Source organism: Brassica napus, chromosome C4 (assembly GCF_020379485.1).
Source record: "Brassica napus cultivar Da-Ae chromosome C4, Da-Ae, whole genome shotgun sequence".
NCBI classification, from domain to species: domain Eukaryota; kingdom Viridiplantae; phylum Streptophyta; class Magnoliopsida; order Brassicales; family Brassicaceae; genus Brassica; species Brassica napus.
This window is the reverse complement of record NC_063447.1, coordinates 12,891,510-12,958,102: the sequence shown is the minus strand read 5'-3', so window position 1 is coordinate 12,958,102 and position 66,593 is coordinate 12,891,510. Positions and strand designations below refer to the sequence as shown.

General features: G+C 36.8%; 11 protein-coding genes across 20 annotated transcripts; 5 read left to right on the top strand and 6 right to left on the bottom strand.

Moving 5' to 3' along the window:
* Positions 1-3,872: 3,872 nt before the first annotated feature.
* Positions 3,873-6,945, bottom strand: LOC106379156. Of its 4 annotated transcripts, none has more exons than XM_048754168.1 (2): positions 6,802-6,945; positions 3,873-6,545 (listed from the first exon to the last, which is right to left on the bottom strand). In XM_048754168.1, exon 2 carries the CDS (start codon positions 5,522-5,524, stop codon positions 4,718-4,720), a length of 807 nt encoding a protein of 268 aa, XP_048610125.1. In that variant the 5' UTR covers positions 5,525-6,545; positions 6,802-6,945; the 3' UTR covers positions 3,873-4,717. The 4 variants fall into 4 exon arrangements, with proteins under 4 accessions (XP_048610125.1, XP_048610126.1, XP_013674624.1 ...); XM_048754169.1 differs by having other exon boundaries at positions 6,657-6,848; XM_013819170.3 differs by having other exon boundaries at positions 6,045-6,545; positions 6,657-6,869.
* Positions 6,946-8,325: 1,380 nt separating this feature from the next.
* Positions 8,326-10,416, bottom strand: LOC106377705. Its single transcript, XM_048755482.1, has one exon. It carries the CDS (start codon positions 9,274-9,276, stop codon positions 8,326-8,328), a length of 951 nt encoding a protein of 316 aa, XP_048611439.1. The 5' UTR covers positions 9,277-10,416.
* A 7,253-nt stretch (positions 10,417-17,669) lies between these two features.
* Positions 17,670-18,562, top strand: LOC106380576 (protein CYSTEINE-RICH TRANSMEMBRANE MODULE 3-like). The gene is made up of 3 exons (XM_013820363.3): positions 17,670-17,921; positions 18,046-18,184; positions 18,315-18,562. The coding sequence occupies exons 1-3, from the start codon at positions 17,891-17,893 to the stop codon at positions 18,358-18,360; spliced, it is 216 nt and encodes a 71-aa protein (XP_013675817.1). The 5' UTR covers positions 17,670-17,890; the 3' UTR covers positions 18,361-18,562.
* A 78-nt stretch (positions 18,563-18,640) lies between these two features.
* Positions 18,641-21,463, bottom strand: LOC106396431 (proteinaceous RNase P 1, chloroplastic/mitochondrial). 2 transcript variants are annotated; one of them, XM_013836817.3, is made up of 7 exons: positions 21,306-21,463; positions 19,779-20,978; positions 19,618-19,707; positions 19,339-19,520; positions 19,126-19,246; positions 18,951-19,022; positions 18,641-18,872 (listed from the first exon to the last, which is right to left on the bottom strand). In XM_013836817.3, exons 2-7 carry the CDS (start codon positions 20,955-20,957, stop codon positions 18,774-18,776), a joined length of 1,743 nt encoding a protein of 580 aa, XP_013692271.1. In that variant the 5' UTR covers positions 20,958-20,978; positions 21,306-21,463; the 3' UTR covers positions 18,641-18,773. The 2 variants fall into 2 exon arrangements, with proteins under 2 accessions (XP_013692271.1, XP_022556277.1); XM_022700556.2 differs by lacking the exon at positions 21,306-21,463 and adding an exon at positions 21,068-21,147.
* Positions 21,464-21,702: 239 nt separating this feature from the next.
* BNAC04G12560D lies at positions 21,703-22,959 on the bottom strand. The gene is made up of 3 exons (XM_013820366.3): positions 22,320-22,959; positions 22,137-22,235; positions 21,703-22,043 (listed from the first exon to the last, which is right to left on the bottom strand). The coding sequence occupies exons 1-3, from the start codon at positions 22,935-22,937 to the stop codon at positions 21,882-21,884; spliced, it is 879 nt and encodes a 292-aa protein (XP_013675820.1). The 5' UTR covers positions 22,938-22,959; the 3' UTR covers positions 21,703-21,881.
* Positions 22,960-23,098: 139 nt separating this feature from the next.
* On the bottom strand, positions 23,099-30,345 carry LOC106380577 (COP1-interactive protein 1). 2 transcript variants are annotated; one of them, XM_048754164.1, is made up of 8 exons: positions 30,100-30,345; positions 28,356-28,486; positions 25,609-28,149; positions 24,652-25,230; positions 24,305-24,547; positions 24,065-24,220; positions 23,760-23,912; positions 23,099-23,579 (listed from the first exon to the last, which is right to left on the bottom strand). In XM_048754164.1, exons 2-8 carry the CDS (start codon positions 28,443-28,445, stop codon positions 23,346-23,348), a joined length of 3,996 nt encoding a protein of 1,331 aa, XP_048610121.1. In that variant the 5' UTR covers positions 28,446-28,486; positions 30,100-30,345; the 3' UTR covers positions 23,099-23,345. The 2 variants fall into 2 exon arrangements, with proteins under 2 accessions (XP_048610121.1, XP_013675819.1); XM_013820365.3 differs by having other exon boundaries at positions 24,652-28,149.
* A 1,134-nt stretch (positions 30,346-31,479) lies between these two features.
* On the bottom strand, positions 31,480-34,672 carry LOC106380579 (dolichol kinase EVAN-like). Its single transcript, XM_013820367.3, has 13 exons — positions 34,389-34,672; positions 34,147-34,259; positions 33,827-34,027; positions 33,632-33,736; positions 33,354-33,424; positions 33,187-33,267; positions 32,906-33,120; positions 32,628-32,817; positions 32,467-32,532; positions 32,296-32,384; positions 32,083-32,197; positions 31,935-31,986; positions 31,480-31,860 (listed from the first exon to the last, which is right to left on the bottom strand). The coding sequence occupies exons 1-13, from the start codon at positions 34,655-34,657 to the stop codon at positions 31,646-31,648; spliced, it is 1,782 nt and encodes a 593-aa protein (XP_013675821.3). The 5' UTR covers positions 34,658-34,672; the 3' UTR covers positions 31,480-31,645.
* A 113-nt stretch (positions 34,673-34,785) lies between these two features.
* On the top strand, positions 34,786-39,312 carry LOC106380580 (protein FAR1-RELATED SEQUENCE 2). 4 transcript variants are annotated; one of them, XM_048754166.1, is made up of 9 exons: positions 34,810-34,951; positions 35,016-35,106; positions 35,222-37,361; positions 37,461-37,517; positions 37,606-37,737; positions 37,821-37,886; positions 38,025-38,090; positions 38,189-38,248; positions 38,445-38,676. In XM_048754166.1, exons 3-9 carry the CDS (start codon positions 35,403-35,405, stop codon positions 38,511-38,513), a joined length of 2,409 nt encoding a protein of 802 aa, XP_048610123.1. In that variant the 5' UTR covers positions 34,810-34,951; positions 35,016-35,106; positions 35,222-35,402; the 3' UTR covers positions 38,514-38,676. The 4 variants fall into 4 exon arrangements, 3 of the variants coding, with proteins under 3 accessions (XP_048610122.1, XP_048610123.1, XP_022556274.2); XM_048754165.1 differs by lacking the exon at positions 35,016-35,106 and having other exon boundaries at positions 34,786-34,951; XR_007322233.1 differs by adding an exon at positions 38,820-39,312 and having other exon boundaries at positions 34,815-37,361; positions 38,445-38,613.
* A 493-nt stretch (positions 39,313-39,805) lies between these two features.
* LOC106380581 (choline-phosphate cytidylyltransferase 1) lies at positions 39,806-42,864 on the top strand. 2 transcript variants are annotated; one of them, XM_013820370.3, is made up of 9 exons: positions 39,806-40,079; positions 40,365-40,478; positions 40,582-40,677; positions 40,807-40,849; positions 40,929-41,084; positions 41,188-41,268; positions 41,847-41,945; positions 42,058-42,275; positions 42,587-42,864. In XM_013820370.3, the coding sequence occupies exons 1-9, from the start codon at positions 39,901-39,903 to the stop codon at positions 42,615-42,617; spliced, it is 1,017 nt and encodes a 338-aa protein (XP_013675824.1). In that variant the 5' UTR covers positions 39,806-39,900; the 3' UTR covers positions 42,618-42,864. The 2 variants fall into 2 exon arrangements, with proteins under 2 accessions (XP_013675824.1, NP_001302629.1); NM_001315700.1 differs by having other exon boundaries at positions 39,868-40,079; positions 42,058-42,627.
* A 7,313-nt stretch (positions 42,865-50,177) lies between these two features.
* Positions 50,178-52,619, top strand: LOC106379157 (zinc transporter 3). The gene is made up of 3 exons (XM_013819172.3): positions 50,178-50,919; positions 51,750-51,899; positions 52,180-52,619. The coding sequence occupies exons 1-3, from the start codon at positions 50,347-50,349 to the stop codon at positions 52,483-52,485; spliced, it is 1,029 nt and encodes a 342-aa protein (XP_013674626.1). The 5' UTR covers positions 50,178-50,346; the 3' UTR covers positions 52,486-52,619.
* Positions 52,620-55,046: 2,427 nt separating this feature from the next.
* LOC125585795 lies at positions 55,047-58,350 on the top strand. The gene is made up of 5 exons (XM_048755481.1): positions 55,047-55,245; positions 55,478-55,548; positions 55,963-56,942; positions 57,204-58,170; positions 58,225-58,350. Exons 1-5 carry the CDS (start codon positions 55,047-55,049, stop codon positions 58,348-58,350), a joined length of 2,343 nt encoding a protein of 780 aa, XP_048611438.1.
* The last annotated feature ends 8,243 nt before the right edge of the window (positions 58,351-66,593 follow it).

Here is a 66,593-nt window from a genome sequence, read left to right as displayed (position 1 = left end):
GCCAATCATTTCTTTGTGTACACTTTTCAATAGACTTTCTTTCATGATCCTCTTTCTCATTTATTATATCAACTGCTACTTTGCATGTATAATATCATCGACGTCAATTTTCTTATCGGTTCCATTTTGTTTCATACATGACATAACTTATTGAGATCTCTTCATTTGTCTCAGGTACCTGAATTTTCGTCAGTCATGTTTAATTTCTCTTCTGGAGATCATACAAAACTATATTGCCTCGTTTTGACCATTATCAATATATGCTCCTTTTCATTTACGAGGATTTATCTTGGGAACCAATCTGTCTACCACGCTGCAGGCGTGACTAGCAGTTTGATATTGTTCTTGTAGAACATTTATTCTTATTGGAGCATTTACAGCTGGTATATGTGACTTGATCACTATATTTATATGGGTCGTGTCTGGCAACTGCTTTAGTAAGTTTTGAAATGAATTATCTTTTGGACTTCTATTTCACATTGTGTTTAGCCCGAGGATCAATGATAATTCATTTCAACTTATTTTCTTTTCCAGCTGTTTATTTTCTCCCCCTTATGTTGGAAGTACTAACTCACTTTTAGAATTCATGTATAGCCTTACTTATATTTTTCGGGGATGGCTCTGGATTCTTAAGTGTCAATAGAGATTTATATCCAACATATATTTCCAACCTCATTTGAAAACACATCTTCATTTGAAGCTCTGTGGCGGAGCAACATCCAACATTCTTAGATGAAAATGATTGGTTTCTGATCCTATACCAATGATGGGGAGAACTAGTGAATATTTATTGGCTTGATGCGAACCAGTGTTGCTCAAAATGTTTAGCACTTATCTCAGTGAATGTGCTATAGTCGTTAAAGACTTTAAGAAGTGAATTCACCAATATTATAAAAATGCATAGTGGGTGATCAGTCCACTAACATCTTCGTTATTTATGCCAATATCTTATTTTGGCTGGTGAAAACCATATTACCCTTTTATCTTATGGGTAAGCAACATATGTCAAATCATTCGGAAGAATCTTCTGGTTCTTATATGACTATGCATATGACCTTTAAGTATATATTCGCATTATTAATGAACCAAAATGGTCTAACTGATTCATGCCAAATGTAAACTTCTAGTTTACTATACATTTATCTTCATTATACTAATCTTTGTGTAGTACAATATATAAGAGGCTGTAGATATTTTCTCTAAAATACTTATACTGCTTTGAGAATTATTTCTGATTGAAATGTATATATCATTTCGTTTGCTTATTGTCTCAACATAAGTGTCTCAAAATCTTACGGATTTACTTTGAGAAAAATTCATCAATCTTAGTTTTAGTGTAAACATAATCTTCTGGATGTTTGACTTATCATAAAAAGTGAGATTCTTTAACTCTTCCCCTCGAGATTATAATACTACAGGTTTATCAATCTCGAATGTATCTCATTTTCTTAATCAACAACATATCCTACATGGGTTATGTATTTTTCGTAGATCCTTTTAACTTTTGATACTTATAAAAATACAATACCTTAAGAACTTTAAATTGCATTCTTAAGAACTTTAAATTAAATTTTTATGTGCAGTAATACTATGTATACTTCTGGAGCATCATATATATCCTCTTTTTAAGCATTCTATAAGTTTTTACTACCTTGTATTGTACACACAATAAATTTTCTTTCATCTTCAGATGAATTCATAATTTCTTTTCTTTATTACCATGTTTATTTTCTCAACTTTAAGTGAGAGTATGAGTTCTATAAAGAAACTCTTTGGACCTTGACCTCATTTATGCTCACGTCTAAAACCACTATTTATGAGTTTTTTAAATGTCATATTCTCTTCAGGAGAATGAATCATAATCAACTAGACGTGATTTATCAATAGATATTTTTCAATATATATGCATCATAAAACAATTTCTTGAAGAAATTTTACTTTTAAACTTAACATCCAACATAGTTGGCTTTATTTACCGACTTCAGGTCTTGTAATCTTTAAATGCAAAATACAAAATGAGCTTTAGGTAATCACTTCAGGTGATAATACCTTTTTTATATATATTATCTTCCAAAACTTATGGATCTTTTAGAGTCAAGCTTTAAACTTAAAATCCTCAATATAAATGGTAATAAAATCAAAATATTTCAAATATATATAAATATGTATTAACAAAGGTGTCTTATTATATCAGAAAATAAATAAAACTTTCATAGTAATTATTATATAGACTATATTATTACTCTCATGCTTTTTAACAAAGTTTAACCTATCAATCAATTTAATGAACAAATTTATATCACTGCCAACTTCATGCAAATTGATTTATCTAATCAAGTTTGTTAAACTTGTATATAAAGCATAAAAATACTTATCTTATAAACAGAAGTATATCGGCGATGAAAGTTTCAGCTGTTCACGTTTCTGAATTAGCTGATAACTTGTACATATCTTTCCGAGAGAATACACAATCCTGAAAACTTTAAATTTTGCTCATATAAACATGGCCATTACATTAGTAAATATCAACATATAATCCAAATTCTTTTATGATATTAGACCAAAGACTAATCGACCACAAAACTAACCGATTACAAATAATTTCTTTTATGATGTTAGACCATGAATCATAAAGTATGTTTCCTTAATACCATAAAACCATGAAGTATATTAAAGTATAATAAGCAAAATTTAATTCATCAAATAACTATTATTCTTACATATAGACAAGCGTTGATATATATATATATATATATATATATCATCGTCTAAAATGACTATATATATATATATTTTTTTTTTTTTTTAGAATTTCGCAATTTTAAAATGAACCATTTATTATGAACTTCATAATTTAAAAACCGTTTACATTAATCATACAAGCAATAACAAGTAAATATAATGTAAACAAACATAAGGCGATGTTAACGCCAAAATATTCATCAGTGGTTCCTCCAACAAAAATAAAATACATAGCCGAAAAAATATAAATCGCACATAAAATTAAAGCTAAGCGACTCATCTTCATTGCGATTGAAAAAACCGAAATATGGCGATTTGAAAATTTTGAGAGGAGATGAAATGTTTTGGATGAGTGAATTAAGTGAAGAATGAGTTGTATTTATAGATGAAAATACTGTTCATAGCCGTTTGAAAAAGAGAAAAATTTTGAAAATTTTTCTTTGTGACCGTTGGGGTTAAATCGAGTGCACTAAAAATCAGTCTGAAAATATCGTATTAAACGATCAATCAAATCTATTAAATTTCATAAAATTTTGATAAAAATAAAAATTATGGTGAATAAATATTTTTTGTTATGATAATAAATTATGCGACGGCTCAGCCGGTCAATGCAGAATAATAAATAAATTATACGGCGGCTCGGCCGACCAATTAGCAATAAACAAAATATAAGGTGGCTCAGCCGACCACCAGTTAACAACAAACAGAAAATAAAGGCGGCTCGGCCGTCCAGTTAACAACAAACAGAAAATAAATGCGGCTCGGCCGTCCAGTTAACAATAAATAGAATATAAGGCGGCTCGGCCGACCAATAAATTAATTAAAATATTAATAAATAATATAGGCGGTATTCCGGCCATTATAACATAATATAAATAATAGTACAGACGGTATACCGACCATTATAGCAGAGTATATATGATACAATAAATTTTACCGAATTGCAGAACGATCGTGCTGATAACGTGTTATGAAATAACTTATAATTTATAGTATCGAGAAATTTAAATAAGAGTAGAATTTAATACCCGTAGGAAGCAAATAACACTAGTATAAGGGAGAGAGTTTATTATAAGGAAGAAGAAGAAGATGTAATGGTTCTTTGATTATAAACTTTTGTTCTTGTTTATGGTGTACAAAAGAGTGAGATGAGTGATGGTATTTATAGTGAACAACAATACATAAAATAACAAAGATGGTGCTTAATTTGGTAAATGAGTGGGTGATCATAGTGCTTGATGAGTAGATGATCATAGTGCTTGAGTTGGTAAATGAGTGGATGATCATAGTGCTTGAGTTTGGTAAAGAAGTGGATGATCATTTCAATGCTTATCTTATAACAGTAATGATATTTTCCAGATCTAAGAAAAAGAGGAGTTCTCTTTCTTCACTTTCTCTTTACTCTTTACTCTCTCTCTTATTCTCACTTGTTTTCTTCATTCTCTATCTCTTGAAATCAACCATACTTTGTTTCTTCATTACTCTCACATTCTATTCTCTCAATTCTAACATTGATTTCATGTAGCCTTGTTGTTGTGTGTTTTGCTCAGCAATGTAGTTCTTAAAAGACAAATAAAGTGTAAAAGGCATGAAGAATATCTAACCGGGATGAAGTTGCATACTGAAAGCCACAACACATTTTACAAATGTCACTCTAACATGTAATACAAACGGATTCCATCTCATCCTCACACTCATACTTAGCTTCTCTTGAAGAATCCTGATACAGTGTTTCGCTTCTTTTTCTAAAATGGTATTTGATCTTTGAGTGTGTGTGTGAAGTTACTAAAACAATCACAATTATTGTTTGAAAGCAGAGGAGTTAAAATCACTAAACAATCTATAAACTAGTTACTTCCATATCAAACAATGTACTAACGTTACTTTGGAAAACATAAGGAACAGAATAACTCGTGAGATTTTATATATTGGCATGAGCTTTTACAAAAGAATGAACTTGTCTAAACAACGATCTTCACATAACTAGTTTCCTCGTCTTTGTAGGTTCTCCTGTGAAGCCCTGACCTCGTATCTGCTGACCATGACGAGGTTTGCAAAGAATCATATCGATTGTAGACGCAGCTTTACGTTCTTGTTCTCTGGTCCTCTGCCTCCAAAGTTGAAGAAGGGCTGATGCAGCATTGCAAATCGTACGGTCCTTGTGCTTGGTAAGTACCTGAAGCCTCTCAATCATCCTTCTTGGCTCATTAGGTTTTGGAGTGACGTTCATCTTCATGAGTAACGAGATAGCCTCAACGCACCTCAACGCGTCTGCTTTGCCAGAGAGAATACCCTTAGCGTTGGCCACGTCAGCAGCTTTCTTTGCTGCTTCGAACAGCTCCACCATCTCCGCGGAATTAGGGTTTTTGCAAGCAGCGAGTCTCCTCGGAGGAGGAAGCAAGGTTTTGGTTGTAACCTTACTACCACCATCTTTGTCTTTGATGTCCCGTTCCGTTTTTGCAAGCAGCGTCTCCGTCTTCTTCGTCTTCGGCTCGAGAGATTGGTCTCTTCTTCCTTGTCCGTAGAGAGTGGACAACCATGAATCGAACAGAGATTGAGATACTTCACTGATCTTAGGGCTTTTATGAGTTCTCAGAGTCTCCAACCGAAATATTGACTTAGAAAATAGTTGAATATCGCTGACGGAGAGAGACGCAGACTTCAACCTACTCAACGCGTCGACACAGCGTTCGATGCCGTCTATGTTTCGTGTAAGGTAGGTGGCTTCGATGGCTTCGGCAAACAAAGCTTGTAAATCAGCAGATACCTCCTGCGCATTCATCTTTCTTTCTTCGTTTGTTTCAGATGATTTGTGTGATCGAATTATGGAAAAGAGGTTTCAGGTAACGAGAGAAGAAGCTAGGGTTTTGAGAGTGATTTGTAAGATGGAAATAAAGAAACAGAGGAAGTGATAGAGAGTTGATATATATAGAGAGTGTGGCTTCTGTACACTGTAAACTTTAGTAGCTTAGGATCCAAGCAACTTCTTTCAATTTCCTTTTTCCTCGCCTAAGGGTATTTTCGTCTAAATCGACTCCTAAATCAATTTGTAACAGACACAGCTGCTAAAAGCAAATTAATCCCCACATAAATCAATAAGATTATTTTCTTAACTTTTTTTTTTTTTGGTTAATGTTACTAGTAACTACGACTCTGAAAATAATTTCCTAATACTTTTGTTCCTTATTTAAAAAGTTCTTTTATTTTATTTCTAAATTCAAGTTAAATAATTAAATCTCTTCATGGTTGCGAGTTTCCTTTTTGATTATTCATCAGCGTTACACAAACTTCTGAAGAAGAAGAAGACAAATTGTTTTGTTATTTTATCATAATAAGGATCCATAAGGCTACAACAACACACACAAGTGCAAACTTTCTTAGCTCAAAACTCAAGTCTACATTTGAATCAATCATCATCACCATTTCGGGTAACGAACAAGATCTCCATCCAAAAACTGCATAAACCTCTTGCTGCCTTCGGGAACAACACGAACCTCTCCTTCTTCTATGTAAACCAACTGATCCACCTGCCAGTCCCATGGCAGTTTGCACTTCCCAGTCTTCCAAACCGACCATCTGGAAACCCCGAGCTCATCTAACCGTCTCTGTGACACTTTCCGTTCCACTTTAACGTTGTACAGCTCTTCCAACGGTGTCTGCATACATTTTACCTTAAAGGCTCTCTGAAGGGACATGTCTTTTGTTTTCTTGCATTGAGTGAGAGAACCTGCGAATGGTGTGGCCATCATAAGACTTGCCATGGCTCCTTCTTTTAATCCAATCTTGTGACACCGAGTTTGGATCTGCGCATAACATAGAGAAGATACATACGAATGTTGTAAAGCATAAGACTTTAACATCTAATCAAGAAAAGGTGAAATAAAATCAGGATCCAATGAAATTTGGTTAAATACCCATTTGATAATTCGATCGGAGAATTGAAATCTCTCCACAGTATTTTAAGACAAATCATATACATAAACTCTCATCAATAAGCCAAGAAAAAGGTTGTCGATTTCAAAGTTTAAAATTAGAAATTCCAAATCTCTGAGTTCTTACCGGAGAAGAAGAGAGTGGAGAGGAGAGGAGATGGAACTGTAGTGTGTATTACTGTATTGAGTGAGACTTCAGAAAAACCCTTAAAACCTTGTCCTGACCCAGACAGAGAGCCTTATCCATCCACCCATCCGTCCCCGACTTTGTGTAAATTACGGAAAAGGCCCTAATATTTAGTTATATTTCAATTGTTCGCCAGCAGTTTCCTTTGTACTGATTTGGTACCCATATGTTTTTGCTTTGTTTTCAGATTCCTGACACATGGCACAATCTTCCAGTATTTTTACCGACAGTGTTGATCAAAATGTCCGTTTTGGGGGGGGGGGGGTTATAGCCATTGGTAATTCTGTGTTTGCTTCTAGTTTTGCTTCTTCTTTTTTTAATGCAAAGCTCTTATATAGTGCTTGAATCTTGAGAGTTGAGACCCTTCACCCATTTGCATAAGCACTTTTAACATAACAAGGAGATGATGTCTTTTAGCTGAGTATGTGTTACATTTGAAACCACATGTAGTTGACTGATTAAAAATGTTTGCTTCTTTAAATTATTTTCATTTCACTGGAAAAAGTGATGATCTTCAATGCTTGGTTTCTTTTATCTAGTTATTGTAGCATTTGAGATCTTATACTTTTGTGGAAACTGAGATCTCATACACTCTCTTACAGGTTACAATTTCTTCAGGATATATTACAGTTTTTTCATCTAGCAAAGACATTAGGCCTTATTGTGCTGACCAAACCTCAGATCATGCCACTGATATTCAGACAGTTATAACGTTCATCCAAAACCCATTACTGCATCTTTCAGCAAGAAACCTGAAAAACGCAAACAATGATTAATATTCTCTACGTTCCTTCCTGGAATATTTTATTAACACAGTTACAGCGTTCATCCAAAACCTCATTAAACCCTTCTTGATCTGTTGTGCATTCCTCAGGCAAGCTTTGGAAGAACTTCTATTAAAGATGAGTTCCAGCTGTGACTATCATATGTGGCGTACAGTGGGAGATGTCTCTGTGACAATCAGCTCAGTGGTGAAATACCACAAGGGACACAAATCATATGGCAGCATTTAAAGGGAATCCAGAGTTATGTGGGGATTCCTCTTGAAGAAAGTTGCTTCACCACAAACCCACCACCGACACAAGAGCCAGAAGAAGAAACATGGAAGTGGAGAGCAGTAACAATTAGCGTATGTGCTTGGAAGTGTTGTTTGGATTCGTGATAGGACCATACTCTGTTGCTTTCTTACAAGCCTGTGTGGTTCATTAGAAGCAAATGCTTAGTGATACTAATAGTATGTTGTGTGTTACTCTAAACTAGTTTATGATAACAGAGAGTTGCTGAAACCACTGACTTAGAGTATCAAGAAACAAAATAAATCTTATTTACTGACGACTATTGAATAAGTTTCTTACAAATGGTTTCCATCTTTTCCTCACTTTCATACTACTCTTGATACAATGATTTACTACTACAAGCTATATTGAATCCAACAGAGACATTCTTTTGTTCAAGCTACAATCTTCACATCACTAACTTCATCGCCTTTGTAGATTCTCTTGTGAAGCCCTGACCGCATGTTCGTTGAACTCTACGAGGGTTCTTGATGGCAGAAGACTCTTTACGTTCTTGTTCTCTGATCCTCTGCCTCCAAATCTGGAGAAGGGTTGTTGCAGCACTGCAAATCGTACGGTCCTTGTGCTTGGCAAGTCTCTCCAGCCTTTCGATCATCTTCCTTGGCTCATTAGGTTTAGGAGTGACGTTCATCTTCATGAGTAATGAGATAGCCTCTACACACCTCAACGCGTCTGATTTGCCAGAGAGAATACCCTTAGCATTGGCCACGTCAGCCGCTTTTTTTGCTGCTTCAAACAGCTCAACCATCTCCTCTGTTTTAGGGTTTCTAGAAGCCTTCGCTGGAACGTTCTTGCAAGCAGGGACTCTCCTCGGAGGAGGAATCAAGGTTTTGGTTGTAACCTTACCATCTTTGATGTCCCGTCTCGATTGCTGAGGAAGAGCCGTGGTAGTAACAGGCTTGGTCGTAACAGACATGCAAGCATCGGTCTTCTTTGTCTCAGCCCTCCTTACCACAGGTTCCCGAGCGAGAGTTTTGTGATCTTGTTTCTTGTCCGAAACCAAAAGATTGGTCTTTGCCCTTTTATTCGTCAAAGACCCGGTATTTGCCTCTTTCCTCTTCAGACGAGCTTTGTTAAGACCGGCCGGGTTGTCTGTCCCTTGCGAGTAGAGCGTCTTCAACAAGGAAGTAAACAAAGATTGAGACACTTCCCGGATTTTAGGGTTTCGATGCCTTCTCAAAGTCTCGAGTTTGAAAATCGACTTGGAGAAGTAAAGAATATCTTTGACGGAGAGAGACAGAGACTTCAACCGAATCAATAGATCGATGCAACGATCGACTCCACCAGGGCTCCGAGTATCGTAAGTGCTCTTGATGGCAGCAGCAATCAAATCCTTCATCTTGTTCTTTCTTCGTTTGTTGATTCTCTCAGGTGGCTTAGGGTTTGATGAATGATAAACTAGAAGTAGAAGAAGAAATATTGGAAATAATGAGAGTGCTAGTAGAACATATATAGCAATTGTGGTGAGTCGCAAAAAAAAAAAGGAAATAACGTAATTGCTTAGTACCCAAGCAACTTGTCAATTTGTCAATTTCCTTTTTTCAATTTTGTTTCCCTTGTAGTAAGGCTATTTTTGTCAAAGGACATTTTGGGTTTGTTAGGGTTACGACAGTTGTCGACGGAGATGGAACTGATCTGATTTTGGATGACCGTTAAAAAATAAGATAGGAGAGAATAATACTAAAAATTACATTATGGACCCTGAAATTTATATATATTTAATTTCGAGCCAAATGTTATTGTTTTGTTCAGTTTGATCCCGTAACGTGTCATATTCTTTGACAAACTTGATCAGTTTGGTTTCAAAAGCCCTCTCTTGATTTTTTGCAGTCCAATGGGTTCGCTAATTGCGCATTCGACGACAGTGTTCGTTCAAACATCCAAGTGGCTTCCTCTAGGCTAGAAAACAGGTCAAGCTTTCTCTATTATTTCGTCTTTGAAATTTCTATCTAAATAGTCTTGAAAATATCACCATGGCGAAGCAACAACCCGATGTTTCCCCTGGCTTTATCAACAAGCTTCTCCATGTAAATTTCAGTTGATATAGTACAGTTTAGGCCTCTAGCAAAGACATTAGGCTTTTGTCATACTGACCAAATCTCAGATCATTCCATTGATGTTCAGACAGGTATACTTGTTCATACCGAACCATTACTGTATCTTTGGGCCACAAAATTTCTAGAAAACGCAAACAAAAAAAGACTGATAAAGCTCTCCGTTTTGTTCATGAAGTAGTCTGGTTTATTTGCTGATGTCCTCAGTTTGTGGTACCTGTTGTCTAGGTGGTTTGGTAATTATTAGAGTCAATCCACTTATTGCTAATTAATTTTAAGTTGGAAATCTGTCTGAATTTAACGATTGGTCATTTTATCCTGTAGAAAGTTGAAATGTTTATGAATGTCTTTTGACTTTTGAGAACTTGAGAATCTCGGCCATCGAATAAAGCTTTAGGTACGTTCGCTTTTGGGTGAATTGTGTACCGCGTGATATCAGCTTGTCTTTCTTTTTTGGGTAAAATGTAACTTGATGACCAAAGTAAATTGGTGGGTTCACCAAACAACCTAACTCCTCTAATTCTAGAGGTAGATATATAGCACTAAGCAATTCACACAACGTTTACATTCCAACTGAGATGAAACCAATAATTAATTTCTTTTTAAATTACAAGTAAAATTCTATGTGCCCTTGTGAAGATAAAGTTCTCGTATATAATATTTATGTATATTCTTAATGTAAAGCAAAATATTTAGTTGCAAAAGATAACCTTGGCATAAAACTAAAGTCCATTTTACGTGTTAAAGTTGTTATTAGCAAATATTGTATGTAATGTTTTAGCTGTGTAGATTCCATCTATCTCTTTCTTAACATGTAAATATTCCCATTGAGAAAGGACTAAACTTTTTGCTTTGACAAAGAAAATAGAAGCCCTTTATTAACAAAAAGAAAGGAATAAACCCATGTTGAATTTTGTCATTCATGTTGCATATTTTAATGTTATTCTAAAGCTTTCGCTTACAAACTAAAATCAAATATTGTAATGACTTATTTATTTATTTGAAGTTCAATCAGTAAACCAATTAATTGACAATAAGAGTTTCTAGACCACAAAGAAGAGAAAAAAAAACTAAATAAATCTGAACAGTCTTTTTTTTTTGAAACACAAACTTGTATTAATTCAATCCAGAAAGTTAGGTGTCAGCCATAAAGGCTTCTTCCTCAACCAGACATTGTTTGGCTAAAGTATCAGCCTCTTTGTTCCTCTCTCTCGATATCCAAGAGAAAGACAATTCATCAAAACAACATGATATCTCTAAAACATCAGAAACAATCCCATATAGCTCTGGGTAAGATTCGCCTAAGTTGATCGCTTTCACAAGCTGAGCTGAGTCCGATAAGCAGAGGACGCGCTTGATTCCTTTTTCCTTACAGCAGTAGAGTGCTTCTCGCAGTGCTAAACCTTCTGCAATCAGTGCAGATCCAACGTCACGTGCCGCTACTTTAAAGCAGGGAGAACCCTCCTGATTTTTCACCGTCCATCCCAGCCCAGCTATAAGGCTAGTAGCTCGCCACGCTGCGTCTGTGTTGACAATGGTGCAGTTCCGTGGTGTCGGCTCTCGTGGTGGAGTTTTACGTGGTGTTGATCGCTTCTGCTTCTCTTGGCTGCTCGTCCATTCTCTTGCGAGGCTTATAGCTTTTGTTAGGGTTTCTTCTGCGCTCACCGTCCTTCCTTCAAAGATAAACTGGTTTCTAGAGCACCAGATTTGCCACAGTATCCAGGGCGCAAGATGACCTGATATCAGTCCTGTGGGAGGCAAACAATTTCTACCGCATAGGTTCAACCATACACTTTTTAAATCTATCAATCCGCTACTCTCAACTGTCGTTACGAAAGGCGCATATCTCCATACTTGTTCTGCAAACGGACAGTGTAAGAAAAGGTGCTCTATAGATTCGGGTGTACCGCATCTCTTGCATAGACTATCAGTGGTAATATTCCTCATCGCAAGCACTTCGCCGACTGGTAAAGCTTGTTGAAACAGCTTCCATAAGAACATTTTTATCTTGGGCGAGGCATGAATGTTCCAGACGCCTTTGAACCATTCAAGTTCCACAGATGCGTCATTTGGGTCCTCTTCCTCAGTTCTCTTTTTAATCGCAGAGTGGTACCCCGATTTCGTCGTGTAGACGCCGGACGGTGTGTTCAGCCATATTTGTTTGTCAGGTGCTCCTGCTTCACTCGGCTTAATGGTTTTAATGATTCTTTCCCACTGGGGAAGCACTTGTCTGATTTTCTCAGTATTCCAGCGCCTTGTGTTTTCATGAAACAGATCTGCGACTGTAAAATTTGCTGACACTTTAGTTGTTGGGCCCGTAGGTCTCAACTGGGTTGTTAGGCTGAGCCATGGATCGTCCCAGATGCGGATGGATGAGCCATTCCCCACAACCCATCCCATATTATCTTTGAGCAAATCTCTGCCCACTAGGATTCCACGCCACCCGTGTGATGTTGATGCCTTCTCTGTTACTTCCATAAAACTTTCCGAGTGGCAGTATTTCCCAAGTAGGATTCTTGAGAGAAGGAGTTCCAGATTGTTGTGTATCCTCCAACTCAGTTTTCCTAGGAACGCATCATTAAAGGCTTGAAAGTCCCTGAAGCCTAGCCCACCGATGGCTTTTGGTTTTGTCATTTTGTCCCATGAAACCCATGCCATTTTATGTTGTCCCTCTTTATCATCCCACCAGAATCTCGTGACAGCAGATTGTATCCGTTTACACAGAGAAACCGGTAGTTTGAAGCATTGCATTGCGTGTGACGGAATAGGGGAGAGGACACTCTTGATCATAGTCATCTTCCCGGCTTTCGATAGGAATCTATTGGACCAGCTGCTTCCTTTTTGCTTTATTCTGTCAACAATGGAAGTGAAGAGATCCCTCTTTCTTCTTCCAAAATGTTCGGGTAAGCCAAGGTACTTGCCAACTCCACCCTCTTTGTGGATGCTTAATTCATTTTTAACCAAGCTCCTTAGCGCTGCCGGAGTTTTCTTTGAGAACGAGACAGATGATTTCTCAGTGTTGATTGATTGACCCGATGCTTCCTCGTATCGCTTGAGGATGCTGTTCAGACACTGGCTGCTCCTCTTATTTGCTCGGGTGAAGAACATTGTGTCATCAGCGAAGAGTAAGTGATTGACTCTGGGGCATGCCCTTGCCACACTGATTCCTTTGAGGGAACCCTCCTTGTTTGCCCTATTACACAGTCCCGAGAGCACTTCACCACACAAAATAAATAAGTAAGGTGAGAGAGGGTCTCCTTGGCGGATACCTCTGCTCGGTTTTATCCTTCCTCTAGGCGTACCGTTGATGAGAAAAGAGAGTGTAACAGTGGATACACATTCCATGATCCGAGTGATCCATATTTCGTGGAAGCCTAGACGTCTCAAAACCAACTCAATGAACTCCCACTCCAGTCGGTCGTAGGCCTTGCTCATATCCGTTTTTACAGCCATAGAACATCTCTTCTTCGCGTCTGAAGTTTTTAGAAAGTGAAGCACCTCATGTGTGATCAACACATTGTCAGAGATGGCTCGGCCAGGAACAAAAGCGGACTGGTTTTCTGAGATGATATTTGCAAGTAAGGGCTGCATTCTTCTTGTGAGAATCTTGGATATAATCTTGTAATACACATTGCACAGCGCAATCGGTCGATAATCAGTAACCGCCTGTGGACTTTTTATTTTCGGGATGAGCCTGATGTTGGTTTCGTTTATCTTTGGTGGCAGAGATCCTGAAACGAAAAAACCTTGGATTTCACTGACTATATCAGGCCCGATGGTCTCCCAGTTGGAGTGGAAAAAGCTCGCCGAGAAACCGTCAGGTCCCGGTGCCTTGTCCGCATGGATGGAGAAAGCTGCATCTCGTATCTCTTGCGGTGACGGTGGGCTTATGAGCTTTTCATTCTCTTCATCTGATACTCGTCGCTGAAGCGCATAAATAACTGTGTCGGCTCTGTCCCCCTCCAGTGAGGTAAACAAGGTTTCGTAATATTGGACAACGACCTTTGCTATTTCTCCTTCTTTGTAAACCATCATTCCTGTGCTATCTTCAATAACTGAGAGGGAGTTTGCTCGTCGACGTTTTCTCGTTACAGCATGAAAGTATCCGGTGTTGCGGTCTCCAAGTCTCAGCCATAGCAGGCGGCTGCGTTGCCTCCAATATTCTTCCTCGGCCAGGTAAGCCGCATCGAGGTCAGCTGTAATCTTTTGTATCAGTTCCCCATCATTCACCGGATTTACTAGTGCCATCTCTAGTTCTTGTTTTTTCTCTTCGATGATGAGTCGACTATTACGATACTGTTTTTTACTCCACTCAGTGATCGCTGTCCTTGTCATTGCAATTCTCTCTCTTACGGGTTTACCGCTTGCTGCATGCCATACTTCCTTGATCAGTTCCTTGACTTCAGGATTATCTTTTAGTCTGCGGTCGAAGCGAAACATTCCTCTTCGTTTCTTGTTTCCAGGTTCAAGAATCGTCACCAGGGGCCTGTGATCGGATCCTTCGTACTCTAGATATTGGCTTCTTGCAGTCGGAAAGAGTTCCGCCCACGTGCTGTTTGCAGCGGCTCTATCTAGTCGACACCTAACCAGGTAATCGCCTCTTTTTCCCCTCCATGACAATAGGTCCCCTGAGTGCGGGAGGTCGAAAAGGTCTCCCTCGGAGTAGAAAGATCGAAGGTCACCAAAAGAACCCTCAGGTCTTGCTGGTCCACCATCCTTTTCAGCATTGTTGAGAATGTCATTGAAATCTCCCGTTATAAACCACGGTGTTTCTCTGCTGTTCATTAAGGATGTCATTTGTTCCCAGAAAACTCTTCTTTTTGCATAATCAGTATCTCCATACACAAAAGCGGCAAAGAAAGTTTTCCCCTCATATTCAATACAAGTATCAATGAAGTTTGCATTTGAAGACAGAATATGGAGCTTTATTCCTTGCTTCCAGAGGATCGCTAGACCTCCTGCCCCGTGTCCAGTAGGCGATATTAGGTGATGGTGTTCGAAACCCAGCTGATCCGTTTTGCTGAGAACGAAAAGGTCGGGATTTTTGGATTCCATAAGGAATAATATGTCCGGAGATATGGATCGGTTAATCTCCTTTAGACGTCGAACTGTCCGGGGATTCCCTAACCCCTGACAGTTCCAGCTCGCAATTTTTAAGGACCGGGAATGGACGGAGTCCGAAAACCCGTCCTCTTCCTTGAAGTTGCTGGGATCATGTTACACAGTGGCCTATTCTCCGAGCTTGTTGTTGATGTTGAGGCCCTGGCATTTCCTCTTGACGGTCCAGCCTTGTCTTTTGTTTTTGTTTTTGTTGGTGTTTTCTGATCAGTAGGTAGCTTTCTCCTTGCGATCGGAGGCTTAGCCTGAGTGACTTTTCTCTTCTTTGATCCAGTTCCTGCACCCGGCTTTGGGCTGCCTTGAACTTTCCTTCTACCCAAGGGACGTCCGGGTTTCCTCTTTTCTCCTGAGGGTACACCAAGCGGTTCCTTATGATTCCCAGGTTCCGTAGAGGGTCCAAGTCGGAGAGAGGCTGGTACTCGTTCATTTGTTATTGGAGAAACCTCCATTGCTTCTACATGTGCCGATCCAGCAGGTCCCAACCTTAAATTAGCAGGGGTACGATCCAGTGAGTTAGAAAGTTGCTCATTCCTCCCTGTTTGATGCCTCGAGTTTTGTGGTGTTGGAGAGGGGCCCAGTCGTTGAGTCACTGGGACTCGTTCCGGAGAGTATATGGCATGTTCCAGTCTTTGTTTTCCTGTTTCTGCCGCTATTGAAGCTCTGACCATTTGGATTGCAGTCTCCTCCAATTCTCCATTTTCCTCAGCTTGTCGCATTCTCTCTTTGCGGGCTTCACTTTCAGTTGGGTCTGCACTCTTTGTGTATTGTAGCATTGCTTCTCGTACTTCCCCTAGCGCTTCCTGAACCGCTTCGCGAGGTAAGTTTGTTGGACAGATCTGCAGAGGAACCCCTCTTGCAGATGTCTCAGTTGCATGCTTTAGGGGAAGCGATCCCATTTCTATGGAGTCATTGGCTCTCCTGGGGATTTCTCTGTAATAGCTTCTTCCTTGGTTTACAAGGTATCTTTGGCTGTGATCCCTCGATGGTCGATGGTATCTGTCATCAATTCCAAAATTACGGTCTCTGGTTTGATGTGATCGTCTAAAGGATCCTCTTTCCTCCCATTCCTTTGACTGAGGCTTATAGGCTCTATGGCTTGAGATTTCCCTCGTGTCTTTGGAGGTTTTCCTTTCCTGTGTCTCAGCATTATTGGAAGCAGAGGATTGAAATGTAAAGTTTCCTCGTGGTTCTCTGTCTCGAGCGTCTCGGGTCTCCTTAACAGAGAAGTCGGAGAGTTGTTTCTGTTGATTAGCTTCTTGCGCTGCCGAGCGCGCTTTGTTTTGGTGCTTGGCTTCTAAGCAATCCTTCAGTTCATGATCTAATCGAAAACACTTTGAGCAGTGCTTCTCAAGTCTTTCATATTTCAGTGTAGCAACCACTTCGTCTCCATTTGGGTATTCGATGACTGTTGAGGTTATCAGAGGGAGAAGGCCATTCACTTGAACTCGCATCTTTACTGACAGAAGAGTGATTTCCGCATATTCGTATACCCCAATGTCTTCTCCAATGCTTCTCACAGTCCCTTCATTCCACAGATGGATTGGTATGCCCTGCACCTTTATCCAAAAGGGGATTAGTGATGGGAATGATATTGAGGTTGTAGGTTCCCATCTTTGAACTATCACCATCCATCTTGAGAAATGGTATGGTCTTTTGTCAAGAACTTGCAATAGGTCAGCTTCGCGTTCAAACTGGAATTGGAAGAGGCCATTGCCTAAATCAGCTCCGATTGGTCTCACGTCAGATTTCCAAAGTTCTGTGAAGAAGGATATGAGGGGCCAGATCTTTTGAGCTGAGGGGTTTGTGACTCTGCCTATTATAGTGAGGGAGAACTTGCTGTCGATCTCGGCAGTATCCGGAAGTTGAGCTTTAACGCGAGCTGTACGGGGGGCTTGGTGCGCATCAAAGCAGGGATTTTTCCCTTTTTCCTCTCGTGAAAACCTTCTACTCATTGTGTAGTATTTGAGCAGGAAAGGCCCACTTATATGTCAGATCTTTAGGACCAGCAGCGTGTCAAGAAACAAACTACGAGATTTGTGAATTTAGAGATCTAGTAGTCGGAAAAACCTTTTCTCAGTGCAGTAGCAGCTGGAAAAAGGAGATAGTTTTAGAAGCACACAGTACAGGACTCCCTGTTTCCAAAAGATTTTAAGTAACTCCCGGCGAAGATCATCGGTGGTGTTGGAGGTGAAAATCCGCCATTGTTCAAACGTTTTTCGGTTGTCAGAGCTACAGGCGCGGTGGACGGCGGTCCCTCCGACCACGGGTCGGGGGAAGAACCCGGGGGATAAAGAGCAGGTCCTTGGAAAATCCTCTGTATTCAGGCCAAAAGTGGTTAAGAAATTTGAAAATGAAGAAAGTTGCAGGTACTTTTTGCAGGGTGGAAGTTTAAAAAATGGTGGGTAAAGACCAGTCTCGTAACTAGTGTCTGGGAGAGAAAAAAAGGGAAAAAATTCTCATGCTTAATCAGAATTTTAGATAACTTCTTATCTAAAAAATCATTATGACACTAAATCTGAACAGTCTAAAAGGCCGAAACTTTTCATTAAAAAAACTTGGAACAAGAATAGGATGCTTCGTCTTGACACGTAAACATTTAATATTATATGACCCAACGCGGTTCTACAAAACCGACCTTTTCTTCTTCCCTAGGCTATATATTATGTGCATGACTCAGTTTCAAAGAATAATCCCATCTCATCTCAATACACGCACACAAACACCTTTGCATACGATTTTCCCTAGCTTTTAAAAGAGAGAAACTTGTAATTTGTTCGAAGAATGAGTCAATTCAGCCAAAACCAATCTGCAGGTTTGTTCTTCTTCACTTTTCTTTCAAATTACGCTTCATATATGTCAACCGTCATGATTAATCGCATTTCTAGAGTTTTATGGTTTTAAACTAACGTGACCCATATGTATGTTTGTATAATTAGGAGCTTATCCTACGCCGCCAGTGTCTACCGGTCCTTATGTGGCACCGCCTCCTGCCGGTTACCCAACGAACAACACAAGTCATGCCACGATGGCTCCAGTCGAGACAAAGTCTAAGGGTGATGGATTCTTGAAAGGCTGGTTAGTCCATTATTTCTTTCCTTCAAAATATGTTAAATTGATTTTATTATAGCTCAACGTAAAACGGACAAACACGTTTTGTTAAATATCGAACCGTAGTTATTGATTACTCTTTTTCTTCTTAATGCAGTCTTGCGGCCATGTGTTGCTGTTGCGTCCTCGACGCCTGCTTCTGATTTGAGAGGAGTTCACTGGTTTATTTGATAGTCGTGTGGATGATTTATATTGATTTTTATTTTGTTCTACTAAACCATGTTTAGGAGTCGATTAGTTTATATATCATTTAGATTGCCTTTCTTATTTGTTAATTCATTTCTTTTATTTATCTTTGGTTTGTATTGTTGAATCTATCATTTAATAAATTGTTTTTCTTAGACACATCTGAATCATGCTTAGAACAATGATGACGTTACAATCCCTATTAGTCAAACTATAGGCCAAAGTTATAAACGATGATGAGATTTCAAAAGTGATGAGATATAAATAATTCTATCGTCTGGTTTTTTAATGAAACAACAATCTATTTCTAAAACAATCAATGTTGGTGATGTTACAACAAGGTTTAACCCAAATAAAAAGAAAAAGAAGTTCAATGTGTTTTGGATCTTCTGGCGCATAACCATTGCCTTGATGTCTGGAGATCATCTTCTACACTCATTGGGACATGCCATCTTCCTTCTTCAGACTCCTGCATCAATCTACCATTTAAGCAAAAATGCAGACACATTGTTTTGCAAAATTTGAGTTAGTGTAAGCAGAAAGCGACCTGTATAATAATGGAGTATGGAGGTGGCATATGCAGTTTGAGTCCATCCTCTCTTGACACAGATATTCGAACCTGCAACAATGGAATTACCAACACAATCAAATATTATATATAACACAGTTGCATACTCGTGTATAAATTCAAAGACTATAGTGTTGCATATATAGACAGATACCTGATGCTTCTCTTTCCACCTTGGGAAGAAGCTTGTTCCCAGTAGCTGAAAGAGATGGTCTCTCATCTCATCGTTTGTTACCAATAAACACTTACAACTTACAGCAGCGTATAGCCAATACCTGAAAACACCGCAACAAACTTGAATTTCACACAACCAATGGCTTGTCTTTCTTTGGATCAATAGACAAAAACTAAGAAGTAAAGCAGATACCAATCATCGTTTGAGCCAGGAGGAGTAGCATAGAGAGCACCAGCGTTTTTCCATTTCTCTAGCAAGGCTCTGTTTTTAGGGTATGTAGCTGGACCTCCCACTACACGGCTCTTGTGCAGGATCACAAGTGGTAACCTTTTGGATGGACTAATTTGTTGAAATCTTTGCACAACATTGTTAAGCTAAAGCAAGAGATGGAGGAATCACACAAGTTAAAAACTAATCAAGCAAGGTTCTTGAGATTGGCATTATAAAATGAAAAGAAGAGTTCAAGATCACCTGGAAGAAGCTGAAACTTCGCTGGTTCACTAACCCCATGTTGGCTCCGTCTATGACTGCATCAAACGGTCCATGTCTCTCCAGCCATTCCTGTCACAAAACCATGTTTCAGCTTTGCTTCAGATAGTTTTAAAACAGCCCTCAAGAGAATAAATTGTTACCTGAAACTGATTAAAACTAGCTTTGACTTCTTTTTGACAAGCTAACCGAGTCAACGAAGCAGCGAAGTTCTCTGTCTCAACCGGATTGATATCAATACAAACAAGCTTCTCCTTGCAACATCTACACACACCGTTCTCATCCATCTCAGTTCTCGTCACATTCCATTTCCCAGTCCCAAGCCAACCCTGTCCATGCCACCCACCACCACCACTCACAACCCCATCCCTTATCTTCTTCACATCCCATTTCTCAGCTCCAGCTTTCGCAGCAGCTTCAGACTCAAACCACTCCTCAATCGCGTCAAAAGTCGGTTTAGAAACCTGCCTCACCAAATCTCTCAACCGCTGCAACGTCTCGTAGACCTTGTCCGCGTTCTTTGTATCCATACTAACTTTCAAAAGAGCAGTAAGCTCAGGCTCCTCAGGGACTACCTCCGATTCAATCATATGTGCATCGACTTCATACGCTTTCTCCGCATCACCTTTCCTACAGAAACCAAAAAGAGCTGGTCCGTATGATCTCAGCCTTGGTTGAATCCCAAAGGCTTTCATCTGCTTCACCATATCAAACGCCATCTCCGGGTCATCCTTAGCAACAGCGAGCCTAGCACCGTTTGTGAAGGTAGCTTCATTAGGAACCACTTTGTCGACAATCATCTGCTTGAATATATCGAAACCCCTACTAAGTCCTGGATTGGCAGAAGGAGACTCTGTTTCTCCATCAGTCAACGAGCAGACATAGAGCAAGACATTGTAATGGTACTGGCTGAGCTGCAAGCCGTTGCGTTTGGCCTCATCGTACAAGCGAAGAGCTTCCAAGACATTGCCGTTCCTAGAGCACATGTCTAGCTTTTGTTTGAGCATTGATTCGGGAGACTGCTGAATAGCTTTCTTCCTTGCTTTTCTTGATAAGTTTTCGGAAGTGGAAGCTGGTGGTTGTTTAGCAGCTTCGGGTATGGTGCAGAGATGTCTGTTTTGGTCAACAAGAATACGTCGTCTATCTCGAGTGCCTTTGACTTGTAATGAACTATGGTACCCACGAAATGGAGAAGAGCTAGGATGATGCGGGTGATGAACAGAGGGGATTCTCAGAAACAGTGCAAATAAAGGGCAATACGCCCGGGAAAGGGAAGGAGTAAAACAAGCTGTTCCCAGCATAACTCTGAATCTGTTGTACATTCAATTTTCAATACAATTCATCTGCAAGAGACAGGGGAAACACATTCATGAAGGTATATCAAGAATTACAAGCACCTTAACGAAGTTCCAAAACAGAGTAAAAAGCTTACAAACGTTCAATACATATCGAGGAAAAGCTTTGATACCAACCAAAAATGGTATGTACGGAACATTACAATCTATCCAAAACCTAGTCCAAGGACAAACTTAAGATAAGGTTCATGTAGGAACTTGATTTATCAGTCTCCAAGGGAGTAGAACTATTGAGAAAGAGGAGAACTGTTCATTGGGTAATATCGTCGAACATGTTGTAGACAACTCATAAGAATTTTTAGAGAAAGAACTTACTTAGCACCAGAGGGAGATAGACTGTCTTTCTGGTGGAGAAAATGAGAGCAGATAAAAGAAGAAGACTTCAGCGTCTCCTTCAGGATTCACCATGGATTACACACAAAGGTTAGCAGCTTGAAGATATAAAAGACTCTGCCATGGATTTTGGATGCTTCTTCCTAACGGCGTCGTTTAGCTATACACTTATATTACTATGCTGTGAAGCCCACCAACGGCCCGAAGTTTAACATTTAAGCCTTTAAGAGAAAACACTAGGGTTTTTTTTTCTATTTGGGTTTACAAACTAAAAACATGCTGGTCTAGATAAAACCCAGACCGGGTCACGATTCAACCGGTCCAGTCCGGTCTTTACAAACATTGTTAAAACTTCTATTTCAATGAAAGAGGTAACAAGGGTATGACAATGTTGTATAGCTACTACTATCTATACAGAGAACGAAACAATGCGTATGGAACAATGTGTAGTATCTGCAAGCACGTAAACAGTGTGTGCGTATGCCTTATCTACAGAAGCTTTGTGATGAGAGATCCTTCCACTTATGATTGATGATCAAAGAATGTCGAACCAATTCTCTACAAGAGCTTGTAGTAGCAGTCACGGCCAGAGAAGAGAGTTCGGTAGTTTCTTCCGCAGGGACAGTTGATCTCAACCACAAACGCCTCGCCCACTCTGTCCACCTTCACGCCTTCTTTACACTCTTTCTCTTGCTCCTCCTCTTGCGGCTCAACTTCTTCCTGCAACAATCATCGTGCCAACGCAAAGAACATTTAACACACAAGATTATAAGAGAACAAAGCAAGAAAGTCCCAAAACAGATTCCATTGGACCTTGGGAGTGTCGTCTTGTTTCACAGCTTCACTGTAGTGTAAGAGCTTGTTACACCACTGATCCAACTCACGAACTCCATCCTTGATCACATAGAGCATCTGATGATCAATTCAACACAAACAACAAGTATATCACAATCCCTAAACCGCAAAGATTCTCATACGAATAGAAACGTTGCTAACCTTATTGGCTTCAGAGGTTTCTTGATTCGCAAGATCAGCTTCATCAATCGCGGTGTAGCGAGAAGGTGCCGGCGAAAGATCGGAGACTGACCTCCGAAACACCGGTTTCCGCGGCCGCGGCGGCAGAGAAGAGACGATGTTACCCGACGGTGCTGTCTCTTGACCAACGCCGCCACGAGTATAACCGGTCGAAGCGAATCTATCGGAGAGAGATCGATTGTAGACAGGAGACGAACGGATTCGCGCCGGATTGCAATCCGCAGGAAGCGGGACCTTCTTGTAGCCCAGGCGGTTAGACATCTCTTCGTCTTCCTTAGTCTCCGGCGGGGAAGGAAACAGCTTCTTGCGCCTCGGCTCGTCGGCTTCTCTCGGCTCCGGTGAGGGGCGTTTCACGGGGCTTGTGGCGGCGGCGGAGGAAGAGGAGAACGATCCGTGAGAGGGAAACTGAGGAGGAGAGGAGTTCGCGCGGCGGCGATCTGAGGAGTTGTTGAAGCTGTTGATGCGGAGGAGAGAGAGGTCGATGGGAGCGTTATCTTCCTCGGGATGATGATCGTAGGTGTAATCCGTTTCTTGGGAGTTGTTGATTAGAGTATCCGCCATGCTTAGAGTTAGAGTCATCTTCTTGTTCAGTGCGGAAGCGAAACTGAGGAAGAAGACGTTCACTGGAGTGGTTTATATAGGGAAGGTGGATGGATAAACCGGGTTTATTCTAAACCAATCGGTTCAATTCGATTATGTGGAACCGGTTTCCCTTCGAGAAGAAAACGGTGAGAGGAAAATTTTCAAATAACTTCACCTTCATTTAATTTAAGAGTATCAGAACATTGCTTGACCAACAAGCCACCAAAAACAAAAGAAAGAACCAAAAACAATCTGCAGAGAGAAGCAAATTCATGCAAAGCTTCCCAAATTCTGCTAAAACATTACATCTCTCATGAAGCTTCTAAGAGATTTTGATCAAAATTCGAAAAAAAAACAAATAAAAGGAGAGATCTTCACATATGAACATCACACCAAACAAGAACACTAGTACTTTTTCCCAAGGATAATACCGATGATAACGGAGATCAGAGCTACTCCAGTGATTATCTTCACTGTCATGAGATGAGAAGTTGTAGCTGTCTGAGTAGCAGTAACGTTGCTCAAAGAAGAGGAAGAGGGAGATGCCTCTGACTTCTTCTTGCTCGTACGTTTAGTTGGAGATGAAAAGGACAAGTCAACGTCTCGAGATTTAATAACTACATCCTTTGCCTCAGTTTCCTGCAAGTTTGGTTTTAGACAATATAAGCAACAATGCTTTTGAGTTTTTTTGAAACCAGGTAGTTAAAAGCCTTTAATGCAAGGTGTTATGTCATTTTCTCCTAGATAATATGATATGTACATTGCATGTATGTATGTTATCAGTCAAACATAGCTCTGCGCGGAGATATTAGGACTAACCTTAGCCTTAGCATCCGCGACCTGCACTTTCTGTTCAAGATCTTTGACCATTGACTCAAATTCAGTGACTGCCTTTTTCTTAGCTTCAATCTCTTCTTGTGATTGCTTTAGTGCAGCCTCCAGCTCTGAATGCTTCTGGGAGTGTGATTGTTTCTGTTTTCATAGAAAACATATCAGAGTTAGTGACATAATAATGGAAGATGGATTCTTTTTATATTTTTTTCTTAATCAGATTCAAGAGTTCTAACGAATCCCAAAGCGTATCTGAGATATGTAGAAGTCAAACAGAAAAAAAGATCACTAACCTGTTCAGCAATTGAACTCTGAGCCGCTTGAAGCTCTTTCTGAAGCTGAAGCACTTGCTCATTGAGCACATCTCGGTCACTAGCGACATGTTCGCCTTCCTGAAGTTTTGAGGTCAATTCTGACACTTTTACAGACGCAGCAGTTGCATTTTCAACCTGCAGAAACATTAAACCGGTATTATTATATTTAGATCCTATCATAACAGTTGTATATCCCTCTCTTTGAGATGAGTGCATTACCTCTTCTTTCAATTGAGATTCGAATTTTTTCAAAGTCTTTTCAAGTTCTTCAACATGTGCTTCTAAAACAGACTTTTCAGCAGCCACTGCCCTGAGCTTCTCAATCTCGGACACCAAAGTATCAGCTTTAGACCTCTCTAAGGTTACTTGTTCTTCAAGCTTTGCAATAACTGATTGGAGCTCAATCTTAGTACTTTGGAATATCTCATTGACTTGGTTGTTCTCCTCGGTGAGGGAAGAGATCTGCAACACAATAAAATGGTGTTATTTTCTTAAAGCATGTAGTAAACAAGAAAACAATATCAGTGTAGATGGTAAACAGAATATATTTAGATCCAGGGTGTTACCTGTGACTGCAAATTCTCCCCTTCAGATGTTAGCTGCTTTAATAGATCTTCTGAGGCTGTCTTTGAAGCTTGCAGATCTTTGGCTGTTTGCTCCCTTTCAGCCTCTAGAGCAGAGAGCTTTGTCTGCAACTCGTTGGCCTCTGATCCATGAGTGGCTAGTTCCTGGTTCAGCTTTAAATTCACCTCAGCCAGATCCCCATTTTCTTTCTCAAGCCCCTGGCATTTGACACTTAGCTCTTCAATAGTAGATTCAAGATTCTTCAATTTCGAAAGAGCCTCTCCAAGCTCAACTTTTCTAGTATCTGCAACTCCTGATACTTCATGAGCCAGCCTTTTGTGCTCCTGGATCTCGTTTTCATGCGTTTTGAACTTCTCAACCAAGTCTTTATGTTCTGCGTCTTTCTGGTTAAACCTTTCAACTGCCTCTTCCACCTGTTTCATTGCAGCTTCCTTCTCGGTAGAGCTAGAACCTAGTAACACTTCAAGCTCTTGAATTTTGATCTTGAGTTGGTTGTTCGTCTCTGCTAGTAGTTCATTCTCTGATGATGACTGGGAGGATTTTTCTTGTACCTGATCAAACTCTTGTTTGAGTTTATCATTAACGGAGAGAGCCTCTTCAATAGTAGATTCAAGATTCTTCAGTTTCGAAAGAGTCTCTTCAAGCTCAACTTTTCTAATATCAGCAACTCCCGATGCTTCATGCGCCAGCTTTTTGTGCACCTCGGTCTCGTTTTCATGCGCTTTTAGCTTTTCAACTAAGTCCTTGTGTTCTGCGTCTTTCTGGTTAAGCCTTTCAACTGCCTCTTCCACCTGTTTCATTGCAGTTTCCTTTTCGACAGAACTAGAACCTAGTAACCCTTCAAGCTCTTGAATTTTTATCTTGAGTTGGTTGTTTGTCTCTGCTAGTAGTTCATTCTCTGATGATGACTGAGATGATCTTTCTTGTACCTGATCAAACTCTTGTTTGAGTTTATCATTAACGGTTTCTGCAGCAGCGAGTTTTCCCAAAGTCTGATCAAGTTCCTCTTTTAAAGAAGAGTACTTGCCAGACGCTTCAGCCAACTGCTCTTCATATGATTTTATTCTGTCCTCGAGTTCTTTCAGTTTCTCCGTCAAAGACTTGGCCTCTGAATCTCTACTAGTGAAATCCTCCATGACCTTTTGAATTCTCTGCTCCGAGTCTTTACTTAAAGACTGATGCAAAGCTTCAAGTTCCATGCTTTTCTTCATAGCTTCATCAATTTCTCTTCCTTTATGCTCAATACTCTCTTCAGCAGACTTGAGTTTCTCCATTACTTCGTTTTCCCGTAAGCCCGCAGCTTTAAGATCGTTTTCAATACTCTCCAACTTTCCTTGTGTGACACCCACTTCATTCCTGAGACTTTCTAACAGATTCCCAGACTCACTGATCTTCGCGCTGTACTCATTCACTGTACCTTCTAGTATCTTTTTCTCACCCATCACAGCGTTTAGATTTTCTGTAAGTTCTTTCTCTTTCTCAGTTGCAATGTTTAAGGCAGCTTCAAGGCTCGAAGTTTTCACTTGGAATGCCTCTACTGTGGACTGAAGCTCAGCCACCTGACTCAAGTAACCTTTGGAGTCTGCTTCGGTTTCACCACACTTCTTTTCTAGCGAGCTAACCTGCTCCTCAAGTTCCTGAATTTTGTTTTTCTCTGTCTGGAGTAGAAGCTCTAAGTCTTTCAATCTTCCTTCTGCGTCTTCATGCTTGGACTGTGATGTCTGACACAGAGATTCTAGCTCAATGCTGCGCTGGTGAGTCGTATTAGCACGGTCTTCATGCTCTGCACCCTTCTGCAAAGCGATTCTCAAATCTTCTTCAAGCTCTGAATTTCTGGATGATGATTGGTTCAGAGAAGATTCCAACTCGGATGCTTTTTCTTTGTATTCCTGCATCTGAGTGGTCGCTTGTTTCTTCTCTTCCTCGGCAACTTCAACAGCGGATTTTAGTTCAGACACTTTTTCAGAGAGCTCTTTCACTTCCTGTTCCGCCTCACCGCTTTTCAGTTGCAATAAGTTCAGTTGCTGCTCTAGCTCCACGTTCTTTTGTTCAGCTGCAGTGAACTGTGTCTCCAGCTCTTTGATCTGTGCTTTTGCTTCTTCTGCTGCTTGACTAGAGGACCGAACAGCTTCCTCAAGCTCAAGATTCTTCTGAGTAGCAGCTGCTGCTACAGATCCAGTTTCATTGTGAGCCTCCTCCAGCGATTTCAGTTTCTGCTCAAGTTCAGATTTGTTCGACAAAGTTTGAGAAAGAAGAGCATCTGTTTTGGTGAAATGATCTTCTGATGTCTTCAGTTTCTCTTCTAGTTCACTACAAACCTCTTTTGCTTTCACTGCATTACTTGTTACCTGTGCTACATCCGCTTCAAGGGCTTCTTTTTCTTTCAACACTTCAGCCAACTTCTCATGCGCAGTTCTCAGCTTCTCTTCCTGGTCTTTCGACAAGGATTCCAGACGTTCTTTCTCTTTGAGTTCTTCCGCTAGCTTTACATTAATACCTCCCTGCTCAGAAAGCTTAGCTTGGAGATCTTTGGTCTGAACAACCAAATCATCAAGAACCAATAACTCTTCCTTGAATCGAGATTCGGAAGCTTTCTTCTGCTCAAGCTCCTGAGTCAGTTCATCAATGAGGGCTTCTGTGGAAGACACTTTCTGTTCTGTCTCCAACAAACGAGATTTCGAAAGTGCCAATTCCTCCTGCACAGCAGTTAATGCTTCCGCACTACTCTTTAAGGCCGCTTCAACTTTTTCGTTTTCAGAAATCTTATTATTCAGCTCCTTGATTTCTTGTTGCAGGGACGCCATTTTTTCCTCCATTTCCTTGGCACTCACTTTCGTCGATTCAAGCAACTGTGCAAATTCCAAAGCTTTCTGAGTCTCAGAGTCAGCATGAGAAGCGCTTTGCTTATGCAGCTCTTCAAATTTCTGAGCCTCTTCAGCTGAACGCTTTAGCCCCTCATCCAACTCTACCAACTTCTTTCGTGAGTTCTCGAGTTCTATGCCCAACGCATCAAAAGCTTCCTTAACTTCAGTTAGTTCCTTGTCTTTGGCATCATGGGACTGTAAAGCATCTTCCAAGGACTTCAACTGAGAGCTGTATCTCTCTTCCCCTTCAACAATCTTCTCTTGCTGCTTCTTTTGGACATCTTCGAGCTCTCCCTGCTTCTTTTCCGTTTCCTGTAACTTCTCTTTGGCAGACAAGAGCTCATCCTTCAAGTGGGTATTCTCAGATTCATACCGTTTCAGTTCCCCTGCTACTCTTTCCAATTCGAGCTCCAGTTCCTTCGCCTTTTCTTGGGATTCATGTAGTTCTCTTTCTGAGCCACTCGAGACTTGCTTTTGCTCTTGAACAGGAATATCTTCTGCTTTCTTGGCATCATCCTTGGCATCAAAAGTTTCCTTCTCAACTTTTATGAATTCTCCATCAAATGTTGTATCTTCCTCTTCTTTGCCTCCCTTCGTCACATCTCCATTCACAGGCTGCAATAGAAATACAATATTTAAATCTTCCACAACATTACTTACATCTTGGTGCTAGTAAGCAGTTTCATAGACAGATGACAGATTCAATATGCAGAAGTAAGTAAAATCTTATGAACTCACACCGATTTACAGAAGGAAAAGATTTATTATATTCATGAGCAAACATATAATTCTGCGAAAACCAAACACTAAACGATCATTACCTTGACGGGAACATCAACTGTCTTAAGGTCAACAGCATCACCTTTCACTATAGGGACCTCAGAACTCGCTACTTGAGTTGTATCCTCCATGATATGATCGAACAGTTGTAATTACTTTTGTACTTTTAGTTCTGCAGAATATAAGAAAAGGTTTCGCATTAGAAGAGACTCGAAGATGTGTTATACGTCTACTTATATCAGAGTAGGAATTCTTGACATACATGAAGGAATTTAATAAGACAAAAACAGTAGCTTGCAAGAAAGAGAAAGCCAATCTCCAAAAGTTAGATAGAAAACAAACAAGATAAGATATTTATTGTAACAGTCAACAGAAATACATCATCTCCCCCGTTACAATTATTTGAAATACTAATACAATAGTAGAAGATTTCTAATTTCGCTTAGTTTTATTAATATACAAGAAATGGCCTAATTTTAGATCTTAAAGCAAAAGAATCCAAAACAATCAGGAGAAGACAAAGATCAAATAGGTACGATGGGCTGTGGCATGTGATGCGATCAGAGTTGGAATTTGTTACAGCACCAACCAATCTCCACCAAGATACAAATGAATAAGGCATGCTTATTATTTTAATAAAAGCCTTACCAAACAAAATTAAAGATAAGTAAGTTGTAAAGTACCCACCAAACCAGCAACATCACAACTTCTTTCTTTTAACAAAGAAAAAACGCTTTGATGGGTTAGACAAGGAAAAAGGAGGTTTTCATTATGCCAAAAAAAGGATCCAAGAAAATTATTACAAAGCCAAAATTTTAAGAAACTAAAATACAAAAAAAAAGTAATAGATTTTATAAAATAAAATTAACAAATGTTATAAGGAAAGAAAAGAATCATAAGGTGCGCCGACAAGATGCAGCGGTGACTCATGGGACATTATTTCATAACAAGAAAACAAACAACTCATTGGTATTCTATAACTTTTGTAACGTTTAGATTATTCAAGTAGATCATCATAACCAAAAGGAAAACCATTTAATTAAAGATCACAAGGTGGAAAGAAGACTAAACCAGAAATGGTTTATAATGGATCAAAAACATATTTTTCGCTTGTCCAAACTCTAACTAAAAGCTTAATTTTCAATCTTATTGTATTAAAAATTTAAAACCAAAGAACATTCGTCCCTAAGAGGAATTTTTTCCTAATCTTCAGTTTTTAATTAATTTGTCAACTTAATTGGTCTACTCATTGCCTATATTGACAGAGACATATCTATGTAGTGGCAAGTAACAAGCCTCTTTTTGTCAAAAGTTGTATGCTTAACACACAAAGTGGCATGTTTCAAAACGAACATGTAGTATAATACCTTTCACCAGAACCTACCACTACATTAAACGATTATGTTCGATTTCAAGAGAATCTTAAAGCCAAACCAGAACAAAATCTTAATCCGTTCACAACAAAAGCGATCCTGAGGTTGAACAGTACTAGTACAACAAAATGATTCGATCCATCTCTACCGTAGGATAAAACGATTTATAAATCGAAAACTATTTCGATCTTCATAGATCTAAACACGGAGAGAGATACGCGACTTGGATCGATCAATTTCAAAATCAAACAAGCGATGGGATCAGTAAGTAAGAACTAAGCAGACGAAGAGTCGCCAAGGATCTAAAGCGTTTATGGTCGATTCGAAATCCAGTAAAAGGAAGATCATCATAACAGAGAATAAGAGTTGTAGAACTAAGATGATTCATCATATAGTAGTAAAAATAGCTTACCCAAGTGAAGCTGTCGAATCTTAAGATGCTACTTTAAATCGAGTTTTTTTTCTCGCAGATGGTACGAAGAAAAAACAAATAATTGCAGAACGAAAGTAGGTGATGACGAAGAAATGCAAATAAGGTGTGTGAGGGAGAGAGAGAGAGAGAGAGAGAGAATCTTTTAGGGTTTATAAAGTGGAGGAGACTGGAGAGTGTGGGACCTTTTTCATATTTCTTTTTGAATGACAAATCTGGCGGACGAGGAGACCGTCTCTCTTTACTTTTATTTCCCATTCGGCCCCTTTACTTTCTGTCATTATCATTCTTACCCACAATTAGCAGAGAACCTATTTATTAGTTTTCTTTTTATTAATGACTAAAATTTTAGTTTTAATTAAAGTCAAGAATGAGATCGGTGAAAAATAGAAAATAAATTAAATTCATAGATTATTAACAGATTTAGTGCCTTAAATGTGGGGGTTTTTTAATTAAAAGATCTATGTTTATACCTTTAAATAATTTATTTCTTAACTCATTAAAAATATCACTAATTTTATTAACCTGATATATAGATCTCCATTAATTTCATTATACATATGTTTTTAATCTTTTATTTGTTAATATTAATATATACACTTGAGAAGAATGAAAATTTAAGGGTAGATTTGTAAATTGGCAATAGTAGAAGAAAAACAAAAAGAGAGGAGGTGGCTTGGCTGGCGGAAGGCCCACCACACCAAATGGAGCCGACCGACCAAACCGTCCATCCTCACCGTGAAAACTCTTTTCTTTATTTCTTTCTTTTGGATTTGACCCCTCAGCTTTTATTCTTCTATTTATTCCCCACCTGGCCACCCAATAGAGACACTTACACTTCTCTTAGTATTCTAATGGGTTCAAAATCCACATGACGTTTATTTGACGGTGTATTTTTCATTTCCAAGTTGTGTGCGATGGATATGAATCGTTACCATATTGAAATCGTATCTGATAGATCAATTAACCGTAGTCAATGTTAACAGTCCCATTGACAAAAGGATGTGGTTTTCTAGTTAAATTATAAACCTCCGTGAACATAAATAACTAAATTCTCGTCGAAGTCATTTACAACAATCTGAAATGAAACTGAACCTTTTACATGTGTATGAAATTGAGGAAGAATTTTAAATTTCAAAGTTGGTCAAGTTATAGCCAAACTGGCGGCTATCGAAACTTCCACATCGGGTCAAAGTTCAAATAAACGCTGCCAATGGTTTTCTCGACTTTATATTTCTACGAAAACAAAGCTGAAAAAGTCGCAAAAGAGAAAAGTTTTAATATAACAATTCCCAAAAACATCTTATTAGTCAAAAGATTGAAATGAGCTTTACTATATACAACTCTTTGTATGCAACGAGATGAAAGATTTATCTTTGTATTCCACACTACTATTATTAAACTCAACAGTTCGAGAAATCATTAGATCAAATGAGAAAGCTAGATGAAGAGGACGTGTGGTTAGTAGTAAGATATACTTCTGTTATGTACATTAAGCTTTTTTTAAAAACACCTGAGCCTAAACGTACTACAAGCAGAGGAGAGCGTAGAAGACCAGAGGTATAAAGGCGTTGTCTAGTTGCGCTGTGTAAGCTTCCAACATCCCGGTGGCTGTAACCGCAACAAGAAGGGACCACCATCCTTGGCTTAGTATATAACCCATTGATGCTAATACTGGGACCAACATAAAGCACACTGCCATCATCGATGTTATTCCCGCTGCTGTACCTTCTACCGTTTTCTCTGTTACGCAAAAATATTAGTTTATAATGAAAGCGATAGTTGAAAACTTTTTAGAAAGAATAGAAGTTGCTCACTTCCTGTCTTGCTCCATCTTAACACCCCATATTTGTGACCAACCATCGATGCCTGTTTAAAGCAAATTGTTATAACGTTACATTGGAAGAGACTGAGGTTTCTTGAAGTTAGCTGAGCATGCATGTAAGAGCTGAGCAAAAAGCGTACCATTGTATCTCCAATCCCGAGGCTGAGTATCCCGGCAAATGGGGATAAAGCTCGGTCATTAAACCCAGAAGACATCCAAATTGGTAGCGCACACCCAAGCAACAGTGAGAAGTGGCTACAAACAGGACATACCCATATCATTGATTAAACAAAAAAGGAAGAAGATAACTCTATGGAGTGTTTTCATCTCTGGTCAAAAGAGTGTAAGCACACCTGACGATCAGAAACTCTGAATCACGATGGTCTGTGAAAGCATTCATGAAGTGATGTAACGGCTCTCCAAGCGGCTGAATTCTCCAGATCTGGTTTACAAAATGAGTATCTTGCATATAATGAAGCCCATTGAAAGTGATGAAGCCGATAAGGTAAGTTAAGGAGGCTTACTCTAATGATCTCCAGTGCAATGAAAACTGCCAATGCTGCACCAAATGCTAGATCGAGAAACTTAGGCTGAATAAATGACGTAAAGATAATAAGAAGCTGATAGACGAGCAGAATAACACATAAATAATTTTTAAATAGTAAAATTATCGATCACCAGTCACCTGTAAGACAAGAGCAGGCAAGAACATTAAAACAGCCATCAGATGGTAGTACTTCCGGAGCAAGATTCTCTCAACCTTGCTACCTCTTGAAATGTTATAAAACCGTAACACAGACACTACGATCAACAGAACCCAGTAGATACACAATGACAGTCTCTTCAGAGGTTCAGAAAAGACAAATGTGAGCACCCTGCGATAGAGGAGTATAAAAGTGGGATACAATCTTAGTGTGTGGAAGTTAAGTGAAAAAAGAACACGAGATAAGTAACTGATAGTACCATAAGAAGGGATGCTGGTGGAAATCGTGTACAAACTGCATCCAAGAGGGTACAGCCACGACCATAAAAAGTAGAATTGAAACAAAGAAAAAGACAGATTTTGCAGTATCACTGCAGTTTCTTGGTGGACCGTCTCTCTTTCTCAAAGAGCTTTCATATATATGCAAAACGAATCTAAACACGATCGGGAAAAGTAGAAGGCCCAACAGTAGACCCTGAGAAGGGAGGACAGGTAAGTTGATATTCAGCAATACTTAAATTTCAACTTGCCATTATCATACCTGGACGATTATGCTGGTTTCAGTTCTCCTTATTCCATAGCTTATTGAGACGAGATCCACAGGTATCAATTTCTCGCAAATCTGTAGCATACCAATCATTATGTTGACTTGTGAGCATGCAACCACAGCACCAAATACTCAATAAAAGAAAACAAAATAGTTGTAACCTTTGCAATTGTGCATGCCAGAAAGTCGCCAAAATAGAGAACAAGACCACTGGTCACAAGAAGCGCTTCCCCTATAAAAGTGGCAATTGTTAAATAATGGAGCAGAAATACACTGAGCCAAAAGACACACTTTTTGATCAAATCCATAGTTCCATAGAGACCAAAAAAAAAAGCAGTTCATTATTGCTAACGCAGAGATAAAATTTCTAAAGCTGAAAGCACATCATAGAAACTACTACGTAACACAAGTCCATGAATAGAAAAGACACTGCAGTTACCAATTGAAGCACAAGAAGGGAAGGTGCAAAGCAAATGTCGAATTAACTTCACAGCTGCAAGGCCGTGAAATAACATCCACAACATTTTTAATGATGTGTTTAGGCCTGTCAACAAACAAACAGAAGCCATCAAATGAAATCCAAGCAAAAGATTAATCAAAAACAGCTAGAAAACTTAAAGTGGATGTTACTTACCAGTGTGTGATATCATGGAAAGTGAAACAAAGCATGCCGCTCCATACAAAACTGTGCCAGTTAAGCTAGCCCTTGTAAGCCAAACGGATGAGGAAGAAGATTCATTCTTCTTCCCTTCCGACATAACTACCGAGAGATATATAAGTATTGCACAGCAGCTCGCCGATGCCGCCCAATACTGCATCGTCACATGCGCAAGCTCTACACAACATAGATCAACGCAAGTATTTTTGTAAGAAGGAACGAATAAAGTTCAAGCTGAAACATTGAATGTCAACATAGAAAGTCATAATAAGAGTAGAGACTCTGTGGAAAAATACCATCTTGTTCAGCTTGATGGAGTGAGATAGCTCTTGTAAGCTGTACCAGCTTAGACATCATAACAGCCGGAAGCGTTACTGCTCCTAGCAATATCCCTGACGATGCACCTCGCCTGCAATATTGCAAAGCCATTATAAAAAAAAATGCGAACTTTATTTTTATCCTATCCAAAACAACAAGATCTTGAATCTCATACAAATTCGTGCTTCTTCTACATACAATTACAATCAATTAGGTTTACCTGGCGCTGAAACGAGAGAGAAGAAGCGGGGAACTCTCGGCGCGTAGCTCGATGAGGAAAGCGGAGAGGCAGAGGAGGAAGAGGGAGAAGCCATGAGAGATTAGAGATAGAGGGAGCGAGAGGAGGACGCGAGAAACCACGACTGCCACTACCACTCTCTCTCCCGTCTCAAACGGCGTCATCGTCGCCGGCGATGATGATTCTCCGGCCATGTGATCATTTCTGATTTCAGAGACGCGCGTTTCGAGATTGAGAAATAAGCCAATCATTTTTTTCTTTCTAAATTGGGCCTTTTTGTATATTTAATAAAGTTTGTCCTTTCTCGCAGATAAATAGAAAAGTAAAAGGGTCGATTTTTAATTACCTGAAAACTATCCGGTGCTCGTTTTTTTTTTTTTTTTTTTAACTTTACCGGCAGCGTCTCGTTCAACGCTCGACGTCGTTTTAAGTCTCCCACTTTCCCTGCAAGTCTCGGCGATGCCGATGTTGCTCTTCTTCGCACGTCTGTGCTGACACAGTTGTAACTCCACTCGAACCGACGGAGAAAATCTGAACTCGAGAGGGTTTGATTTCGTACTCTCCATCTTGGTTTCTGTTTTCTTATTCTAATTTTTTGGTTTTTGCAAGTTCTTAATTCGAGACCGAACTAGGAGTAAGTTGAAGTGATGTCTGCCCGATCTTGGACCGCTTGTGTTGTTGTTTTTGTCGGGTGATCCATGTTCGTGTTATAGTGTCCTTCTATCTGAAATTAGCAAATCTCTAAACTTCTGCTTGGTTGTCATCAGCCCTTGGTCTAATCAAGTTGTTTCTGTTCAATCCCATCTGCTTGACAGGTGTTGAGTCGATCATGGTGTCTCCTTGACCGTGATCTTTTCTTTAACTCATATATGTCTAAGAGTTTATCAAGAAACCAGCTCCTCCTTTTTTAGATAGCCTCTATGTTTATGACTTCCTTCACATGAATAAACCTGGAAGAAAATGGATCAAGCGTAAGTGTTTTTAGTTTTGGATGAGATGGATGTTGAAGGCGTCGCTATAGATCTTCTATCAAGAAATGGTGCCAATGTTGATGAGCCTTGTGAGGCGAGTACGAGTGGAAACGCTACTAGCAGCACCTTAGAGCATTGCGCAACCCTTTGCGAGCCCATAAACGGCATGGAGTTTGAGTCCAAGGAGGCTGCTTACTATTTCTACAGAGAATACGCTCGATCAGTCGGATTTGGCATCACGATAAAAGCCAGCCGGCGCTCAAAGAGATCAGGAAAGTTCATCGATGTCAAAATAGCGTGTTCGAGATTCGGAACCAAGCGCGAGTCCACCGCGGCTATAGTAAACCCGCGGTCATGTCCGAAGACGGGTTGCAAAGCTGGTCTGCATATGAAGAGGAAAGAAGACGAGAAATGGGTTATAGTTAGTTTCGTGAAAGAACATAACCATGAGATCTGTCCTGATGATTTTTACGCCAGCGTAAGGGGAAAGAACAAGCCTGCTGCTGGTGCGTCAGCACATCAAAAGAAAGGTCTTCAGTTAGCTCTAGAAGAAAACGACTTCAAGTTGATGCTGGATCATTTCGCGGAGATGCAATCTAAGCAGCCTGGTTTCTTCTACGCGGTGGATTTCGACTCTGGGAAACGTATTAGAAACGTGTTCTGGCTCGACGTGAAGGCTAAGCAAGACTATTTCAGTTTCTCTGACGTTGTTCTCTTCGACACGTTTTACCTTAGGAGCGGGTACAGAGTCCCGTTTGCTCCTTTCGTCGGGGTTAACCATCACCGTCGATATGCGCTGCTTGGATGTGCGTTGATAGGAGAAGAGAGCGAGTCAGCTTACTCGTGGCTGTTTCGGACGTGGCGTAAAGCAGTGGGAGGAGGTCAAGCTCCTGGAGTGGTGATAACGGATCAGGATAAGGTTCTAAGCGACGTCGTTGCCGAAGTGTTTCCAACTGCTCGTCACTGTTTCTCTTTGTGGAGTGTGGTGAGTAAAGTCCCTGAGATGGTGAATCCTTTAGATGATGGTTTCACGGAGTGTTTTAGAGACTGCGTGGACGGAGCTTGGACAGATGAGCAGTTCGAAAGGAGCTGGTCAGAGATGGTTGGTAAGTTTGAGCTTAACGAGAACGAGTGGCTCCACTCGCTGTTTAGAGATCGGAAGAAGTGGGTGCCACGTTATTTCCACGGTCTTTCTTTCGCTGGATTGTCTGGAGTTGAAAGATCTGGAAGCATCGTCTCTCATTTCGACAAGTATATGAACTCAGAGGCTACTACATTCAGTGGCTTCTTTGAACTCTACATGAAGTTTCTGCAGTATCGTTACGATGTGGAAGCAAAGGATGATCTTGATTCTCAGAGCAAAGAGCCTACGCTGAGATCTTCTTTAGCTTTCGAGAAACAGCTTTCGTTGATCTACACAGACGCTGCTTTTAAGAAGTTCCAAACCGAGGTGCTGGGAGTTGTCTCTTGTCAACTCCAGAAAGAAAGAGAAGATGAGACTACAGCTATATTCCGCGTTGAGGATTTTGAAAAACGCCGAAACTTTTTCGTTTCTGTGAAGAAAGAGGTGTTGGATGTGTGCTGCTCTTGTTATTTATTCGAGTACCAGGGGTTCCTCTGCAAGCATGCGATGCTCGTACTTCAAAACTCCGACGTTTCCTGCGTTCCATCTCAGTATATATTGAAGCGCTGGTCAAAGAAGGGTAACAACAGAGAAGAAAAACACGAAGAAGGTGCCGCTGTAGATAACCGTATGTCACGTTTTGATGATCTTTGTAAGCGCTTTGTCAAGCTTGGAGAAGTTGCGTCTTTATCAGATGAAGCCTACAAGACTGCTTTGCAGTTTTTGGAAAAAAACTTGAAGAGATGCGTTAGGCTGAATAATTCTTCCAAGTTTCCCTCAGAGCCAGGCTTAGAAAATGAAGGTACGTTGGACTGTGCATCGAAACTGTCCAGGAAAAAGAAAACTCAGAAGAAAAGAAAGGTGATTATTAGACTGATGCTGATGCTCAATTTTATGAGATTATTTGTAGTTTGCTAGCCCCAGAAGAAGGATCTGATGGGTTTCTGTTGTTGTTAAAAGGCATATAATGGACCAGAGGATGTGACAAACGGGTCAGAAGAACTCCGCCAAGAACCTGTAAGTAATCTGATTTGTTACTTAACGCTTAGTTCTTCGATGCATCTTTGTGCAATCAGTTTTACTTTTAGGCTCTTATGATGTGTAGGAACAAGTTAGCTCCAGAGCTCCCACCTTTGAGAACTGTTACATTCCTCAAGCAGCAGATATGGAAGCAACGGAACTAGGCTCCCGTGCAGCACCTCTTGGGATGTATTATTCGACTCAACAGACTATTGGAGTGGGTTTAATTGTACATCTGTAACGTTATTATTTCTTGTTGTTTTATACTGAACACTATGTATTTTCTTGATATTCTCGCAGTTCTCATCGGTTTCTTCCGTCCAGGATGGTTACTACTACGGACATCCGGCAACCATACAAGCAATGGTGCAATGCTTTATCTATCTCTCCTTTAGTTTCTTGAGTTTTTCTTATATAATTTTAATAGCTTGAAATTGTCCGATGAGGTTTTTTAGCAGCTAAAAATGAAGGTTGGCGCTGATATTCGTATTATGTGTGGTTTAGGGAAACTTGCATTCATTTCATGGACGGATGAATCAGTATGAGACACAACCAAGCATCCAAGGAGCTGTGAGTTGATGTTTTTGTATACTTTCTATCTTTCTCTTCTTCCAGAGTTAAATTGGCTTTAAAAAAAGGATGATGTTTGTCTTTTTCGGATGGTCTAGTTTCAGGGACAGAGCGCTATCCGTGGCTGCTATGACATGGAAGAAACTCTGCAGGACATGGTAGGTACCCATACTCTTGTTAAAAATAGCCAAGAAGTAGAGATAACTCCAATTCCTCAAAATGTTTCCTTTTTGAAAAAATCCCAACGGGTTTTCGTATCTATTTGATTCAAAGATTTAGCGATAACTCTACTGTTTACATAAGACATGATCAGCCCTGTGTCTAAGAGTTGCTTATATGTTTTTGATGGGGCAGACAATGGAGTCTTCACAGTTTCATGGCTCTGGTCCGAGCCATCCGGGTGATCACCGTTTGTCCCACTAACAGAACAAGCTCAAGAGTTGCTTTTACATAACTTAAAAACAAATTCGTATGCTTTTTGTACAGATAAAGAGTACATTCATATTCTAGAAATGGCTTTGAGGTAACTGTTACTCTGAATGTAGAACATATGGATAGAATTCTATGAAAAATTTACACGGAGACATACTTTTCCATGGTCCATTAACATTTACACATATTCTCCTCTTGCCAAGTACTTTTGTTGAGTAAATTGACTAAAAACCCCTTCTAATTTAGACCTCACACTTTCTCTAATCTAAAATCCTCATCTTGTCACATATATCGGAGGCAATAGCAGAGACGGTGGAGGATTGACTTATGGTGGTGGTGCATACTAGTGATTACAGAAGTGGATCTGGTGAGATGGTTGAGGAGGAGGAGGAGCTTATGGCGGTAGAAGTGGATCTGGTGAGATGGTTGAGGAGGAGGAGGAGCTTATGGCGGAGGTGGAGGAGTTAATGGCTGAAGTGGAGCTTGTGGAGGTGGATATGAAAGTTGTGGTGATGAAAGAAGTGGTCGGCGGTCATTGACGCATGGAGGGTCTTGTGGTGGTGGTTGGATGCGTATTATTGTGGTTGGAGGCGGATAACCATGTCCACAACCACACCATCAGTGGATGTTATGAAAGTAGTGATGGTGAAGGAAGTAGTTATGGCAGTGCAAAGAGAGATACAGCAATAGAGGTGGTTATAAATCGTCTATAATTTGAAATCGGTTTCATGACTACATCTAGTCTGACCAACCACGTGAATGAAAATTAAATGAAAGTCATTTTATGTCATTTTTTACCTCACAAAGTACACCTGAAGATAGAAGTATGTTAAATTGTAAGACATCACCTCCAAACTATGTTAAGTAGTAAAGCTCTCGAAAAGTATTCAAAGAGTAGTTACCATTAATAAGTTATCGACAACCTTAGGTTGACCTTGAGGGGTCATGTATAGACAACCTCGGACTTCGTCAACGACTACTTACTCGTGCGTGCCACGCCCAAGAGAGAGTAGTAATACACACTACCGACTGATTCGTCGATCTGAAAAAAAATTAAAGAAGTCAAATATAAATCCTTAAAAGCACAACCATTTTCAAGAGAAATAAATTGAGTGTAATCATTTCCCCATTTATTAAAGAGATTATCATTCCGTAAACATTGAACTTATCGATATTCAAAATACATTTCCCATTTATTTAGAACATTTATACTTCCTCGAATAAAATTAAAGTACAGAAAAAAAACAATAAATAAATATGTAAAAAGAAAAAAGAAAAAAGAAGATTGTAATCATGTTTCCCGTCAGTCTAGATAGTTTCGTTTTTGTAGTTTTCCGTTTCACATAACAAGGGACGCGGGTGATCGATCGGAGAGAATATGAGCAACGTCACCGCCGATCCAACTACCGACGGACCTTCCACCGCCGTCGCAGTCTCCGGCTCTGCAGCAATCCAGGCTTCGCCTCCTACCGATCGTCCCGTCCGCGTCTACGCCGACGGGATCTACGATCTCTTCCACTTTGGCCACGCTCGATCTCTCGAACAGGCCAAGAAATCGTTCGTATTCCCCTAGATAGTTTTAGCTAATTTTGCATCTCCGATTTTGATTTGTGGCTGAGTCAAGTTCCTTGTAAGTCGTGCAGTTGAAAATTTCTGTTTGATTAGATAGATACTCTCGGCGATGATTTAATCGGCGTGTTGGTTTATATTACTGTCAAACTTTGTGATGATCTGCAATGCATTGTGGTGTATGATTTGGAATCTCGTGATTTAGTTATTATTTAGTATTTTCAGGAGGAGGTTAGTTGATTTACTTGTGATGGTTTTCGTGTTCTTGTTTAGGTTTCCAAACACTTACCTTCTTGTGGGATGTTGCAACGATGAGACTACTCATAAGTACAAGGGAAGGACTGTTATGACTGCTGAAGAGCGTTATGAATCACTTCGTCACTGCAAGTAATTTTCCGTTTCCTTATCTAATCTTTGTGTTATTATAGTAGAAGCTATTTGATTTGGCAAGGAATGGATTTTTACAGGACACGTTTGTTTTAATGTACAGGTGGGTGGATGAAGTCATTCCCGATGCACCGTGGGTGATCAACCAAGAGTTTCTTGATAACCACCGGATTGACTACGTTGCCCATGATTCCCTTCCGTAAGAACATATCTCTTTTTCTTGTTAGTCTTGATATAGTTTCGGTGAAATGGTTGTTAGTTATGCTTGTCAATGTACAGATGATATGGAAACTAAAGAAACCTTCTTTGAATCTAATATCATCCACAGGTATGCAGACACCAGCGGAGCTGGAAAGGATGTCTATGAATTTGTGAGTCAGGGGAGGGGGGATTTTCATCACACTTGACGACACTTTTGTATTTCTGGTGTAACTGACCATTTTGATGCAGGTTAAGAAAGTTGGGAGGTTTAAGGAAACAATGCGAACTGAAGGGATATCGACCTCGGACATTATCATGAGAATAGTGAAAGATTATAACCAGTATGTTATGCGTAACCTGGATAGAGGTTATTCAAGGGAAGATCTTGGTGTTAGCTTTGTCAAGGCATGTCATCATTTTCTTGCTACCTCTTCACTTTTCTTGTTTTGAGTTTTTTTTTTTTCTTATATTCGGAGGAGTTAACTTTGAGTTTATTGATTTGCAACAGGAAAAGAGACTTAGAGTTAATATGAGGCTTAAGAAACTCCAGGAGAGAGTCAAAGAACAGCAAGAAAAAGTGGGAGAAAAGGCATGTCTTCGCTCAACCTCTCTTTGTCTGATTGATCATCATAAGTCCATCGTTTTTCTACTGTATTGCACTCTATTAAACAATCTGTTCATCATAATAGACTGCAGGGTTTTAGGTTTTGCCATTTTTTCACGTCCCACTGTTTAACCACCTTACTCTGTCACGTTTGCAATCGAGCTTCCCATATCTTGAACCTCGTTCACTTCTTATAGGATTTTCAGCCTCTAGACAAAGAGCATTCTTATCTCTTACTCTTGTTATGCGTTAAGTGATGCTTGTTGATCCTTTCGTGTTTCAGTTTCGAAATACCAAAAGGAGCTGCTTCCTTTATATGTAGTAGTGGTGCCAGGCGATATCAAGTTGTTAAATATTTTCATCCCTATAGTGGCAGTCTGATTACTTTTGTGCTTGAAACCTCCACACAGTTTCATGCTTTTGTTAGAAGATCTCTTTTTGATGAAGTTCATGCTTGATATTACATCTTAACTGAACAATCTTATCCCGCAGAAGTTTATTATAATTTTCCAATCGCATATTTTTTACTCCTTTTCTTAATGTCTAAACCCGTGTTGTTCCAGATTCAAACTGTAAAAATGCTGCGCAACGAGTGGGTAGAGAATGCAGATCGATGGGTCGCTGGATTTCTGGAAATATTTGAAGAAGGTTGCCATAAGATGGTAAGTAGAATTGTGGATACACTTGTATCAACACACATATGTTTTATAAGTTAATACTCATGTTCTGTATAAGCTTTGATCAAAAATAATAAATGCGTCAAAATGTTAATAGGGGACTGCAATCAGAGACAGTATCCAAGAGAGGTTAATCAGACAAATTCCCAGAAAGAAGCTGGAGAACGGTGAGGATGATGATACAGACGATCAGTTCTATGAAGAATATTTCGACCATGACATGGGCAGTGACGAGGATGAAGATGAACGATACTATGACGAAGAGGAAGATGTTGAAGAAGAGAAAAGTGTTAAGAAGGATGCACAAGACAACAAGTAAGATCATTATTCTCATGATCACTTCTACTAAACTCCCTTAGTGTCTCACTCTTATCTCCCTTAGTGTCTCACTCTCTCCTCTCTCAGTAATACGCGTCTACTTAACATATAATATCAAATGTTTAGAAAGGGAGAGCTAAGTGAGCGTGTTTGTGATGTGTGTTTTAAAAAATCGAACGTGCGTGCTTGTCTTTAGTAAGTTGTCTCATCGTTGTTGATTTTTGTATGCGCATGATTTCTCTTTAATTTGGATACTTGGTGTCTTGTGCATCTTTTATTTCATAGTTTTTCTTATCTTTGTATAACAGGCAAAGTGTTATGAATAATGCAATGGTGTGAAACAAGAAAAGTCAACGATTCGTGTCTGCCATAAAATTGACCACCATTATCTTCATCTTTAAATTAAAATACGAATTGGTCGAAGTTGGTTCTTTTATTATTCTACTAGCTTGTCAAGTCTGAAAAAGTTGATTCTAAAAAATGTTTTGATCTTCGGGGTGTTGTATAGTATTTGCTAGATAACAACATTGTAGTTTATAATGACGAGTTAAAAAGTAATCAGAAAGAAGAAAAGCTCTCATCAGTCCGGGAGGTTAAGCAAGGTTAAGAATGTTAAATGTTTTATGAACTTATTAAGTAAAAGAAAAGAGTAAAATATACTCTTTTTATGTTTCTTGTGAAAAAAAAAGAGACTAGCAGGAGTATTTTAGAGGAGCCACACACATTAGATACCAAGGCACGAGATAGATCGTAAATGATACTCTACTGACCATTAATTTCAGTTTTAGTGTGTATACACACATGACACAGCTTTATAGAAAGGCGATTAGTAGAGATTAGAGAATAAAGATTCGAGGTTTAGCATGTCCTTTACATAACTTACCTTAATTCATCTTTAATTTTGGGATTAATAAATGACTAAAACCAGGTACCGATGTTTGTAGAAAAGTTGATGAATCACTACGATAGGGTAGTATTGGAAATTTATAGTTGAATTAATGCCAATTTCTGTTTCTTGTGGAACTCAAGAGTAAAGTGAAAAATTAACCACACGATCGAAAAAAATTACTACATATTGTCTGATTGTCTGAGAATCAGCATCATTCTGAAAACAAAAAGAATAAATAAAAAATGAATGTAGATAAATAAAATAGCAGGAATGAAAAGGAACGAATGTTCCTTCTCAAATTTTAGAATGAATGATTTTATTCTTTATTTCTCTACAGAAAAAAGAATGAAAGGGAATGAGAAAAAAAAAATATTTCTTGTGAATGGTGATTTTTTTAGGAACGTTAGGGAATGCATCGTTTCTCGTCGTTCCTTGGTCACCATTCATATCTAACTTCAAATATATAGTTTTTTGTTTTCCAAAAAAGAATTTCAAAACTTAAGAAGCGAAATTTCATATTTAAAGTTTCAGTACTCAAAACTCTAAATTTGAAGTTTCATCTTTTTATTTGCATCTTAGTCCTTATAATTAATTATACATCATATTTATGATTCATAAATATTTTCTCATTCATCTTTTTAATCTTTAAAGCTTTTGTATATCTTAAATATTTCAAATTAATTTTTTATAAATTTAAATTTTACACATAATTTTTTTTAAAAAATTAAAATAAGATTCATAATATTTTAAAAGTAGAATTAGACAACAAGAATATTACAAAAAAAAACTTAACATTTTTTTAAAAAAAAGATACATGAAGACATAATTATTACATAAATTTAAATATTACAACAACACTAATAGTTTAGTAAATTTGCTCCGAAACTTCTAAAATATTTTTTAAACAAATTTTGTGTAACCGAAAATAGAGCATTAAGAAAATGATTTTATGTAATAATGTGGTATTTTGCTTGCAGTTTAATATTTAATTATGTATTTATATTTATAATTTTATATTTTAGTGTAATATTTTATTAATATTACTATAATATTTTTATATATGTGCTAGTTATTTATAAAAGTTTTATAGATTTATATTAATTATGATAAATATAAGGACCATAGTGTAAATTTCAAATAATTTTTGAAGTTTTGCTTTTGGATAATAACACTTTAAACTTTAACAGAGAGTCTTTTTGGAGATACTCTTAAATGAATTTTGTTTTTTTTTGTTTAGTTTTCCAACTTTACAAATTATACCAGTCATGGGAAATACACTTCAAGGTGCTATTTTGAAACTTATATAAGTGTTTTGACCAAAAAAGTATGTGATAATGACAAAATTGTATAAACAATTGTTTGTTTTTTTATTACATGAAGCGTGTTCAGTGGAGGGCCAAAAAGGCTCTCCCGCAACAGTCTTGCTTTTCATCTCTCGGTCCTTTGATCAACTATATTCTCAGTCTGTTGTAGTAGCTTTGAACGATGAAGTTTAGAACACATCGCAACAAAAAAAATCAAGTGGCTGATCAGATTGTAACCGGTGTCACGAGTGAACAGTGGTCTTATATAGCTCTGAGAGGTCCAACTCGTGGTTGTCGGATCTTATCGTTGGTTTGGCTCCAGATCTCGGCGAACTGTGTCAGCAAACTGTCTACTTAAACGTCTGATGTGGTTATCTCTGTTTCTGCTTACGAGGATCCAGTGTGATTCTGAGCTCTTTCTTTCTCTTAGATGTCTATTGGTGTCTCTGTTTTTGAAATTATTTCCGAATTGTATGAACTTCTCGTTTTACAAATGATGCAATAAACTCAGCGTTAAAAACAACATTTAGTGATATCTTTTGGGAAAACTTATGTTCACTTCATCCTTCCATATATAATGATTATTATGTTTATTAAGCCTTGTATGCTAACACTAGGATAAGTATTGTGAATTTCAAATATTAAGTGGCAATCAAGTATTAAATAAATTAGCATTGCAGAAAAACAGTACTTAAAACATGTTAATTTTTCGTAAAGAAGTATTTAATAAAATAATATATAAAGAAAGTAAAACTAATATATTAAATAAATAAAAATATTCTTTGTTCAGAAAGATACATTTTAAAATAAAAATATTTATAGATATATTCAAAACTGTAATATGGCATATTATATGTCAACTATATAAAGATTAAAGACTAATCAATAAGATTTGATAAACAAGTATATATTGTTCATTGACAAAATTTTACTATATTAAACGAAAAATTATAAGATAATCAGTATCCAGAAAGATGATGTGTATATATAACCGCGTCAAGACAGTTGGATGAATGGGAATTTCGATTATAATAAAAATCAAATGAGAAAAAATATGCATATGCAAATGAAAATGAGGCATGCTATCGACATAATTAGAGGTTGACTTGAAACCCTTAAGCTTCATTACCATTATTTTGAGCTAAGAAAGGAGTCAACTAGTATGCTATGTACATTTTATGTCGACATTCTTTCGCCATTCTTTTGAGAAAAGGAAAAAGGAATAATATTCTTTATCCTAGATCTTTATTCATCTCTCTATTTTTAATTGTTTAAAGTAGTCTCGGACTCTCGGAGACCAGGCTAACTCGTGACGACGTGTCTGACGAGTCGAATTTAATAAGAAATCCAATATGTTTGCTCTTCTTTCCTTCCATAATAGTCGCTCTCGACTATGTTTACGTTGCACTCTTTTTCATTTAATCATTTAGAACATAAAGTGATGCGTACTAGCTAGTAGTTAATACGGAAATCAATACCCATATAATGCAATCTACAAATTTTCACTCTAGTTTGAGTTCCACAAGAACATTTTTTTCGTTGTTCTACGTTTGTCAAAAGTTTAGCTTAAAATAGACTTGAAAACTAGGTCGCAAATCTTCTGCGCAATCAACAACTGAAGCTTTTAGATAGATATGTTGTTTCGAAATTGTTATGATCCTTAATTAAAGTAGATGACCACCAAACTAGTTGATGAAAACAATAAATGATGTTAACTTTTTCTTTTGTATTTTAATATGAAAAATTATGGTAAAATGTTAGATAACATCATAAGACTAAGACTGGGTATAATTTTTCTCCGGGATTTAAAAAGATATACTCCCTATGTTTCATTATAAGTGTCGTTTTAGGTTTCGACACACTGATTAAGGAAACAATTAATTTTGTACATTTCCTATAAAAAAAATATTATTACCTATACACCTAACAATATTTCAACCAATAGAAAAATAAATTTTGCATAAAATTAATAAATTTTGCATTGAAAATCGAAAACGACACTTATTTTGTAACGAAAAAAATTCTCTAAAATGACACTTAATATGAAACGGAGGGAGTACTACATAATCCATCGTTTCCCATGAAAAAAAACTAATGAAGAATCTATAAATTCTTGAATTATCTAGTATGAATCTAAAAGGTTATAGTTTAAATATTGCTGGGAGCCTGGGACAGGTTTACTCTCCTAAAAATTAATTCAAAATAATTTGAGTTTTATTTTAGAAGATATATATATAAACTTTCGGGTCCAAAAATTTTAGACATTTAAAATAGGAAAAAGTTAATGAATAATCTGATTTTTACTAGTGTTCAAAAATTGACTAGGTTGAACAAAAATAAACGAATGATCTTGGCTTCTATATAATACATCGGATTTTAGGACAATAATTTTTACTACTCTATCGAAAATTGGGTTCTAGAAAAACATAACAGGAACCAGGATCTTTATTCAAGAAAAAAGTGAAAGTCTTCTAGAAAATATCAACATATAATCTAATAGAATCACAATAATATAACCAAGCTTAATAACTTGTCTATATAATGATAAAAATATAATTAAAATTACAATAACTGATACTAATTTTTTTTTTTGTTTAAAACGAACAGTTTTGTGCGGAGATAAGATATCATTTTCTTAATTTTTGAATTATCTGCAGTGTGACAATGTTGATGCAATCAGAATTTTACAATACAATTAAGAGTTATTCTTGGGTTCACCCCCTAGGTTGAACCTCTAGATTCACCAGCCAATAGGATTTCATTATTTCAAATTTGATATATTTTAAAAAAGGAAACAAAATATTATCAAGTTATATTATGTTTTTAAAATAAAAAAGTAAAAAAAAAAATAGCAGCTACAGAAAAAAGAATTAAAAAAATATTTTTAACGTCGTCAACAAAATACCAAACCATAAACCCTAAACCCTAAACCCTAAATCCTAAATCCTAATCCGTAAACCCTAAATCCTAATCCCTAAACCCTAAACCCTTGGGTAAACCTAAACCCTTGGGTAAACCCTAAACCCTTGGATACACTCTAAACCCTTGGGTAAACCCTAAACCCTTGGATAAATCCTAAACTCTAAATAAAAACACTAAACCCTAAAACTCTAAACCCTAAATCCTAAACCCTAAACCCTTGAGTGTTTTTGTGTTTAGTGATTTTGATTTAGAGTTTAAGATTTATCTTAGAGTTTAAGATTTATCCTAGAGTTTAGGGTTTACCCAAGGGTTTAGGGTTTAGGATTTAGGGTTTAGGGTTTACGATTTAGGGTTTAATGTTTTGCTGACGACGTTAAAAATATTTTTTTTGTAATTATTACTATTTTTTATTTATTTCTTTTTACCTTTTAATTTTAAAAAGATAATATAATTTGATAATATTTTGTTTCTTTTTTTAAAAGATATCGAATATGAAATAACACAATCCTATTGGTTGGTGAACCTTTAGGTTCACCCTAGGGGGTGAACCCAAGAATAAGTAAAAAAAAAAAGCACAAACTTAAATGATTTTAATATACGTACTAGACCCTGATCCGCGCGCCAGCGCGGCTATGAATTTTCAGTTTTTAATTATTTATTTCATTAAATGATGTATTTGTAATATTCGTTCATATTATATTCATTAAGTAAATATTTTTTTTTGCATCTTAAACTATCTATTATTTTACGAATGTGTGATATCATATAAAAAATATATAAAAAATGAGTATAGAGTTAATTAGATAATTTTAAAAACAGAAATTTTGCTTTCGTGTGCGATATCATAGAAATAATGATCCGCACAGTTAACAAAAATCATGATTATTTTATGTGTAATTTTTTTTTTTGACCATTTCCTTAAAACTATATTAAATTTTACATATTTTAATTAGAATATTTTTAATATCTTTACCTTTTTATTTGAAATGTAACTCAATATTTTTTTTTAACAATTATAACAATATATTTAAAAAATATTTTTAGAATTTGTTTGAAAAATATGAAAATTACATTTTAAATTAAAATTATCCTAAAATATGATAAGTTTTGATGTAAACGAAAACTCAAATTATGTCAAAAATAATGATATTCAATGATAACAATTTTAATTGATTATTTTTTAAAAAATACATTTACAAAAATATTGTTTGAAAGAAAATTCACTTTTCTTTCAAATATAAAATGAAAATATTATAATTAAATAATAAAAAATATAAATAAAAACCATAAATTTAGCAAATGACAACTGAGTTATATTATGCTAAAATTTTCTTTCTAACAATTTATCAAATGACAAATGAGTTATGAGCAAATAATACCATATAATTTTTAAAAACATAGTCATTCTTAAATATTTTTTGAATAAATAATTATTTTTAAATTTAATTAGCTGAAAATAATATCCGTACAATTGTGTGAGTCAAATTCTAGTTTTATTGATGCATGTTATATATTAGTACTGCATGTTTTTTTTTTGTCTCATCTAGTATTGCATGTTTTAGGTAACATTTTAATGATGCACGTTTTTAAAAATCTCCATTATTAAAATTATGCACATAAGGATAACTCATGAGTTTTTTTGGTTGATTAAATGACATTATGTCTAAATTTATTTAAAGATATTTCATTAAGGTAACTGAAAAAGACAAACAATAAAATAGGAAGTTTAAATTTATTTAAATATATTTCATTAATGTAACTGAAAAGACAAGTAATAAATTAGGCAATTTTATTCGTTTTAGGATATTTCATAAATGCAACTGAAAAAGACAAGAAAAAAATGAGTTTAATTAATGAAGTAAGAACATTTTCAAATGGGTACTTATCTTTTAATAATATAGTTTTAAAAAAAATACATTTACAAAAATATTGTTTGAAAGAAAATTCATTTATCTTTAAAATATAAAATGAAAATATTATAATTAAATAATAAAAAATATAAATAAAAACCATAAATTTAGCAAATGACAACTGAGTTATATTATGCTAAAATTTTCTTTCTAACAATTTATCAAATGACAAATGAGTTATGAGCAAATAATACCATATAATTTTTAAAAATATAGTCATTCTTAAATATTTTTTGAATAAATAACTATTTTTAAATTTAATCAACTGAAAATAATATCCGTACAATTGTGTGAGTCAAATTCTAATTTTATTGATGCATGTTATATATTAGTGTTGCATGTTTTAGGTAACATTTTAATGATGCACGTTTTTAAAAATCTCCATTATTAAAATTATGCACGTAAGGATAACTCATGAGTTTTTTTAGTTGATTAAATGACATTATGTCCAAATTTATTTAAGGATATTTCATTAAGGTAACTGAAAAAGACAAACAATAAAATAGGAAGTTTAAATTCATTTAAGCATATTTCATTAATGTAACTGAAAAAGACAAGTGATAAATTATGTAGTTTTATTCGTTTTAGTATATTCCATAAATGCAACTGAAAAAGACAAGCAAAAAAAAAAGGAGTTTAATTAATGAAGTAAAACCATTTTCAAATGGGTACTTCTCTTTTAATAATATAGATTATGTCCAAATTTATTTAAAGATATTTCATTAATGTAACTGAAAAAGACAAACAATAAAATATGAAGTTTAAATTCATTTAAACATATTTCATTAATGTAACTGAAAAGACAAATAATAAATTAGGCAGTTTTATTCGTTTTAGGATATTTCATAAATGCAACTGAAAAGACAAGCAGAAAAATAGGGAGTTTAATTAATGAAGTAAGAACATTTTCAAATGGATACTTTTCTTTTAATAATATAAATATATACTCACATTCATATACTTCCATTTCCCTACCAATTTGTTTCTTCTTTTCATCATCAAAAAAATCTCTTCTCAGAAACCCTAAACTATACAAAGACATAATGATGAAAAACGTGAAACTCTTACTCTTCTTCATCTCCATCTCCCTCCTCCTGATCGCCGTTGCTCAAGCTCAGGATAGCCATGAGGGCCATTCACATTCCGGGAAGCCTCAATGCGAGTGCTCACACGACGACGACCACGAAAACAAAGCCGGAGCTCGCAAATACAAAATAGCAGCCATCCCAGCCGTTCTACTCGCCGGAGTGATCGGTGTTCTCTTCCCTCTCTTAGGCAAAGTCTTCCCTTCTCTGCGTCCCGAGACATCTTTCTTCTTCGTCACGAAAGCTTTCGCTGCCGGAGTTATCCTGTCTACCGGATTCATGCACGTCTTGCCTGAGGCTTACGTGATGCTTAACTCGCCGTGCCTCACGTCGGAAGCGTGGGAGTTTCCGTTCACTGGATTCATCGCCATGGTAGCAGCGATCTTGACGCTGTCCGTTGATACGTTTGCTACTTCGAGTTTCTATAAATCGCATTGCAAAGCGTCGAAAACGATCATTGATGGAGAGTCCGGTGAGCCATCCGTGGACTCTGCCAAGGTCCAGATTCTCAGGACAAGAATTATTGCACAGGTTTGTTGATTGAGCTCCACGTTTTACAATCATAGAGTTTGTGTTTTCTAGTTTAATTCGTTTCATTTTTCTATACTATACTACATGGAAACGCATACTGTTAACATTTTTTGAAAGTTTTTAAGTATTTTTGATGTAACAAAATAGCCATTTTTGTTAATTACATTTTCAGTAAGCATAGTTTTCCAAGAAAAAATTAGTGCATGCATCGATGTATGTTTTTCAACATGAATCGATTTTTTCAGGATAATTTAGAAAACAAAATCTACAAGTTCATGCATTTCTGCGAGTTCATTTGTTGTCAACGCTGGTTGTTTAGATTCGGACCATGTGAGGTTTGATTCTCTAAGAAAACCATCACATGTAGTTTGGTGCCCATATTCCAAATAAGAACTTTTCAGATATAATGTTAGCTTTGACCAGGGCCGGTCCTGGGCAAAGCCGGATGAAACATTCGCCTAGGGCCCCCAAATTTTTTGAAAAAAACTACATAAACATAAGCCCCCAAATTTTTAAAAAAAGCCCCCAAATTTTCTTAAATTTTTTTTTCAATGAAATCTTTATGAATATCGCCTAAGGCCCCCAAAATCTCGGGGCCGGCCCTGGCTTTGACATATCATTTTTAGAGTGTAATTAAAAAATAAAGAAGAAGATTAATTCCATAACTCGGAATGCATCGAAAATCCGAAAACTATATCACGTACTGTAACTTTATTTTGCCCGAAACCTTAAAAAATAATATAACATGTAATGTAAAATTTTCTATATATCTCAGAAATGGTAGTCTTGTGCCCATTTTTGTTGGCTCTAAAAAAAAATACTCAAAGTAGGTACTGGAGCTGGGAATAATTGTACATTCAGTGGTAATAGGAATATCACTTGGAGCTTCACAGAGTCCAGAAGCCGCAAAAGCTCTCTTCATTGCCTTAATGTTTCATCAATGCTTCGAAGGTCTTGGCCTTGGTGGTTGTATTGCTCAGGTATTTTTCTCATTTATCTATTTATTCCTTGACTTTCATTAATTAAGCTCTATATACTCGATCAGTATAAACTCAGTCCGTATACGACACATATGTGATGATACTAGCATTTATCTGTCGACATGTATATTTTAAAGAGTTAACATTATTGCATAGTGGTCATTCACCTTTTGACTTTTATCAACTTGTATTGTTTAGTTCCAAAATAGCAAAACAGTAAAAATACCAAAGTCATAAATTCATAATAACAATCCGATTTCGATTTTTTTTGTTATTGAAGGGAAAATTCAAGTGTTTGTCAGTAACAATAATGTCGACGTTCTTCGCGGTAACAACACCAATAGGTATCGTTGTCGGAATGGGAATATCAGATACGTACGATGAGTCTTCTCCAACGGCTCTGATCGTTCAAGGAGTATTGAACGCTGCATCCGCAGGTATTCTCATCTACATGTCTCTGGTCGACCTTCTCGCAGCAGACTTCATGCACCCTAAGATGCAATCCAATACTGGGCTTCAAATCATGGCCCACATTGCTCTTCTTCTTGGTGCTGGTCTCATGTCTTTATTGGCTAAATGGGCTTAATGATTCCTTTCTTCTAACACATTCGTTGTTTTTGTTCATGGCATATCAATGGTTATCGTGAACTAGCATCTTTTCTATGTTGTTTAACCATTTGTTCTTATTCTCCTTTTCAATTATAATTTTGAGCATCTCTATTTTCTGGCCCATATTCATGTATACATGTGCAAAAGTTATTTGAGTTATGTATATTGATTGTGTCCCAGAAAAGTAATGAGCCTTGATTGGTTGCTTGTGTGAGTGTGATTTGTAACAATCTATATATCATGTTTATTTGTGTGTTATATAACATATATTATAGATAGCTTAGGAATTAGTAGAATATTACATAAAGAGATTTATTGTTTATGTGTGGCGAAAATCCGATTTTTGGTAGTAAATTTTTTCAAATTATAACTCATCTAATCCATTAATTTAGGACCATATTTTTATTTATAATTAACAAGTCATAATAGAACCACTTAAAGAATTAGTTGAGGCATACGTAAAAAATACTTAGTGGCTAGGGCTAGGGCGATGGGGAAGGTGATTTTCAGATCTGAGCATCGCTGATTCTCACGGCGGCTTCGTCAACATCACTAGTCGTGTACTTGATCTTTGTCGCGTCCACCGTTTACGATCTTAGACCTGATCAGTCGTGTACGATCTTTGTCGACACGCTCTGGTATCTAAAGGCTAGGGTTTGCGGAGATAGCAAGGGGGTTGTCAGATCTGATCGATTATTTCCATTGAAATATCATCACTCTGATTTCTACGTCCATTGACGCTCATTATTCATAAGCTTTGCGCTCGTTTTGCGTGTGTGTTTCTCTAACGGAATCGCCTTGGTGTGATTTACACTCATTGGTCTATCTCGTTCCATATCGTTGTATGGGACCTTCGTTTCGCATGGAGTCGGCTCATCAGGCCGATGCTAAGGGTGAAGGGATCATGTACGAAGATGATGATGATGCGCCAATTAAATTGTTGGATCGTGATGATTCCTATCTCATCAAGGAGTTCGGCCTCTCTCTGATCGGAAAGATTCTTAACCACCGAAAACAGAGTGTGGAGAAGCTCCTTCAAACAATGCCAGCTCAGTGGGGTTTGGCTGACAAAATCACGGCAAATGATCTAGGGAATGAGAAATTTTTGCTTAACTTTACATCAGAGGAGGATCTAAAATTTGTTCTAAGGCAGGGGCCATTTCATTACAACTTTTGTATGTTCGTACTTGTTCGCTGGGAACCTATCGTTCACGACGACTACCCGTGGATCATTCCATTTTGGGTTCACCTGATTGGGTTTCCTCTACATCTGTGGACAGACACAAACCTGAGGAACATAGGGGGACGCATTGGTCATATAGATACTCTAGAGCTAACTGAGGGCCGTATGCTCATCGCGGTAGACTCTCGCCGGCCGTTGAAGTTCTCAAGAAAGGTTGAGTATGAAGGTGACGAGGTTACAATTAAGATTAAGTATGATATGCTGTTCAAGCATTGTACTATCTGTGGAATGATGTCTCATGAAAAAAGATATTGCCCCTCTCTTGACATCAGAGCAAGGATCCAACCACGGCTAGAGCGACCAGGCGTGTTCTCGCGTGTACAGATCCCTCAAGAACAGATGTCACACACGCAGTCCTCGCAGCAATCCTCTCGTCAGTCTTCGCTGATGGGAAAGGAACCACAACATCGATATGCCTCTTCGCAACCTACACGAGATGATCTACGTACCAACTTCAATGGGAGCAATTATGAGAACATGGGCTCTAAGTCTCGCGCTTGGGAGAACATAGATCAACAAGGTCATCACAGTGATAGGGTCATGCGACGCCGTCATGAATACAATCGGACCAATAGAGATGGTGGAACACGGCATGGTCCTTATGATCGGAGTAAGGAACAAGCATGGAGGGTTAAGTCGAGGAGAGCTGATGCATCTGACGTTGATCAGACTCATTCCGAACACGTATAAACATCTCGGAAGATTGTTCCGTATGAACATGTCTCAGCTCCGAGTAATGCTGGCGGGTCAAGTAGGAAGTTGGCGAGCACAATTGTCACTCCAGTGCGTGAGCCTCCTATGGTGGAGAATGTAACTCTTCGTGCCAGAGGAGATGCTCGTTCTCTCACGTTCTCTCCACTGAGAGAAACGGAACCTTCGGGAGCTAAGGACCAAATCATCGAGGCTTTACATGACATGGAGCTGGTGGATCAACAAGATGGAGATATGCTAGAAGCTGAAGGTAATGAGGATGATCTTCTTGGCTTAGACCTTATGGAGATGGAAGACAATGGCGGTAGGGATAAACCTCCGGAGGTGAAGGAAAGAACTTCTGGTACGAAGTCGACAAGAAACAGGAAACTTGGAGTGAAACGAAGTGCTCCATTGGGCATTCCCAGTCGGAAATTTGAGATCCTTTGTAGGGGATCCCCAACTAAGCGATCGTCGCCAGCTAGTGCACTTGCACATGGAGCAGAAAGCTCAAGGCGACATCGCCAAGGAACAAGGAAGATCAAAGAGAGTTCTTCAAAGCATGAGGATTTGATGAGTTTCAAAAACTCATCACACAAGTGTCAATGAGGACGCTCAGTTGGAACTGTCGAGGGATAGGGAATGACCTCACGGTTCGACGCCTTACGGAGATGTGTCAGAAGCATCACCCAGGACTTGTATTCCTTTCTGAAACGAAGAACAAGCGGCTGCTGTTGCAAAACATTCAGGCCGACTTAGGATTTGATCACTTGTTTACCGTTGAGCCACTTGGTCTCAGCGGAGGTTTAGCTCTTTTATTTAGGGATGAATATCAAGTTAATGTTTTATTTGCGAATAACAGAATGATTGACATTGAGGCAGTCATTGACGGAATAAAAGTCTTTATGACATTTGTTTATGGAGACCCTGTTTTAGAACGTAGGGATCAGGTTTGGGAACGTCTTACGCGTTTCTCAACAACACGAAATGGACCATGATTCATGATAGGTGATTTTAATGAAATAACTGATCATAGTGAGAAAGTGGGAGGCAGAAGACGCTCAGATAGCTCTTTCTTGCCTTTCAAGCAAATGCTCACTGACTGTGGTATGCTGGAATTTTCATTTACCGGAAATATGCTATCATGGGTAGGGAAAAGATCAGGAGGGACGACTTTTAGATGTCGTTTGGATAGAGCAGTGGGGAATGAGGATTGGCATGAAAAGTTTCCCCACTCAACTGTCAGATATCTCAGGCTTTGGGGATCGGATATCATCGTCCGGTCCTAGCAGACATTTTAACAAAGCCAGTGAGGAGAAAAAAGAAGTTTAAATTTGACAAACGCTGGCTGGATAATGAAGAACTAAGGCGGAGGACTTGTCTCCGGAGGCGAATATTATGGAACACATTGCTAGTTGTATGAAAGCTTTAAGCCATTGGAGGAGACAAAACAATGTGAATTCCGCAAAGTTAGTAGAAGAGCTTAAAGAAAAGGTGGAAGACCTATACTCGAATGACTAGGCTACCTCTGAGGAAATAACAGCTGCTCTGAAGGAATTATCTACTGCTCTTAAGGCAGAAGAGATGTTTTGGAGACAAAAGAGTAGGGTACTTTGGTTAAGGGAATGTGATAGGAACTCAAAATATTTCCACGCGCTGGTAAAGCAGAGAAGAGCTAAGAATAGGATAACACAACTTCTGGATGAAAATGGGAATGTCGTGGAGGATGAGGAAGGATTAGTAGCCATTGCTACTATTTATTTCCGACAAATATTTGAGTCATCCAACCCTGAGGATATAGCTGAAGCGTTATCTGAAATCTCCCCTACGATTACTGGGGCAATAAATGAGGACCTGACTGCTCCAGTGACTGAATGGGAGGTCAAATTAGCACTGTTTGCTATGCATCCAGAGAAAGCTCCAGGACCGGATGGAATGACAGCTCTCTTCTATCACCAATTTTGGGATATTGTAAAAGATGATTTAACTCGTATGGTTAATCAGTTTCTTTTTGAGGGGACTATGGCACAGGGACTGAATGACACGAACATTTGTTTAATCCCTAAGACAACGAAGCCGAATGAGATGACAAAGTTTAGACCTATCAGTTTATGCAATGTCAGCTACAAGATAGTATCTAAGGTCTTATGCCAAAGATTGAAGAAGGTTCTTCCACAGCGGATATCAGAGACCCAGTCAGCCTTCGTTGCTGGTAGACAGATTACAGATAATATCATGATAGCTCAGGAGATGTTCCACGCTTTGAGAACTAAACCGGGAGGACGGGTTAAACGAATGGCCATAAAAACGGATATGAGCAAAGCATATGATAGGATGGAGTGGTCATTCATTGAGGCAGTCATGAGGAAGATGGGTTTTGCAGAAATGTGGATTGACTGGATTATGCGATGCATTACCTCGGTCAAGTATAAAGTCCTCATGAATGGAGAACCGAGGGGTAACATTGTCCCTGGGAGAGGTTTACGACAAGGAGATCCTTTGTCTCCTTTCATATTTATTCTATGCACGGAAGCGCTCGTTAGCCTTCTTAATCAAGCAGAGAATCAAGAGAAGATAACGGGGATGCGAGCCGCTCGTGCTTGCCCCTTTGTATCTCACCTTCTTTTTGCTGATGATAGCCTTTTCTTTTGCAAGGCGGAGCCCCGTGAATGTGAAGAAATTATGAAAGTAGTAAGGAAATATGAGAAAGCATCAGGTCAACGTATTAATTTTGACAAATCCTCATTACTCTTCGGTAAAAGGGTTCCAGCGACTGATAGGCAGCAAATCAAGGATACTCTTGGTATACAAAATGAAGGTGCGATGGGCTCATACTTAGGAATCCCAGAGGACATCAGTGGATCAAAGTGTAAATTATTTGCTTTCTTAAAGGACAAGCTCTTACACAGAGTGAATGGCTGGACTGGTAGATGGTTATCGAAGGGAGGAAAGGAGGTTCTGATTAAATCAATATTGCTAGCTCTTCCGACCTATGTCATGTCCAGCTTTCTACTTCCTTTGGAGATATGTGAGAACCTAGCAAGTGCCATTGCACAGTTCTGGTGGAGCTCGAATCCTCCAAAAAGAGGAATCCATTGGGCAAAATGGGAAAAGATGTGTGCACCTAGAGAGGAGGGAGGAATTGGTTTCCGTATGATCCATGAATTTAATCTAGCTCTTTTAGCTAAGCAGCTATGGCGTCTTGTTCAATTTCCGGATTCACTTGTAGCGAGAGTTCTTCGGGGAAGATATTACTGTTTGAGTTCGCCGTTGCGAATGGCCACAGCAGATACCCCATCGTATGTATGGACAAGTATTACTGCTGCGAGGAAGCTATTACTTTTGGGCATCAGAAGCAAAGTGCATCCAGGGTACGAAATCAATGTGTGGGAGGATCTTTGGATCCCTTCGACGCCAGCTAGACCGGCACGGGCCCGGGCTCCAGTATTGAACCCAAAGATGCTCGTAAGCAGCCTTATAAATCCTGTTTCAAAGGAGTGGGATATTCGACTCCTGGAACAATATGTAGATCAAGAGGATATTCCGATGATTCTGAGTTTGGCCATAAGCTATACTCATCGACGGGATACATTTTGCTGGAGTTACACAAAGAACAGACAATATACTGTTAAGTCGGGATATTGGGTTGCTACAAACTTGATGAGAGAGGAGGAGGATTTAGAAGTTATACAGCCCAGCATTACAAAACTTCAAGCCTTTGCTTGGAAGGTGAATGCGCCACAAAAGATCTGTCATCTTATATGGCAATTAATATCAGGACAGGTTGCTGTAACAAGGAATCTGGTACGCCGCAATATGCGCTGTGACAATTACTGCCCAAGATGTGGAGCACCAGAAGAGACCGTTACTCATGTTATCTTCGAGTGTCCACCGGCCTTACAAGCATGAGAATTATCATCAACGCCGTCAAGTTCTGAAATTTTCCCTGTACCAAGTATTTATGCTAATATGGACTACTTTTTTTGGAGAAAGAATGTTATTCTGGAGCCAGATGATGATAGAGATCCTTATCCTTGGATAATTTGGTACATTTGGAAAGCTAGGAATGATAAGCTGTTTAAAGGCATAGACAGAGATCCATTGGAACTAGTTAGGTATGCAGAGGGTGAGTGCCAAGCTTGGTATAATGCAAGAGACACTGTACCGACTCCACCACATGCACAGACGGATGAAGAAACACAAGCCTTAAGCTTGGGTAATATTTGTATGGTGGATGGTTCATGGACCTCCACAACTCAGTTTAGTGGAATGGGATGGGTTTGGAAGGATACAATGGGGAAGATACAGCTCATGGGGTCAAGGAACTTGCGGAGAAGAGAGACACCGCTGCACTCGGAACTGGAAGCGCTAAAGTGGGCAATGGAGAGTATGATACAACACTCGACCTGTCAGAGGTTTGGGACGGACTGCAAGGACCTGATTGCAATGATAGAACAGCCGCAAGATTGGCCCAGCTTCTCAACTGAACTGGAAATCATTCAAACTCTTCGGTTATGTTTTTCGGACTTCAAGATCAGTTACTTTCCAAGGACGCAGAATGAGATTGCAGATTCGTTAGCTAGGAATGCACGTTCGTTTCATAGATCCTTATGTTTTATTGGTTGTTCTATTCCGGTCTGGCTTCCCAGACCACCTCAAGTTTGAGTAATAGAATAGCCGTTTGCCGAAAAAAAAAGAATTAGTTGATATGACATATTTTATTAACAAGTCAATATAATTAGTTAATATGACATATTTGATTATCTATACTATTATTTGAGAAGTAAATTTGCTTAGTTGTCATATTCTCCATGATTTTAATGAATTTTGATTATTTATCATGTTTTAACAATTTTTAGCTGAATCAGTAGTTCATTAATTTGGATAATATTATTATTTTAAATTAAGTATTAGTAAGTGTTAGGATATAATCTATACTATAAATCAAGATTATCTATATTTTTGAGTAATTTTTTTATATTACAGTTAAATAATAGTATAAATAGAATATGTAAGTGATATTTATCATAATCTATCTTATGTTATAACAATATGCGAATGCTAATACATAAAAGATATAGTTAACTAATATTATATATAATTAATATATGTTGTAATCTATTTTATCTACATTATTATTTGCAAAGTGATTTTTCGCATTAGAGCTCCCACGTTAAAAGTTAGAACGGTTAAATCGTTGTACCCTTAATGAATAATTAGCTTAGACATTAGTTAATCAAAAAAATATTTAAAATAAAAATAAAAATTAACCAAAAGAGAAACATATTATAAAATATATATGTAATTAGTGTATATCTCAATGCTCCCATTGATGCAATAGTGTTATACATATTTTAATGGTTTATTTTATGAACTCATATTATCAAGACTAGGTAAGGAACCCACGCGATATCGCGTGGGAACTCATTTTTATAAATAAATATATCATATTATAATTTATATATTATATAAATAAATAATTTTAATTTCAAAAATTATCATGTCAAAACGTAGAACATATGTGTTTATATTTACTTGTAGATAATATTAAAAATGTATATTCTATAATTTAAAATTACAACTAAAATACAAATACATCAATACTAATAAAATTATATATTTTTTATTATTTTATGTAAGTTACTCTAAAATTTTAAGTTATATCAATTTATAATAAATAAATAAAATCTCTTACTAAACATAAAAATCTTTTTAAATAAAAAATGTATAGTTTACGTTAGACGGTTGGGTCGTCAACGAAAAAGTACGAACGATTCATAACCTAAGAGGTACGAACACGTTATAAACTAAGGGATACAAACATGATGTGATTCAAGAGGTATGAACTTGTTCCAAGGGGTGGACGAATGTTCCTTGACCGAAGGTATGAATGTGTCATGACTGAAAAACAGTAAATGGCGTGAACGAAAGGGTGTAAATTGAAATTGAGATTCATAAGACAAAAAAGTTTCCGGATGGATAAAACATGCAAAATCTAAGAAATATTAAGAAAATGATATATTCTAGTTTGGATAGCATTTTTATGTTGTCTAGAAAAGGTCATACTCTTATATCAGCAGCACCATGATTGACCATAAGACAAAAAAGTTTCCGGATGGATAAAAACATGCAAAATCTAAGAAATATTAAAAAAATGATATATTCTAATTTGAATAGACTTTTTATGTTGTCGAGAAAAGGTCATACTCATATATCACTAGCACCATAGTTGACCTTTAACATTCTCTCAGTGATGTCTCGTTCGCACTTTTTCAGTCACGATCCATTCTTACCTCTTCGGCCATGATTCATTGGCACTCTTTTGGATACGACTCGTTTGCACTCTTTCACTCACGATCCATTCACGTTCTTTCAGTTACGATTCATTCACACTCATTCGGTTACGAGTCACGACACATTTGCACTTTTTTGTCATAGCTAATTTGCAATCTTTCGGTCACGACCATTTGCACCCTTTGGTCACGATCCAATCGCAATCTTTCGGTCACGATCCAATCGCAACCTTTCGGTCACGATCATTTGCACCCTTTCGGTCATAACCAATTTGCACCCTTTTGGTCATGGTCAAGATCTGTTTCCACCCTTTCAGTCAATATTAATTTCACATCTTTCGGTCAAGATCCATTCACACTTTTTCGTTTATGATCATTAATTGGCATCCTTTCGGTCACGACCGTTTTGTATATTTTCGGTCAAAATACATTCACATCCTTTCAGTCACAAAACGTTCATACTCCTTGGATCATGATATGTTTGTACCTCTTGGATCACACACGTTCATACCTCTTAGATTACGATGCGTTCATATCTCTTAAATTACAACACATTTGTACCTCTTCGTTGATGACACCACGTAAATATTTATCATTTTTTAATCATTGTTAATATGAAAATTGTGTCTCTTAAGTTTTTTTATGAAAATTTATTTTTATTGGTATTGAAATGAAAATTTATGTCATTTTTTTTTACTTTATTTATATATATGAATAGTCACATCTTTCAATTTAAAGGTGATTATTTTGAAATGATACTTATATGAATAGTCATTGCTTTCAATTTAAATAGTCACATCTTTTCAAATTTAAATGTAATTATTTTCAAATGATATAAATATGAATAGTCACAAATTTTCATTTAAATAATTACATATTTTAAATTCTAACTAATGCACAACTCTCGAAACAAATAACGAAAATACACAACTTTAACAAGAAATAAAATTCCTATAAACACAACTTTTCAACATTGTTTGGGTTTTTCATGTAAAACATTTAAGAGATGCAACTTTTATGTATAAAACTTAAGAGATTCAAATTTTCATATAAACCAATGCACTGATTTTTAGAAATAAAACAATTGCAAATATTTATGAAATATTAATAAATAGATATGAGCAAAATAAAAACAAAAAGACAAAATTTTTCATCTCAATACTAATAAATACAACTTTTCATATAAAAAATTAAGAAATGCAACTTTCATATAGATGTATAGTCACATTTTTTCCAGTTTAAAGGTGGTTATTTTGAAATGATACTTGTATGAATAGTCACAACTTTTCAATTTAAAGGTAGTTATTTTGAAATGATACATATATGAATAGTCACAATTTTCATTTAAATAATTACATCTTTTTAATTTAAATACTAACTAATACACAACTCTTGAAACAAATAATGAAAGGACATATCTTAATATATAATGGAAAGACACAACTTTTAACAAGAAATAAAATTCTTATAAAACATACAACTTTTCAACATTGTTTGGGTTTGCTATTATTAATTTTTTTTTTCTTCACCATTTTACTTGATTACAGTGGCGGAGCCACATTGAATAACAGGGGGGCAGCTACCCCCAACTCATTTTAAAGATTCAGTGTAAAACATTGACTAGTTTTCAATTTGCCCCCCTATTTTTTAACAAACCTATCCTTAGTTCTATGCATAATTTTATTTTGCCCCCCACAATTTTTTTCTCTAGCTCCGCCCCTGCTTGATTAGTGAAAATTATGCCTTGAGAAGACATGTACATTGGACTATTTATAGATTTTCAAAAATTTGTTTGAAGAGTCACATCTTTTGAATTAAAAGGTTGTGTCTTTTTGTAATAATACTTATATGAAGAATCACAACTTTTCAATATAAATGGTCACATTCTTTCAATATAAATAGACATTTTTAAATAAAAAGGCACAACTTTTAGTTGTTGAAAAAACACAACCTTTCAACATAAGTGGAATTCACAACCTTTTGAATTAATTGGGATTGCTATTATTAGTAGATAAAAATGTTGTTATAGTTTCTATTTTCAATATGTTCTCACAAACATCATTTTTTATTCCTTCTTTGATTAAGTTTAAAAAACAAAGATGTGTAGTTATATATTAATGAAAAATAAAATTTTGTAAATAATTCATCATATAATTAATTAAAACAAATTTTATATAAATAATATTAGATTTATAAGTTATATTAGGTAATTTATTATAAATTATATAACAAATTTTTCAAAATAAAATATATTTCTAAAAATAAGATAATTATTATATATTGTGTTGTTATCTGCAAAAAATATTTTTAAAATTATGATGTAAAAAATATAATTAAAATTAATTGAGAAAAAACATTTGAATAAGAATATTTTATAAAATATATTTAATATGTGAGCGTTTTAAAAATTTAATACAATAATATATATATATATATATATATATATTGATGAAATTTCATATATTATCATACTGGTTTTTGAATTAATAAATTATAAACTAATAAGTATTCGTAAAAGAATTATGTCCGCATGTGCAGACAAAAAACCTAGTTTACATTAATAATAAACCAACTATAAATTTAAATTTTGTTATTTTAATTATAAAAAAATCTATTGAGAAAGAATCTAACAAAATGTTACTTAAAAATTCAAGTATTTTTAAAAAATAACACATTAATAAATTTTTTAATTAGAAATACAATATTATTATAAATAAATGTTAACTGAAATATTATTATAATATAAGAGAATAAAAATTCTATACTATTTTTTATAAATTCTATAATTATATTATGTATTATATAAAAATAGCAGTGCTATAGGAATTAAATATGAAAAATTATATTAAATATGTAAATTGACAAATTTATATTTTTAAAATTTTAAATGTTTTTATTTAACTAAATTATCACTCATCATTAAAATCGATTAAAATTCCTAAACTATATAATATTTTTATATAAAAATAAATGTATTAACATAGGTTAAACTTGTATATCTACAACTATATATTAAATTTTTAATTATTTTTAAACTCTCAACAATATAATATATTGTTTAAAAAATTTTATATACAAAATATAATAGTATATAATAACTTTTCGTTTATATATTATTTAAAAAATATGTTATCAGAAAACTTTGAAATTTTAGTAATTCATTTAAAATATTAATGAAAATAAAATTTTAATTATAAATTTGTTTTTATTTTAGTTATAACCAAAACTGTTGATATAGTTTAAAAAAATATTACCAAAAATTCAAAATTTTTAAAAAATAATATAAATGTAGTAACAAACCATTCAAAATTCATGTAATGTTCCATACTCAAAAATAGTTGTATAATTTTCCAAAGTTTTCTTGACAAAATATAAAATTTTGAAAATAAATATTCAAACTCAAAATGAAAATATTTCAAATTTTACAAAAGATAAAATCATATATAACAAAGAATAACTTTTTGAAATGCACCACAAAAAACTAACCATATATATGTTGTAAAAATAAAAGCAATCTAATACTTTGGAGTTTTAATTTAAAATACAATAAAACTTAATATCATAACATCCAAAAGTATACTATCAATAAAATTTATTAAAATAATATGATAGATACTACTATGTATAAAAGTTACTAAAACAATAGGGCTATATTATTTAAACAAAACAGTGTTTTTACTTATAAATCTCGTAAAATACTAAAATGATATATGTTAAGTATATTTTCTTAAACAAAACATGTAAATATACATTATCTTCAGCATATTTCTTTTCTATAATATAAATAAATAAAATTTAAAAATATATTGTATGGAAAATGTATAAAATAAAGAGAAAAACATATTTTGAAAGAGGTTCTCTATTTGATTATTTCATATTGTTATTTTATTGTATCTTTCTCGAAAATATATTAGTAAGTAATAAAAATTAATAACAAAATAAACTGCAGTAACAAATCACTATATATTAATAATATCGAATAAAAAATACAAAACAACAATATTATAGAGTTACACAATATATAACACTAAAATAAAAATTATATGTTTAAAACATTTGTAATAACATCAAATACATTTATAAAATAGAAAAATATTCGCACGGACGTGCAAATTAAAATCTAGTGATCTTTAATGAAACGACTGTCTACAAAATATTATGAAACCTCTAAGAAGATTGAATCTACTATATGCATAAAAATAAAGCTGAATAACCGGAGAATGGATCCGCTGAGGGATGAAGAGTGCATGCCGTTGAGAGTCTGTTGGTGCCGTCAATCCGATTATATACCTTTTTCTGGCACGAGTGTTGTCATCCGCCTAGGGGCACCCACTTTTAAAAAACATTCAGCAAAAATTCATTAACAAATGAATTTTTTTTGGCCTAGGGCCCCTAGAATATAAGGACCGCCCCTGTATCCACCTCATATATAGATACCGTACATGTTAAGCTTTCTGAAATATTCTTTGATGTTAAAGTTAGACATCAATCAACTAAAAATGATTCAAAAAATATGTGGAGGTCAAGTTCAAAAGTTATATTTTAGAAAGAAAAATTTGAGCCATAGATCAATAATCTTCTATAGACCTGAAGTTAGCAATTGGAAATTTCTTAATAGTAGCATCTTGTACCAAAAATGAATTCCCAGGCACAAGAGAACCAATATATCCTGTCCTACTACCAATAAACTACTAACACTTTGGTAATGAGTTCAGAAGTTTCGCACTAGGATCCAAACTTCCTTCTACTAAAGAGTATTAGGAATCTTCGGACTGGGAGAGGGACTATATATAGTTCTCCTTCTCTGGTATGAAATTTTTTATTCTTATGAAAAGAAGTGTTCTCCCCTTCATTTTATATCTTTTTCGTTGAAGTTGCTTGAGGGAAGACATGCATTGAGCCTCCCCGCCTATCACACTGCATAGCTACGCTTGCTTTACAAAATTTATACAGGCACATCCCTTCTCTACGCATCACTCATGGGTTAGTTTGTTGCAAAACCCGACCCCAACAATATAACTATTCTCTTCAGTTAGTAATATGTTATATTTTCGAAATTGTGATAATACACACTAGCTTTATCGAAAAAAGATGTCTAGCAAATTATTTAGTGTTTGAAATTAGCGCACTGCATGGTGATTGACTAACACAAAATAAAAAGTGATTTACTTTTTTTTTTTTTTGTCTAAAACTTCTTTTATTCAATATTGTCTATAAAAAAACACTATCGTAACAGTTGATATGGTACATCGCATAAAAAAATCCAAAACAAGCTCTTGAGAAAATAATCTAATCCGACAAAAAATATGATATGAAAATTACAATTACAAGAAAAACCAGTGATAAAATCCAGACCGGATATTGGTTGGATGATGACAATACATTGATATCAAGCTGATTTTGTTTCGCGCTCGCTAACAATCGAAGTGTTTTCCTGCATCACAATGGGTAATCACTTGTTTTGCCTACACGAGAAAAGTTCTATTATTTGGTTATCCTTCCGAAAAATTAACTTTTGAACCCGTCAAACAATATACGATAACCATTACAACAAAATAACAGAGCAAAATGAATATATCTTTGATTACAGAAGCCGACGGAAAATCACGGAAACTTAAGGAAAGAAATCCAGAATAAAACCATAATACTGGAGAAAGAAAAAGAAAGAAAAAACTGTTAGAAAAGAAATCTCAGCGCTGATGCTAAACAATCGATCAGCGCTGGTGCTAAAAAATCGATCGGCGCAAGGTCACAAAAAATCTTCTTTTTCTCTTTGACGCTGACCTAATTTTTGATATCACAATCATTGTAGTAAAAGGACCGTAAAATGGTTTACTTAAACAACCATTAATCAAATAT

What these genes read in the sequence shown, in the direction of transcription:
- LOC106379156 (XM_048754168.1), bottom strand. Translation starts at nt 5,524, where the DNA reads ATGAATGCGCAGGAGGTATCTGCTGATTTACAAGCTTTGTTTGCCGAA.
- LOC106377705 (XM_048755482.1), bottom strand. Translation starts at nt 9,276, where the DNA reads ATGAAGGATTTGATTGCTGCTGCCATCAAGAGCACTTACGATACTCGG.
- LOC106380576 (XM_013820363.3), top strand. Translation starts at nt 17,891, where the DNA reads ATGAGTCAATTCAGCCAAAACCAATCTGCAG. An exon ending in CAGCCAAAACCAATCTGCAG is followed by an intron (nt 17,922 to 18,045) that starts GTTTGTTCTTCT and finishes TTGTATAATTAG; the next exon opens with GAGCTTATCCTACGCCGCCA. An exon ending in GATGGATTCTTGAAAGGCTG is followed by an intron (nt 18,185 to 18,314) that starts GTTAGTCCATTA and finishes TTCTTAATGCAG; the next exon opens with TCTTGCGGCCATGTGTTGCT.
- LOC106396431 (XM_013836817.3), bottom strand. Translation starts at nt 20,957, where the DNA reads ATGTACAACAGATTCAGAGTTATGCTGGGAACAGCTTGTTTTACTCCT. An exon ending in CTAGTTTTAATCAGTTTCAG is followed by an intron (nt 19,708 to 19,778) that starts GTAACAATTTAT and finishes GTTTTGTGACAG; the next exon opens with GAATGGCTGGAGAGACATGG. An exon ending in CCTGGCTCAAACGATGATTG is followed by an intron (nt 19,247 to 19,338) that starts GTATCTGCTTTA and finishes CGGTGTTTTCAG; the next exon opens with GTATTGGCTATACGCTGCTG.
- BNAC04G12560D (XM_013820366.3), bottom strand. Translation starts at nt 22,937, where the DNA reads ATGACTCTAACTCTAAGCATGGCGGATACTCTAATCAACAACTCCCAA. An exon ending in AAACCTCTGAAGCCAATAAG is followed by an intron (nt 22,236 to 22,319) that starts GTTAGCAACGTT and finishes ATTGATCATCAG; the next exon opens with ATGCTCTATGTGATCAAGGA. An exon ending in AACAAGACGACACTCCCAAG is followed by an intron (nt 22,044 to 22,136) that starts GTCCAATGGAAT and finishes TGATTGTTGCAG; the next exon opens with GAAGAAGTTGAGCCGCAAGA.
- LOC106380577 (XM_013820365.3), bottom strand. Translation starts at nt 28,445, where the DNA reads ATGGAGGATACAACTCAAGTAGCGAGTTCTGAGGTCCCTATAGTGAAA. An exon ending in GGGAGAATTTGCAGTCACAG is followed by an intron (nt 24,548 to 24,651) that starts GTAACACCCTGG and finishes ATTGTGTTGCAG; the next exon opens with ATCTCTTCCCTCACCGAGGA. An exon ending in TCGCGGATGCTAAGGCTAAG is followed by an intron (nt 23,580 to 23,759) that starts GTTAGTCCTAAT and finishes CCAAACTTGCAG; the next exon opens with GAAACTGAGGCAAAGGATGT.
- LOC106380579 (XM_013820367.3), bottom strand. Translation starts at nt 34,657, where the DNA reads ATGATTGGCTTATTTCTCAATCTCGAAACGCGCGTCTCTGAAATCAGA. An exon ending in CCCTTCTTGTGCTTCAATTG is followed by an intron (nt 33,425 to 33,631) that starts GTAACTGCAGTG and finishes CCACTTTTATAG; the next exon opens with GGGAAGCGCTTCTTGTGACC. An exon ending in AAGATGGAGCAAGACAGGAA is followed by an intron (nt 31,861 to 31,934) that starts GTGAGCAACTTC and finishes TTTGCGTAACAG; the next exon opens with AGAAAACGGTAGAAGGTACA.
- LOC106380580 (XM_048754165.1), top strand. Translation starts at nt 35,403, where the DNA reads ATGGATGTTGAAGGCGTCGCTATAGATCTTCTATCAAGAAATGGTGCC. An exon ending in AAACTCAGAAGAAAAGAAAG is followed by an intron (nt 37,362 to 37,460) that starts GTGATTATTAGA and finishes TGTTGTTAAAAG; the next exon opens with GCATATAATGGACCAGAGGA. An exon ending in CGGCAACCATACAAGCAATG is followed by an intron (nt 37,887 to 38,024) that starts GTGCAATGCTTT and finishes TGTGTGGTTTAG; the next exon opens with GGAAACTTGCATTCATTTCA.
- LOC106380581 (XM_013820370.3), top strand. Translation starts at nt 39,901, where the DNA reads ATGAGCAACGTCACCGCCGATCCAACTACCGACGGACCTTCCACCGCC. An exon ending in AAGAAAAAGTGGGAGAAAAG is followed by an intron (nt 41,269 to 41,846) that starts GCATGTCTTCGC and finishes GTGTTGTTCCAG; the next exon opens with ATTCAAACTGTAAAAATGCT. An exon ending in AAGGATGCACAAGACAACAA is followed by an intron (nt 42,276 to 42,586) that starts GTAAGATCATTA and finishes TTTGTATAACAG; the next exon opens with GCAAAGTGTTATGAATAATG.
- LOC106379157 (XM_013819172.3), top strand. Translation starts at nt 50,347, where the DNA reads ATGATGAAAAACGTGAAACTCTTACTCTTCTTCATCTCCATCTCCCTC. An exon ending in GGACAAGAATTATTGCACAG is followed by an intron (nt 50,920 to 51,749) that starts GTTTGTTGATTG and finishes TACTCAAAGTAG; the next exon opens with GTACTGGAGCTGGGAATAAT. An exon ending in TTGGTGGTTGTATTGCTCAG is followed by an intron (nt 51,900 to 52,179) that starts GTATTTTTCTCA and finishes TTGTTATTGAAG; the next exon opens with GGAAAATTCAAGTGTTTGTC.
- LOC125585795 (XM_048755481.1), top strand. Translation starts at nt 55,047, where the DNA reads ATGAGGACGCTCAGTTGGAACTGTCGAGGGATAGGGAATGACCTCACG. An exon ending in TTACGACAAGGAGATCCTTT is followed by an intron (nt 56,943 to 57,203) that starts GTCTCCTTTCAT and finishes CTTCGGTAAAAG; the next exon opens with GGTTCCAGCGACTGATAGGC. An exon ending in TTCAAGCCTTTGCTTGGAAG is followed by an intron (nt 58,171 to 58,224) that starts GTGAATGCGCCA and finishes ATATCAGGACAG; the next exon opens with GTTGCTGTAACAAGGAATCT.